General features: G+C 37.3%; 1 protein-coding gene and 1 non-coding gene across 3 annotated transcripts; both read right to left on the minus strand.

Moving 5' to 3' along the window:
* Positions 1-32420: 32420 nt before the first annotated feature.
* LOC127077881 (small nucleolar RNA R71) lies at positions 32421-32527 on the minus strand. The gene has a single exon (XR_007787647.1). It is a non-coding gene; the product is annotated as a small nucleolar RNA R71 (small nucleolar RNA).
* A 26927-nt stretch (positions 32528-59454) lies between these two features.
* On the minus strand, positions 59455-61309 carry LOC127075014 (protein TORNADO 2). Of its 2 annotated transcripts, XM_051016449.1 has the most exons (3): positions 61179-61309; positions 60563-60767; positions 59455-59906 (listed from the first exon to the last, which is right to left on the minus strand). In XM_051016449.1, the coding sequence occupies exons 1-3, from the start codon at positions 61190-61192 to the stop codon at positions 59595-59597; spliced, it is 531 nt and encodes a 176-aa protein (XP_050872406.1). In that variant the 5' UTR covers positions 61193-61309; the 3' UTR covers positions 59455-59594. The 2 variants fall into 2 exon arrangements, with proteins under 2 accessions (XP_050872406.1, XP_050872405.1); XM_051016448.1 differs by lacking the exon at positions 61179-61309 and having other exon boundaries at positions 60563-61172.
* Positions 61310-72089: the final 10780 nt, after the last annotated feature.

Below are 72089 nucleotides of genomic sequence, written 5' to 3' on the forward strand. Positions count from 1 at the left end.
AGTCAAAGTAGTTCGGACTGGGAAAAACACATGCTCGCTAGGATGTCGCATCCTATGCATACGTATCCTCTTGGACTAATAAGAAGAATCAGAGCATCCGTAGCTCGGCTAACACGCACACAAAACCATGCAAACACGGGCAAACATGGAACCCGATTGCCAATCGCTGGACTTACATCAGCTTCCGAACCAAACACACGCACACTGGAACCCGAATGCCACTCGATGGGCTTACATCAGCTTCCAAGCACACAACAAGACAAAACAAAGACACAGGCGCCCGGAGAGATCTGCTCATCTCCTGCCTACGTACCTCATCTGGTATGAGGATCAGGGCGACGTAGTTCCCCTACGAAGGGACACAGGACTAGCCTAACCAGATAACAGAGGGAGACACAACTAGGGAGACTACGACTCGGGCCTAGATGTTATCATGCAAAATCATCCCTAAGTTAAGGTTTCTAGCTAACTTGCACAGGAAGCAAGCCTATCCTAAAGTACAAGCAATAGCAAACAATCACAAACAGCACACACTATATGCACACAAGTGAGGCTCAGACAAGGGTGGGGCTGCAAGAGCAAGCCATCTGTACAGGGGTGGTGTTAGCTCTTAACCTTGACATTGAGAGTCAAGGTGAAGCCAGATGAAAGGTGAGTGAAGATTAGACTTCACAGCTCTTATCCCTGGTCACAGGAGAGCTATAGACAAAGAAGTGTGGGTCCAGAAAGGAGGAACCCTTCTACACTTAAGACACTGACACAACTGTACAACTGTACAAGATCTTGGGTTACTGTCCTCAATGCGTCAACACGGTGGTGTGAGCAGAGGGACGACTCAACAGAATAGCGGGAGATAGATTGCTTATCTCTTTTATCCGCCAATTGCCTCATAGAGGTCTTTACCTGCTTGGGGACAAAAATAAACAAGCACAAACATTGCCTCTTAAGGAGGACTTCAGACAGGTGCCTGGCCAAGTAACAGGCCAGGTCTTCCAGACTACATGGAGACAAGAATATTATACCTCAGTGCAAATTGCTTATCAAGCAAAACAAAGAAATCTTAGCAACTAATGTACCTGAAATCAATCAAATACAATCAGTATACCAATCACAAAACCAAACAGCAAATGGTTCACAGTTAGCTATACACAGACAAACACAAGCCAATGCACAAAGGTGCAAGCCATTAAGGCTCAAACTCAAATATCAAACCCTGCAAAACAAAGTCAAAATTAGCTATATACAAGTCACAAGTCAACTCCAATGGAGGCACATCATCAAGCATAGGCCATTTGTGCTATTAACCTGAAACACAACTCAAAAGTGAGATCACAAACCACTAGTCCAAGACTAGGGCCAAAATGAAATCAAATCATCAAAACAGAACATGAAACTTATCCAAAACCAAGATTAAATCATCAAGCATCAAATCCAATTAGTCTCATGTTCATATCATTCATCATCATTATTTTATGAACAAAATAGCACAAAACATGCAAATTGGAACCTCAAAGGACCAAACAGAATGATCACAATCAAATTCATATCAAAATAGCTCAATAAATTCCCCAAAATTTCAAGCCTAAACAGAATCCATAACATGTCAAGCACACCAAATTTCAAGTTATTTGGACCAAGGGAAGTAGGTCAATAAAAATCAGAAAGTCAACACAAGGTCAAGCAAGCTCATGCATGGTATCAAAACAAGCATCAACTTCCACCAATCATAAAACAGTGACAAAAAATGAGAAATGAATGAGACCAAAACCAAAATGTGCCTTAAAATGTCTACAATCACTCCACAAAATTTCACATCCATCCAATTAATAGCCAGAATTTCACAAATCAAATGCCAACATGTCCCACAAAAAGTCAACAAATGACTAAACAGCAAACAAAAATCCCAATCAAATAGGAAATAGATCAACAAATCCTACAAAAATCATGATTAAACTAGACACGCAGATGTAATCTCCTGCAAAAATCCAGGGCAAATGACATAGCATAGGCATGGAAACAAAATTCATGAACATGGCATAACATAGTGTGACACAAATTGTCACACTCAACTTGATCACATCATATCTCCCTAACCAGGAACTCAAAATTGGCAAACTATATACCAAAATCACCAGGAAAGAGTCAAGAACATGCATGTAAAATTTCACACATTTTGGATAAGGCATCAAGATTTCATGATTAAAATGGTAAAACATACACATGAAGCATACATGATCAAAGGCATTAGGCAAAGTCAAAAAATCAGCCAGGCACAACTTTGACTATCATACCTAAACAAAACTAGAGAAAATTTGGAGATCAACACAAAAATCCTCACTCAATTTGGACTAAAAATGAATTAATTATGAATTTTAGAAGTTTGGTTAAGAAATGAAATAATTATTTAAACATTCAAATGAAATTGAAAGGCGCGGATGGCAAAATTGTAAATATCCACAGCCAGGGCAAAACGCTGAGTTTAATTAAATGGCGTGGCAACGTGTAATTGGCCAAAAGCGGCGGGGAACAACAAATTCAAACTGAAGCCAGGCAAAATGGATCAAATTACGTTTTGGAGTGTGTTCTTCGCATGTTCATCCAACAGAATTTCCAGAAAAATCATCATGAACAAATTTGCACAAAAATGGACAAATCGCATATGGTTGAACTCGCCTAATCATGTACATCATCAATATCAACATGCTCTAGCCTAATTCTTCCTATATCAACGGGATCGATCGAAGGAAGTTTTGATATCAAACATTCAATTCCCGATTTCTCACTCAATAATCAACGAAAACGCACGATTCAAACTACACCATACTCTACATGATGAGATCTATAAGACGCATAACATGATTTCATGAGTTTTGAATTTCGAATTCCAACCTTATAAAGATGCAGTTGTGGAATTTGTGCGTTTCAAGATGCCAATTGCCAAAACAGAAGTTGAATGATGATGTAGAAGTTGAATGGAAGAGTTCTTGCAGCTCGATTATGCTCCAGCTTCAAGATTTATCAAACTGCCATGGCTATGTGTGGATGCAACAGGTGCGATTTCTCAATGTTCTTGCCACGATTTCCTTCAACAGATGCTCACAAAGTCCTGCAGAAGATGATTCAAACAAGAACAAGCACAAAGATGATGAATTCTAATGGAAATGATGAAAAAAAGTGTGAAAAAGTTTGAAGAAAATTGAGAGAAATTGATGATTTTTTTCTTTTGGATCTGAGAAAATGAAATGTGATTATGCATTTCTGTTACAATTAAGCCTTTATACCATACACTAATCCAAAAATTAATCAAGTTTAGGCAAATTCAAGTGATTAGTGTAAAATGCATTTTTGTGATTTTTGGCCAAAATACCCTTTTCATTATGCAGTCAATGTATCAGTCCAAAATCAGTTCAAGTAAGTTCTAAATGTCATTCATGATGTGTTGGAATTGGTCCCAAGTGCAAATGGCTTGTAATTCACAAAATCACATTTTCATGCCAAAAATGCAAATTAGTCCACTTGAAAAACGCCATTTTGCTATGATGATTTTTGGAGAAATGTGATAATGCATCATGAAAGTTCATGTTAAATGTGGTTTGCTCAAAGAAAGATCACCCAATTTGGCCTTTCCATGTGAAAGTTATGGCACTTTGAATTTAGGCATTTTCTGAAAATGATTGGACCATATCTTGCCAACCACACATGGGAATTGAGTATTCTTGGACTTTTTGGAAAGGTGAGAACAAGATATTCAACTTTCATGTCGGACAAAATTCCATTTGAAGCTTGTATGATGAAGTAATTTTGAGGAGAAAAACTTTCCATTTTGGGCAGTTGAAATTACAGGTCACCTGCCATTTTTGGAAACCTTTGATCTGACTTTATTTTCTTCAACCTTGATCTTTGATATGTCAAATGAGACTTGTATGGACATGAATGAAGCCTTTCAATCCATCTCCCACCTTCAAATCCATAAAATCAGGCACAGTTGACCACAGTTGACCACAGTTGACTTTCTAGGGTTTCAACTGAAATTCAGCTTGACTGATGACTTCTGAGCATCCAATCTTTGGCCAAATCACTTCAAATTGATCCTTAGACCACATGAACTTGATAAATCAACCCTAGGGCTTTGTCTCAATTAGTTACACATGCTTGCTTGTTTGACCTGATCTCCTGACCAGTTTGACCTAATTTGTCAGCTGAACTTGCACTTGGGCAAATGGCTATGCAATGCTATGCAATGGACTTTGTTATGTTAATGACCTAAAAATGAAAATGTATGCACAAAAGGTAGGGTGCAAATTTGAGGTGCTACAGTATGTTGAAGTCATCCTCGCATGGTGGATTGTTGAATTCAGGTTGAGTTTTCTCCCATTGGTAATGAAAAGCCTTAGTGCTTGTGTTTTAAAATGAACTCACAAATTTTTGGAAATCTTTTAGCCGAACTACGGCATTTTGATCCTTACCTTTGATGGAAGGTACGTAGGCAACGGGTTCATCCGTTCAAACACAAAAATAATAAAATTGTACATTCTTTTCTCCTCATCCCATTCATGTTTGCACAATATGTCAAAACAAATAAACATTTCTTATACAACAAGTGTGAAAAGGGCTCCCTAGGAGTACCTAGGACGTGATGGGTGCCTAACACCTTCCCATTGCGTAATTTACCCCTTACCCAGACTCTCTGATCTTTTTATTAGTTTTCTACGTGTAAAACTTCTTAGGTTTTTGTTCGCTTTTTAACCAGTCCTTAGGATAAATAAAAGTGCGGTGGCGACTCGATTCATTGTATGCTTTGCTTATGGTTTAATCAATAAATCATATAGCGACGAATACACCGCTACAGAAAAGTGGCGACTCTGCTGGGGACGACATTAGACCTTCCCTGGTGGTATTGCCTACTTTTCACCCTTGTTGTATGATATTTGTTTATGTGTTATTTGACATATTTTTGTACAATTTGGGATAACTGTATTGATTGTAATGTTTGAATTGCTTGATATACAATTGCTGTTTGCTTTGGTGATCTCTGTGAGATGAGTTCTATACCCGAACTCGAGTGCACTCTAGGATAGGAGAATGGCATAGTCTTGTTGACTAGTGTGGAGTATTCCTTAGCCAGTTGACTTGCGAGTCCATTCACTTGGTGGAGGTCATGTTGGATTAATAATGTCACACAAGTCATTTGTGGTTAGGCATTATTCGTTCAATCATGTGCCTTAGAAGCCAAGGACCTTAGTTACCAAACCCATCTTGGACTATTTTTTAGGACGTAGTGCGGAGGTCGTTCAGATGTAAGATCTGATGCGATTGTTACGCGATACTACACTCATAAGAGTCTCTCTTGAGAATATTTTTGGAATACGAGTATTCGTTTCTCCGATAATATCCGAGAAATGGGACAATGATTATGGGAACCTCTGGTAGAACATGTCTGGCAGGTTTAAACCCTAGTACACTCCCTTTGGGTGGTTCTTAACCGAGACTCCATGCTCGTGACTCTCAGCAAACCCGTGATTCGTGGTTGAGTCGTTCAAACATCGTTAATATCAATGGAACTTGGGTATTGATAAGGTGTAAAACCCAAATCTACCAAAATGGATGATTGATATTAAGGATGTTAGAGCCGGTTCATGTACCATTAATATCAATGGAACTTGGGTGTCGATAAGGTGAAAACCTAAATCCACCAAAATGGATGATTGATATTAGGGATACAATGAGCTTTCCCACGACCTTTGTTTGGTGTGACTTGCTTGATCCTTGAGTGTGATTGTTGCATTCATGCATTCATCTGCATCTCACGTCATCAGAAAAAAAAAATAAAAGAAAATTTTCAAGGAACTTAAAGGGTTTATTTGCAAAATTTTCAGACATGGAAAGACCAAAAAGGCATACAAAGAAGTACAGCTTTAGACAGCCCGATGTGAAAGAGTTAAGGAATCTGACCTCTTATGTATTAGATCCCTTGGGTTTCAAAGCTCGCTATGGGAAGCTTCTGTCTCTGTTGACTACCCAGGTTGATGAGGGATTGATGAGTACTCTGGCTCAGTTTTATGATCCTCTGTATCACTGCTTCTCATTCCCGGACTCCCAGTTGCTGCCTACTTTGGAGGAGTATTCTCACCTTATTGGGATCCCGATTCTGGATCAGGTGCCGTTCAGTGGCTTGGAGAGTATCCCGATTGCTCGAGAGATTGCAGATTTGTTGCACATAGATGAATCTTTGATTAAAGCTAATCTGACTACCAAAGGCGGAATTCAGGGTTTTCCTTCCGAGTTCCTCGTCGCTCAAGCTACCATATATGGGAAGGCCATGAGTGAGGATGCCTTTGAGGCTTTATTTGTATTGCTCATCTATGGGTTGGTCTTATTCCCCAACTTCGACAAATTCGTGGACATGAACGCCATTAGGATCTTCTCAGTTCTTAATCCCGTTCCGACTTTGTTGGGTGATGCCTATGTCTCTTTGCATCTGAGGAATGCAAAGGGCGGAGGAGTTATTGTCTGCTGTCTACCTCTGCTATACAAGTGGTTTATTTCGCACTTGCCGCAGACACTTGCTTTCAAGGAGAACAAGGGATGTCTACGGTGGTCTCAGAGACTCATGTCTCTCACTAATGATGATATCTCTTGGTATGATCGCGTGTATGATACCGTTCAGATCATTGACTATTGTGGTGAATTCCCTAATGTGCCTCTTCTTGGTACATGCGGTGGGATCATCTATAATCCCATCCTCGCACGTCGTCAGCTTGGGTTCCCCCTAAAGGATAAACCCCATAACATTCTGTTAGAAGGTGTATTCTTTCAGGAGGGTAAAGATCCCCAAGGCCTGAAAGTCAGATTTGTCCGCGCTTGGCGCAAGATCTGCAAGAAGAGTAGGAATGAATTGGGTCCGAAGAATTGCATTGCTTTGGAGCCCTATACTTCCTGGGTCAGACAGAGAGCCGCCGTGTACTTGATGCCATATGACCATCCGAGACCTACACCGTCGGATGTGGCTGGGCCTTCAACCCTCCCTACCCAACGTGTAAAGGAGTTGAGAGAAGAAGACCTTTCACGTGCTTGGATCCGTGAAAGAGAGGAATTGCTTCAGCAGCTTAAGGAGAAGGACGCTCTAATTGAGTTTCTTGAGCATCGAGTGATCGACGATCCCAACGACACTTGGACTTCTCTGCTTCCTCAGTCTTCCAAATTCTGGAAGAGGAAGTATGATCAGCTTGCGAAGGAGAAAGCAGATATGGAAGCAGCCTATGAGAGAGAGATCAAGAAGCTGTGTGTCTCTCGTCTTCCAACGTCCCGAGCTACTAGGGACCCATAGGATGTTATTTTCCTTTTCTCTTTGTAATTGAATCAAAAATGTTGTACTTCTTTGTCTCGATTATATTGAATGAGATATTTTCCATAATGATAATAAATGCTTTAAAAATTCGAAAACTGCAAATAATACCCTAAGGGTTCCTTGAAAATAAAATAAAGCATATGCATTAGCATTTCATGCATCATTTTGCATAAGTAGGTACCTTGTTTCTGGTCTTCTTGCCCTAACTCTGTGTTCTTCATTTATTTTGAAGACAAGCTGACTCACCGGTACTATACAAGGGCCAATTCTGCAAGAGTTATGGATCAGCTAGAACAAGAGAACAGAGAATTGAAGGAAGAGGTCGCCAGACTTGGCGCTTTGATGGAGCAACTTCTTGCTGCTCAGAATCAACCTGCTCAACCGCCTGCAACTCCTGTTCAGAGGACGGTTATTTCAGAGGTCACCGCTGCGACTGTGCCTGCCGCCAGTGCTCATTTTGTGCCCAACGCTATGCCAGCCGGGTTCCCTTAGGGTATGCCTCCGGGTTTCATGCCGGATATCCCTGCTCCAACTTTTGCTCATATGCCGGCATCTAGCCCGGTCCCTGTTGCTGCTCCTCCTGTCGTGCATACCATGCCGAGGGTAGACGACACCATCTATCATTCCGAGCCGTCTGAGGGCCCGGATGTTAATGAGAAGATGGACGCTATGAATGACCAATTCCTTGAGCTGAGGAAGGAATTGAAGACCCTCAGAGGTAAAGATTTGTTCGGCAAGTCTGCTGCCGAGTTGTGCTTGGTTCCCGGAGTGAAGATACCAATCAAATTCAAAGTGCCTGACTTTGAAAAATACAAAGGGAACACCTGTCCACTTGCTCACCTGGTCATGTACGCCAGGAAGATGTCAACCCAAACGGATAATGATCAGCTTCTGATCCACTATTTTCAGGACAGTCTGTCCGGTGTTGCGCTCAGATGGTACATGAGTTTGGACAGCGCTAATATTCGTTCCTTCAACGATCTTGGCGAAGCCTTCGTCAAGCAATATAAGTACAACGTTGATATGGCTCCTGACCGTGATCAGCTCAGAGCCATGTCCCAGGAGGACAAGGAAACTTTCAAGGAGTATGCCCAGAGGTGGCGAGAGCTGGCTGCCCAAATTACTCCACCGTTGGAAGAGAAAGAGATGACTAAGATCTTCTTAAAGACTCTTAGTTCATTTTATTACGAGCGGATGGTTGCAAGCGCTCCCTCTGATTTCACCGAGATGGTGAACATGGGGATGCGACTTGAGGAAGGTGTCCGTGAAGGACGGTTGGCGAAGGATGAGAGCTCTTCTTCTAAACGGTATGGGGCGTTTAAGAAGAAGGATGGGGAGGCACATGCTGTGCAATCCCATGCCAAGCCTAGAAGACCCTCTGTTCAGAGGAAGCCTGCACGGCGCAACAGCAATCAACATCAGGTGGCTCATATAGCACCTGTATTCAGAGACAGTGCTCCATACCAGCAACCTCAACATCAGCAGCAACAGCCTCAGTATCAGCAACAACAGCGTCCACAGCAACAGGCTTATCAGCCTCGTGGAAGTACAACCAACCAAGCTAATTTGAATTATGATAGGAAGAAGATCAGCTTTGATCCAATTCCTATGTCATATGCAGAGCTTTATCCTTCCTTGTTGGAAAGGAAGTTGGTTTCTCCCAGGGATCCTCCTGCCGTGCCTGCAAATCCCCAATGGTGGTATAAACCAGACCAGCACTACGTTTATCACTCCGGTGCTCCGGGTCATAACATTGAGAATTGCTACCCACTCAAGACTAAGGTTCAAGACCTTATGAGATGTGGAATTTTGAGCTTTGAAGATTCAGGCCCGAATGTCACCAAGAACCCATTGCCCGCGAATGGGAAATCTGTTAATATGGTCCAGGGGTGCCCTGGCAAATACAAAGTTAAATATGTAAGCCATATTAGACAGTCGTTGGTCGAATTACATCGGTTGCTGTGTCAGTACAGCCACATGGAGCATGACCACGACAAGTGCCGTATTTGTTCAGTCAACCGTTTGGGTTGCAATCAGGTGCGCAGAGAACTTCAAGAATTGTTGGATGAGGGAACCATTGAGATTCTCCAGAATCGCAATGTTGATGAGGACGAACCGGAGGTGAATGTTATATCACCGGTGTTCAAGTTGCCCGAGCCTGTTGTTATCCGATATGATAACAGCAAGCCAAAGGTCTCTCCTTCATTAGTCATCAAGCCCGCAGGCCCGGTACCTTACTCTTCAGACAAAGTTGTGCCATTCAGATATAACCCTGTTGCTGTGCAAGATGGGGTAGAAGTGCCTTTGCCTTCAACGTCTGTAACTAATATTGCCGATGTGAGCGGTTTGACCCGTAGCGGTCGTGTATTTTCTGAGCCTCCCAAGGCTCCTGTTGCTTCTGATACTGCTGAGCGTCCTGTGGGGACGGCTGTGAATATCCAGAATCCGGCACTTGATGTTGCCAGACAACCCTCCTCCTCTGTACAAAAGACTCCTACTTCTTCAGTTGGCCTGAGTGGCATTATGAATGAAGAATTTGATGAGATGATGAGGCTCATCAAAAAGAGTGAGTACAATGTTGTAGACCAGCTTCTACAAACGCCATCCAAGATTTCCGTTATATCTCTGCTGTTGAATTCAGAACCCCATAGGGAGGCTCTGCAGAAGGTTTTGGATTTGGCGTATGTTGATCACGACGTCACGATCGAGCAGTTCGACAGTATTGTTGCAAACATTACTGCTTGCAACACCTTGAGCTTTTGTGACACTGATCTCCCTGAGGAGGGAAGAGACCACAACATGGCTTTACACATTTCCCTGAATTGCAAATCAGATGCCATGTCCAACGTGTTGGTGGACACTGGATCATCCTTAAATGTATTGCCAAAAACCACACTCTCCAAGTTGTCATATCAAGGCCCTCCTATGAGGCAGAGTGGTGTCGTTGTGAAAGCATTCGATGGGTCACGTAAAACTGTGATTGGGGAAGTTGATCTCCCAATCAAGATCGGACCAAGTGATTTCCAAGTTACCTTCCAGGTAATGGATATCCACCCATCATACAGCTGTCTCCTTGGCAGACCATGGATTCACGAGGCTGGCGCCGTGACATCCACCCTACACCAGAAGCTGAAATTTGTGAAGAACAAGAAACTGGTGGTGGTAGGGGGAGAAAAGGCTCTCCTGGTTAGCCACTTGTCTTCTTTCTCGTACATTGACGCTGAGGATGAAGTTGGGAGTCCGTTCCAAGCTTTATCTATTGATGAACCAATCGAGAAAAAGTCTCCTTCATTTTCTTCCTACAAAGATGCGAAGCTGGCCATTGAATGTGGTGCAGTTGCTGGTTTAGGGAAGGTGATTGAGCTTGAAGACAACAGATCCCGGGCTGGCATTGGCTACTGTTCTGGGGCGTTTAATGAGCAAGGTTTGTTCGCGAGTGGAGGATTCATCCATGACGATCAACCTGAGGAAGAAGCTGCTGCTATCTTGGAAGAGGATGCAGAAGATTTGAACAATTTCGTCATTCCTGGTGGTGTCTGCCACAATTGGGTCGTTGTAGATGTTCCTACAGTCATCCATAGATCAGAGTAATTGTTCACTTTGTTTAAAACCCTTCTCCCATGCCAAAAGGAGAAGTGATGACATTGTTGGCAGCATTTAATACAATGATGTTTTCATTCAATTAATGCATTGTCTAACATTTGTTTTTCCATTGTTTTCACTTTTTGCTTTTGCATGAAATCAGTGATCACAAAAAACCCAAAAAAACAAGAATAAAAGCAAAACATCTTTCATCTGCATAATGATTTGCTTGTTTAAATTCTAAAGTTTTTCATTAACCAAAATCATTATGCAGGTTGATTCTAAAACCCATTGAACATAATGATCCAACGCCATCTCCCAATTTTGAATTCCCTGTATTCGAGGCAGAGGAAGATGATGTTGAAGGAATTCCTGATGAGATTACCCGTCTCCTTGAGCACGAGAAGAAGATCATTCAGCCGCACCTTGAAGATTTGGAAACAGTCAACTTGGGGTCTGAGGATTGTATTCGTATGGTGAAGATTGGGGCACTTCTTGAAGAGTCTGTCAAGAAGGATTTGATCAGTTTGCTACGAGAATATTCCGATATCTTCGCTTGGTCATATGAAGACATGCCGGGTCTAGATACAGATATTGTGCAACATTTCCTGCCTTTGAAGCCTGAGTGCGTGCCTGTGAAGCAGAAGCTCAGAAGAACTCATCCAGATATGGCAGTGAAGATCAAAGAGGAAGTTCAGAAGCAAATTGATGCGGGGTTTCTGGTGACTTCTACATATCCTCAATGGGTGGCCAATATTGTGCCTGTGCCTAAGAAGGACGGAAAAGTCCGTATGTGCGTTGATTACAGAGATTTGAATAAGGCTAGTCCGAAAGATGATTTTCCTCTACCACACATTGATATGTTGGTAGACAATACAGCTAAATTCAAAGTCTTTTCCTTTATGGACGGATTTTCCGGATATAATCAAATCAAAATGGCACCCGAAGATATGGAGAAGACAACATTCATCACGCCTTGGGGAACATTTTGTTATCGAGTGATGCCTTTCGGTTTGAAGAACGCCGGAGCCACGTATCAACGAGCTATGACTACCTTGTTTCATGATATGATGCACAAGGAGATAGAGGTCTATGTTGATGATATGATTGCCAAGTCCCGAACGGAAGTTGAACATGTTGAGCATTTGTTGAAGCTTTTTCAGCGTCTGAGGAAGTTCAGACTTCGTTTGAATCCGAACAAATGTACATTTGGAGTCCGTTCCGGTAAGTTGTTGGGTTTCGTGGTAAGCGAAAGAGGTATTGAGGTTGACCCTGCCAAGGTCAAAGCAATACAGGAGATGCCTGCACCCAAAACTGAGAAGCAAGTCCGAGGTTTTCTTGGCCGCTTGAATTATATTTCCAGATTTATATCCCACATGACTGCCACATGTGCGCCGATATTCAAGCTCCTTCGGAAAAATCAGTCTCATGATTGGACCGAGGATTGCCAGAAAGCTTTCGACAGTATAAAAGAGTATCTGTCTGAACCTCCGATCTTGTCTCCTCCTGTAGAAGGAAGACCTCTGATTATGTATTTGACTGTTCTTGAAGACTCGATGGGTTGTGTACTCGGTCAACAAGATGAACCAGGGAAGAAAGAATCTGCTATATACTACCTCAGTAAGAAGTTTACTGATTGTGAGTCTCGGTACTCTATGCTTGAGAAGACGTGCTGTGCTTTAGCTTGGGTTGCTAAGCGTTTGCGCCAGTACATGATAAATCATACAACTTGGTTAATATCCAGAATGGAGCCAATCAAGTATATCTTCGAGAAGCCTGCTTTAACCGGGAGGATTGCCCGTTGGCAGATGCTGTTGTCGGAGTATGATATTGAGTATCGAGCTCAGAAAGATATTAAAGGTAGTATCTTGGCTGACCATTTAGCGCACCAGCCGATTGAAGATCATCAGTCTGTTCAGTACGACTTCCCAGATGAGGAGATTCTGTATTTGAAAATGAAAGATTGTGATGAGCCTACACTTGATGAAGGTCCGGAACCTGGTTCCAGATGGACGATGGTGTTTGATGGCGCTGTAAATCAGTACGGAAATAGTATTGGGGCAGTAATCATTACTCCTCATGGCACACATATTCCGCTTACAGCAAGGCTAACTTTCAAATGCACGAATAATATGGCTGAGTATGAGGCCTGTATTATGGGACTTGAAGAATGTATTGATTTGAGAATCAAACATCTTGATGTATATGGTGATTCGGCCCTGGTTGTCAATCAGATCAAGGGTGAATGGGAGACGAATCAGCCAAGTCTCATTCCATACAGAGATTACGCAAGAAGGATTTCAACATTCTTTACAGAAGTTGACTTTCATCATATTCCTCGAGAGGATAATCGGATGGTAGTCGCTCTTGCCACGCTCGCCTCCATGATTGTTGTCAAGTATTGGAATGAAGTTCCCAACATTGCCGTGATGCGCTTGGATAGACCAGCTCACGTATTTGCAGTCGAAGAAGTGAATGATGACAAGCCTTGGTATTTTGATATCAAGAATTTCCTCCAGAACCAGGTCTACCCGCCTGGGGCATCTGTGAAAGATAGGAAAACTTTGAGAAGGTTGTCAGGCAGTTTCTACCTCAGTGGTGAAGTGCTGTATAAAAGAAATTTTGACATGGTTTTGCTCAGATGCGTGGATAGACACGAAGCAAACCTGTTGATGACTGAGGTCCATGAGGGTTCATTTGGTACTCATTCCAATGGACATGCCATGGCTAGAAAGATGTTGAGAGCAGGCTACTATTGGCTGACAATGGAGTCTGACTGCTGCAAATACGTGAAGAAATGCCACAAGTGTCAGATTTATGCGGATAAGATTCATATTCCTCCGACACTTCTGAATGTGATTTCATCACCATGGCCTTTCTCTATGTGGGGAATCGACATGATCGGCATGATTGAACAGAAAGCGTCCAACGGACACAGGTTTATTCTCGTAGCAATTGACTACTTCACCAAATGGGTGGAGGCCGCTTCGTACGCGAACGTGACCAGACAGGTGGTTGTGAAGTTTATCAAGAACCAGCTGATTTGCCGTTATGGTGTGCCTGATAAGATCATTACTGATAAGGGATCTAATCTGAATAATAAGATGATGGAAGAGTTGTGCGCTGAATTCAAGATTGCACACCATAATTCCTCTCCTTACAGACCTAAGATGAATGGGGCTGTTGAAGCCGCTAATAAGAATATCAAGAAGATCATCCAGAAGATGACAGTTACGTACAAAGATTGGCATGAGATGCTGCCATTTGCTTTGCATGGGTATCGTACATCTGTCCGCACTTCAACAGGGGCAACCCCTTTTTCTCTTGTTTACGGCATGGAGGTTGTACTCCCAGTAGAAGTGGAGATCCCATCAATGAGAGTCTTGATGGAAGCCAAGTTGACTGATGCTGAATGGATTCAGAGTCGTTATGACCAACTGAATTTGATTGAAGAGAAGCGATTGACTGCCATGTGCCATGGTCAATTGTATCAGCAGAGAATGAAGAAAGCATTCGATAAGAAGGTCAAGCCTCGCGTGTTCCGAGAAGGTGACCTAGTGCTCAAGAAAGTCTTGTCTTTCGTGCCCGATTCCAGGGGCAAGTGGACTCCAAACTACGAGGGTCCGTATGTTGTTAAAAGAGCCTTTTCAGGCGGCGCTTTGATGCTTACAACAATGGATGGGGAGGATTTCACTCGTCCTGTGAATTCAGATGCAGTCAAGAAATACTTTGCCTAAAAAAAAAGTATATGCAAATGAAAAACAGAATAGCTCGCTAAGTTGAAAACCCGAAAGGGCGACTTAGGCAAAAATGAGCGTCTCGATGGAGAACCCGCAAGGGTGATCCAGGCAAAAATTAGAGACTTGAAAAAAAGAGTATATTTGCATCCCGCTAGATTGAGTACCTCACCCTGGGGCAATCTAGGCAAAAATTAGGGATTTGGCAAGTAACTGCATCCTGACAAGACTTTCTGTTCCGCAGCTGTCTTTTCGTCAGAGGATTCTCGATTCGTCGTCGACTGAAGCTTCGAATACATCGAGATTCAAATTGGTAGAGAAAGGATCATTATGTTCAATGTAGCCCTCTTCCAATATATATCACTGATTTCAAATTTGTATAGATCTATGGAGTGTTGCCATTTGCAGGCTACCATTCCATCAAATAAATTTGAGCTTTATCCAATTATTTGAACTCTTATTTGTTTCAATTCAACAAATGTTTTGCATGTTTTAAATTGATAAAATGTCATTGTTTTAAACAAATAAATTTTTCGAATTATTGTTTTAAACAAAGTGAATATTCACAATAATGAAAGGATACTCAGGAATCTCTCAGTGCTCTCCCGAGGGTGGCATGACTCCCAACAGGTAAGACAGTTGGTTCATATTCCTGACATTTGATTGTATCCTCTTTCTCCCGCTTTGCTGTTGGGGTTGTTCCCCAAGCAGAGGTTGTTGTTGAAGACTCAGTTTCTTTTCCAGCAGTAATCTCCCCAGCATGGTTGTTCTCCTTGTGATAGATTCAGTGGTTGGTGGATAGATATCCCGGTACTTTACCGCTTTCCCCAGCTTTGTCGCAAGCAGAGCTGTTGGTGGGGTTGTTCCCCAGTATAGTCGCGAGCAGAGATGTTGTTGAAGACTTTGTTTTCTTCTCCAGCAGTAGTCTCTCCCTAGTGCAGTTGCCAGCAGAGTTGTTGTTGCTCTCCTCAGCATGGTTGCTTTCCATTTTTCCCAGCTTAGGCTGCAGAATGGTTGTTGTGGCAGTTTCTGCCTATTGAAAGCTCTCAATCCCCGGTAAGGGTCGGTTGGTGGCTCTAGCATCCCAAAGATGGGAGTGATTTCCTGATTACTTTTGATCCTCAGTAGAGTGGCTTATTGCAGAATCTACTTGTGGGATCCGTCGGATGTGTGTTCTCCCAGAGTAGAGTGGCTTTTTGCAGAATCTACTTGAGTGATGCTTTCTCCTTCAGTGGTTTGTTCTCTCAAAAGGACAGCTGATAGCTTTTCCCCAGTAGAGTTGCTTGTGCAGTTAGATTCTACTCGGATGATTCTCCTGCAGTGGGTTGTTCCCCGGATTTGTTTGGAGTTGCTTTTGCAGCAGTTCTTGGTTGGGCCATGAACTCTTGTTTCTCAGTTGATGCTGGGATCCCCTGCAGATATCCTCAGGATTCTCTTGTTCCCCTACAGATTGGTCTTGGTGGCAGTTTTGCCTGTTGTGACTTTCTGTACCCTGTTTGGGTTGTTTATTGATCCATCGCTCAGAGATTTAGTGTATCCTAATCTCTTTGTTTCCCCTGCAGTACCCGCAGATCTTTGCTTTACAGCATGTGGATCTCTAACAGATTGGCTTTCCAGTTGGTTCTTCCCCTGGAAGTATAGTACCGGGCGTTTGATTCCTGGGCCTGTTTGTGTTAGATATGTCTATTTTGTCAGCATTCATCAAACATAAATCACGCATATTCATGCATAATTCATAAACATTCAGATATTCATGTTGCATTGTTTGCCATATATCTCTTGTTTGTTGTCTCCTGCTTTGGGCGATGTAGATCTCTTTATAGATCTTCCCAAGCAGATGTCGGGTGGTTAATCTCTCCATATAGAGTCAGCCCCGTAAGCAGAAAGTGTCTGTACTTTCCTTCTGCAGTTCCCCACTGAGATATGTCCTCGTGGATGACGGTTTCTTCCGTTTCCTCCCAACACATATATTGGGATGAATTTTCCTATTGAGTTATATCCTCATAGGATGTGTTTTGATTCAGTCTGTCTTTTCGGATCAATCCCGAATCGGCGTTGTGTCAGCTGTTTTTTGTGCTTCCCTGTGGAAGAAATGAATGGTTTGCCCAGTAACCAGCATCAATTCATTTATCCCCAGCGGAGTTTTGTTGGGCCTCTACCCAGTAACCGGTAGTTGTAAGTCCTATGTTCTTGCTTCTTGGCGGAATTTGTGGTTATATACCTTTTATTCCTCAAGCAAGAGTTGTTGGTTTTCTACCCAGTATTCGGTAGATGTAAACCCTAATTTGTGGTTATTCCCACCAGAGTATGGCTACTACCCCGTATTCGGTAGTTGTAAGTCCTATCTTTTTTTTCCCCTAGCAGAGGTAACCTTTGTGGTTCGTTCTGGTTGATGGTGGATTTTCTGTTGTTGTGGTTTTTATCCCCACACAGAGTTTGCGTTTCCCTGTGGAATAAGTTGAATAAGTGCTCAGTATTTGGCCTTCATTCACCCTATCCCCAGTGGAGTTTGTGGTCCTCAACCCCGTATTCGGTAGTTGTAAATCCCATGTTGTGATTGTTCTCCCCATCGGAGTTTGTGCCTTATGGTACAGTTGGATAATTGTCGGATGCTCGCAATTTTATCCCAGCTGAGTCTGTGGTTTCTACCCAGTAGTCGGTAGTGCTAATCTCTTGTTTCCTCAGCCAGATTTTTGGTATTCTACCCCGTATTCGGTAGTTGTAAACCCTAATTTCTCCCCAGCAGAGTCGCCACTTTTCTGTAGCGGTGTATGCTTTACTTATGATTTAATCAATAAATCATATAGCGACGAATACACCGCTACAGATGAGAAGTACAAATATGGCTTCAAAGGCATCCTCACTCATGGCCTTCCCATATATAGTAGCTTGAGCAATGAGGAACTCAGAAGGGAGACCTTGAATTCCACCTTTGGTAGTCATATGAGCACCAACCAGAGATTCATCTATGTGTAACATGCCAGCTATCTCTTGAGAAGTAGGAATACTCTCCAAGCCACTGAATGACAACTGTTCTAGAATAGGTATACCCACAAGGTAAGCATACTCCTCAAGGGTAGGCAAAAACTGGAAATCCGGAAACGTGAAACAACGGTACAAGGGATCATAAAACTGCACCAATACACTCACCAATCCTTCATCCACCTGAGTAGTCAGAAGAGGAAGAAGCTTCCCAAAACGAGCCTTGAAACCCAAAGGATCTAATACATAGGATGTCAGATTCCTTAATTCTTTCAAATCTGGTTGCTTGAAGTTGTACTTCTTTGTATTCCTTCTTTGTCTTTCCATGTCTGAAAATTTTGCAAATAGACCTCTTAAGTTCCTTGAAAATTTTCTCATTATTTTGATGATATGAATGCAAATGGGTGCATGAATGCATGAATGCAACAATCACACTCAAGGATCAAGCAAAGCACACCAAACAAAGGTCATGGGATGGATCATGTCATCCTTAATATCAACCATCCATTTTGGTGGATTATGGTTTACACCTTATCAACACCCAAGTTCCATTGATATTAAGGATACCTGAACGGATCAACCATGAATCAAGGGTTTGTTGTAAGTCACGAGCATGGAGTTAGGTTAAGAACCACCCAAAAGGGAGTGTACTAGGGTTTAAACCTGCCAAACATGTTCTACAAAAGGTTCCCATAGTCATCATCCCATATTTCGGATATTATCGGAGAAACGACTACTCGTATTCCAAAAATATTCTCAAGAGAGACTCTTATGAGTGTAGTATCGTGTAACAATCGTATCAAATCTTACACTTGAACGAATTTCGCACTACATCCTAAGAATAGGCCAAGATGGGCTTGGTAAACTAAGGTCATTGGCTTCTAAGGTCTATATTGGAAAGAGTAATGTCTAACCACAACTTACTTGTGTGACATTATTGATCCCAACATGACCTCCACCAAGTGAATGGACTTGCAAGTCAACTTGCTAAGGAATAACTCCACACAAGTCAACAAGACTATGCCATTCTCCTATCCTAAGTGCACTCGAGTTAGGGTATAGAACTCATCTCACAAAGATCACCAAGCATACAAGGAATTAATATCAAGCAAATCAATCATTACATACAATACAGTAATCCCAAATTGCACAAAAATATGTCACAAAATAATACAATACAACAAGCATGAAAAGTTGGCAAAACCCACTAGGCAAATACACGTCCCCAGAAGAGTCACCACTTTTCTGTAGCGGAGTATTCGTTACCATTAGAGATATTGACTAAATCCAAGGTAAATCATACAAGTCGAGTCGCCACCGCACTTCTATTTATCCAAAGGAATGGTTAGAAAGCGAACAAAAACCTAAAAGTTTTATCAAATCAAAAACTAGTAAAAATGTCAGAGATCTGGGTAAGGGGGTTGGTTATGCAATGGGAAGGTGTTAGGCACCCAAAACATCCTAGGTACTCCTAGGGAGCCCTTTTCACATTTGTTGCAAAGGTTGTTGTTTTTGTGAAAATTTATTTGTGCAAACATGACTGAAGGGATGAGAAAAGCGTGTATGTTTATCTAATGTACTACTTACTAAAAGAAGGGTCAAAAGAAAATGACTCGCACAGACGTCGCATCCACTGCATACGTATCTCATCTGAATATGAGAATCAGAGTTTTCGTAGCTCGGCTACCTATGGGTTAAAGAGGAGTGTGCTCGCTAAGACATCGCGTCTTATGCCTACGTATCTCATATGGGATGAAAATCAGAGCAAAACGTAGTTCGACCACCTATGGGGTAAGGGTTGTGTTTTGGGGTGAACGACGTTACTACGCAATCTACCGGATGCTCGACCTTTGGAGACTTACTCGCCTGTAGTAGAAGGAGATAACGTCTTCTTAGGAGAAGAAAAATCAATGAGTTTGGGGTGTTTAGGGATGCTCATGCAAAAAGGCAGTCCTAGATGAAGGAACCGCGCTACCTTAAATGACATGCCACGAGAGGCTATAAAAAACCTAAGAAATCGGTAACATGCGGGAAAAGTAAAGGGATCGAGAGATCTACCGTACGGATAAAGATCCGAAGTAATAGCAATTAAAGAGATAAGAAACCTAGAGATCTCACAAGCTAGCACCATCAAAGAAAGTGAGTCAGTACAGGTAATCGGAATAAACCTCCAGGTGGTATCCCACAAATAAAGTGGAACACCAGGAAAGCCATCTCTGCAAGAGTCATATGAGCCCTCACAAAACAAAACTCAACAAATAGGTTAGAGAAACAAGATAGGGTAATCAAGAGTTGCCCCCAAATCAAAATGTAACCACATGAATCATGCCATTAAAATTCACAAAAAGCTCACAAAAAGCAACCAAGGGTAGGAGGCCTAAACCTCTTGTCAAACACATGCATCAAAAGGGTATCAAATTCACCCGTAATACCTCATACATTCAGAGCATTCAAATTAAAAGCATAAAGTAATGGGAATAAGGCAAACCTGACTGGAGAGATCGAATGAAATTGAATTGCCCGGTTGGGTTTGTAAAGAAATCTGAGGGTTTATATGAGAGGGAATTGGTTCTTTGCCGATGAGTTCCCTTCAGTCTCTGGAGGTTGCTCTGAACTCTGTTAGCTCTTCTCTCACTATCTTTTTCCCTGCCAGGGTAATAGGAATAGAATGGCCTTTTGTTTCACTGAAACTCTGAATTTATAACCTGATTTTTGTGGACCTGTGGGCTCAAATGAGAGAGGCCCAAGTCCAAAAATTTTCTATTATATTTTTTATTTATTTATTTATTTTCGTTTTTTTTCTATTTTTTTCGTTTTTTTTTTTCGTTTTTCGTTCTTTATTTTTTTTTATTTTTTTTAAACACGTGGGCTTCGCCTAGCGAGCATGAGAGTTCAAGAAATTCCTCTGAGCGTAGGTGATTCTAGTGGCTTTTCTTGGGACTCGCTAGGCGACCCATTATGCTCGCCTAGCGAGCATGACAACTCATGAACAAACTTTTGCTCCTTCAAGATTAACGTTTTGACTGACGAATAGATCCCATTTGAACCTGTTGGAAGTATCTCAAGCCATTCCCTTGTGTTGACTGATCATCTAAATAGAACTCACAAAGTGTCTTGGTGATACTCAAGCTTCAAACAAAAGATGTTAGTGACACATTTTTGTGCTTTTGGTTAGTAAACAAAAGTAAGAGAAACAATGATGTATAATTCAAGCATGCTTGGTGATCTCAAACCAATCACAAGGAGTCCCACCCAAAGGCAAAGGGAACCAAGATGCTAAAGATCCTTGAGGCAATGCAAATGCAATGTTATGATGCCATGAGGGATCTTAGGGTCAAAATTGGGGTCTTACAATATGCGACCAGAGCATATTTGTTGATGTTGGTGGGTTCCACAATTTTTGCCGACAAGACCTTTACACTTGTCGAGGCACGATACCTCCTACTATTTATGGACTTAGATAGATATTCGGGATATAGTTGGGGAGCAGCTGCACTGGTTACCCTATACAGATACCTTGGAGATGCGTCCATGTTCAGTTGCAAACAACTCGGTGGATATCCTACTCTCCTACAGGTATATAATTTAATTTTGTTTATTAAGTGTTGGATTCATTTTATAAAGTATGTTAACTTAACTTATTTTGTTTATTATGTTTTTATTTTGTAACAGTGCTGGATTCACGAGTACTTTCCAACTGTTGGAAAAAGAGGAGAGAATTGAAAACTAGCTAATAATTATGGTCTTCCTCGAGCAATGAGATGGTCCTATAGGCAAGGAGCCTGAAGGTTGATGATTTACGACCTATTTTGGACGAGCTGACACCTGGCGACGTCATATGGCGTCCATTTGAGGATCATAGAGCATGGCGTCAGTTTGATGAGTTATGTCTTTATAGGGGGTGTTTTAAGTGGGGTGACATAGTTGTTCCATACTTGCCTGGCATATGTTTATGTCAGTTCGGGTATAAGCAGTATGTTCCATCCCCACCTCTTGATTGTATGATGACGACTAATATTGATGTTGATTAGATTGGTTACCATCAGAGCGTTATTGCTATGATCTGTCCAACTACCCTAGCCACCACTCCATCTGATATAGAAGATGGTTATCTGGAGTGGTATTATTGTGTTTCGCATCCACGTTTGGACCATCTGATCCTAATTGGGCTCGTGTATCTACATTGATTCATTGTTATCTGAGACAAGTTAATGCCGAAGAGGAAGATCCATAATTTTCTCATTTATTTGAAGCTTTGCATATTTCTCGTTCACATTGATTTATGTATTAAGTTTTAGAACTGAATATAATAGACATAATATATAATATTCATGTTTTGAGTATATATTCATGCTAATATAGGCGTAAGTAATTGCCAATGTTGTAGACGTCCTACAAATCCTAACATCCAAGACGTTGCTATCTGACAACGAAACTTCTTCCAATCTAATGTGATTGGTGGCAACGGAAACCCCTCTTTCATGTTAACCTGATGACAATAATTAAAACATATATTTAATAAAGTGAAATAATTAAAATATTAAGTCATATAAAATCAAATACGTACCCGAACCCAATGATTTTGGTTAACAAAACCAATGCAATAAATGGAGACATTTGGTGAATGTGAACTTGTCATAGGAAAGAAAGTCATGCACGGATTGTCTAAACAGACAAGTACAACATTATAAAGATTCTCTATCAAGTAACCCATGTCACCTATATTGTTTCCTAACATCTGCTTTAACTTCCAATGAGCATATTCAACCCTAAAAATATCGAAAATAACATATAAAAAATACATAGAAAAAATATCACATATAAAAATAACATAGAACAAATTATAACATGTACCGATTAGTCGTTGTGTTACCCAAATGTAGCACTCGATTAATCCATGCTCCAACAAATCTATGTCTATGTGGAGTCAACCATGTGTCTTTCACATAATTAATAAATCCACTATAATCAACACATGTTTGCTCAAGTTGATGCAACCGTTGACCATACTCAACCTCATCACTAGCCCAAACAACTTCCATCCATAATGTGTCTATCGTCTTTTGCAGGTAATTCACCACATGTTGTTTGCATTTTGCACCAACGTTTTTGTTAATGTGAAATCTACATAGCAAATTAATCGACCTAGGAAACACAATTTCAATTGCTTTCATCAAAACAAGATCTCTATCTGTCAAAATCACTTGTGGACACAAATCTTTCTTCACAAACAATTCTTTTAGTTTCTCCAATACCCAGCAAAAATTCTAAGTCTGCTCAGACTCCATATACACAAATGCAACAGCAAAAGTCAACTCGGTTGATGTCATGCCAACAATTTCAAACAAAGGTTGTCTATATTTGTTTGTCTTGTAGGTGCTATCCATAACTAACACAATAGTAAAAATATTCAACAACTTAACTGAATCAAGATGGACCCAAAATATCTCTCTCACAACTTCCGAGTCATCCTTTTTTCTACTCCAATACACATAGCCTGCATCCTCAATAAGCTTAAACAAATTTTATATCTCACTTCTAGGACCTATTATCTCTTTTTGTATCACACTTTTATGCTTGTATACTTGCGTAATCCGAGTGACATTCTCAGGATCTCGGTCTTGCAAGGAAAGCAATATGTGTCTAGGTGTTACATGTCTCTTTGTCAAATCAGCGACATGTTGCTTCTCATCTGGGGCCAACCTACCAATAAAGGAATGACCTTCTAATCTATCAGGTAAACCATGATTATGTAACCCACATTTTACATCAATCTTCCAACCAGGCCCATCTTTCGCCGGAGTCGACATGATTTTAAATGGGCATCCACATTTCTTGGACGCACTCTGGGTTCCACTATCAGTATTCTTGTGTTTCCCACCTTTATCACAACCAAATATTAATTTGTTACTTCTCCCTCTCTTGCCTATTTCACTATCTGAACGAGTAATAATAACAGTTACTTTATTATCGATTCCAACCTCTTTAATCCATCTGATAACCTCTTCTCGTGTACCAAATCTTGCAGTCATTAAAAAGGCATCAAAAGTATCTACACATATTTGAGGAAGATTTTCCAATCCTACACAATAAAAAAAATTCAAAAAAAAGTCCAAAAAAAATTGCAAACTGGAAGTCTTCAAAGAAGAGTTTCGAAACACATAAAAACAATACCGGAAGACTTCAACAAAGAGTTCCGGTATGTGTCACTTTGTCTACCGGAACTCTTTCAATAAGTGTTCCGGAACGTTTTTTTTATTATAAAACCGGAACTCTTTGTTGAAGTCTTCCGGTTTACTATTTGCATTGTTTCAGATGTCTTTGTTGAAGTCTTCCGGTTTGAAAAAAATACATACCGGAAGTCTTTTTCGAGGAGTTCCGGTGTGAGGGTGGAATGTGTAATTTTCGGAAGTATCAACTGAATGGTAAAAATGAAATGGTAAATTGGTTAAAACCAGTTAAGGGTAAAATTGGTATTTTAAAAAAAATATTGGGGTATGAGGCTAAACATAGGGGTATGAAGTAAAAAAAAAATTGTTGTTAAATAAACCATAATTCTAACCACCATTATATTTTCATTAAATGATTTAAATGTGTCATTAAAAATAATGTTTGGTTTAGTTCTTAGTTTTGTTCCTTTTATTTTCAAAAAAGCTTTAGTGTTAAACTATTATGTTGTTTTCATGAGTTATGCTATACTTTTCTCTTGGAGAAATATGAGTTAAGAGATTGAGAAGTAAATCTTCTGGAAATTAATAATTTAAGTGTGAATAATAAAAATCGGTAAATAGATGTACATCTATTTTAATCGTTGAGTTTGCAAGACGCAAGTTTTACAATTTGGTCTTTTCAATTCTCGTTTTATATAAACCATACATAACTCGAAATAAAAGATATAGTAACTCGATGTACATCCTTTTGCTCTTGAGGATTCAGATGTAAGGCACACCTCTTGTCCATTATAACCCTCGTTTTTCTCCATGAGTATAATTTAGTCGTTCTAAGTTTCATCCACTCTTTTAATAAATTAATAATTTAAGTGCCAAGAATAAAAAACGATAAATAGATAAACATATATTTTAGCCGTTGAGTTTGCGAGACACAAGTTGTATAACTTGGTCGTTTCAAATCTTATTTTTTATACAAATAAAAATCAGATTAAAAGAGAATAATTGGACGCACATCCTTTCATCCTCGAGTAAGCGAATGCAAGACACATATCTTGGTTAAACTCTAATACTCGTATTCCTCCTAAAAACAGCGACAACCCTCAAACTTTTATTTTCCGTCGTAGAGCGAGTAGTTTTTTTTTTCAATTTTCAATCAACAAACCTTTTTCCGATTCTGGACGATCAAACATTTTCTTTGAAAATCAACCAACGCATAAGTTTTTGCTACAAAGGATATGTAAGAGCAAGATTAACATCTTGCCGAGCACCCAAATAAAAAACATTTTTTCTTTCTTTTTCTTTCCTGTAAATATGTTATAGTAATTAGGATAAATTGAACACCTTAGGCTAACATTATTATTCGAAATATTAGTTAAAGATAATTATTGTTAACAACATATTTCGTGAGGTGTTATTACCTTTCACACGTATAACTTATCCCAAAACCTGAATTTGGTTGGGATGACCATATTTTTGTTCTTTAAGGGTTTTATTGATATTTTCCTTTTAAAAAATAAACTCTGGTGGCAATTTCATTGAATTCGAGTGTATCTGTACTCGGGTATTTTTCGCGTACCTTGCCACTGTCGAGTGTAAACTTCATGATGTGTTTCATGTGTCTTAGTTGAGGAGATACATTTTGGATCCGTCTCATGTGATCCAAGTGGACAATATACATGTGAGAGAGAACTTGACTGTTGAGGCATCACCCATGCGGATAGAGGATCGGGAAGTGAAGCAGTTACACGGTAAGGAGATTTCCTTGGTAAAGGTAGCGTAGGGAGAACCAGGTGGTGGAAGCATAACTTGGGAGCTGGAGAGCTAGATAAGAGAGTCGTATCCGACTCTATTTCATTCAGATAATTTTCGAGGGCGAATTTCTTTCTAAATAGGGGAGATTTTTAGCACCCCAAATTCAAATAAATTATTTAATTGAATTATTGGGATTTATTTTATGTATTTATTTGATGTTGGTGTGAATTCAAATAAAATTATATAAAAACCGTCATTTTGAGAAAATAGTTAGAAACCTTATAAATTGTAAAAGTTTGGAGGAAGCTAGGTTTTAGAGAACCATTTCACAGTACATGAAAATAAGAGGCAAAAAAGAAAAATGGTTTTTAGGAAGGATAACTAGGATTGGGAAGAGGAATCCATAGAAGTTGTTAGATTCATCATTGTTGCTAAAAATCTAAGGTAAAGGGGATAAAGGGCTATCAATATGTGTGTGTTACATAATAAGGTAGAGAAGACAGGTCATTAGTCTCATTAGGGTTCCAAGGTTTTCTTTTGATGAATTGTTGTATGATGAAAATATGGAAAATTGTTGGTTGTTTTTGTGTTTGTATGTGTTTGTATGACATCATCTATGTTTGAAATATTATGAATATGTATATTTGAAGCTCTACCATGGATAAATGTTTGAATGCTTGACTTGTATCCATGAATAATGGTGAAAATCAATTAGTCCTCTCCAAAATTGTGAAAAAACGCTAGTATTGAGTTTGGGACAATCAATTGATCCCTTATGTCAATCGATTAGTCTCTGTTTCGGTTGTTTGATCCACTTGTCGATTTTGGCCATAAATTTCATTCTGTAAGCCCAAATGAGATGTCGTTCAAAGTGTTGGAAAGCTAACACGTAGAGTTACCTCATGGTATAACTTGTTGATTTGTTTGAGTTATAGTAATATGCCTATTATGGAAATATTTGTGATGACTTGTATGATCGGTTAGCGAATAGTTGTGGTTATCTGATGATGTGTTGATGGTATGATGAAATAACATGATTAAATGCTTATGAATATGCATTTTTGAGTTTCTACTATTGGTTACTGTCTATTGATGTCGTAACATTGATTAATTATTGCGTATGATGAATGATGTTGTGTATAAACGGTGAAATATGCATGGTGAATCTTTTGGTGATAATGCATGGTTGAGAGTCATGCATCATGGTGTACATAATTCAGTCTAGTTTTAGGGTGCTCTGGTCCAGTGGTGTGCATTCAGGAGCGAGTAGATGATTCCATATGAGAATCGGTAAAGCATTACCTAAGGTGATAGTAACGATTTTTAGTGTGCTCTGGTCTTATCGTGGGGATTCATGAGCGAGTATCTGGTTCCAGATTGGGATTGGTGAAGCGTTACCTATGGTGATGGTAACAATCTTTGTGTGCTCTGGTCCTATGGTGGGGATTCAGGAGCGAGATGAACCTGAGTGTTCACTAGTGGTACCGTATGGATAATGAGTCAGTTGTGGAGTACATTGCATTCATATTTGCACATGTAGTTGATTATTCATGATGTTGTTGTTGATTGTGTAATGAAAGTTTGCTTGTTCTATATTCTCTACCTTAGCATTATTTACATTGTTTATATTGATTGTTATTTCTCATCCCCTTTGCATCATGTTTTCCACCAATGACATCTTGTAGATACTCATGAGTGATTCCTTATTGATGTGTCTTAGAAGGTGGCTTGTTGGAGCTATTCTTCACCTTTGTTTCATTACCTTTATAATACATTAGTGATTTAATGCTCTGATCGTGTAACATCGGGGACGAGATTTGTTATGTTTCAAATTTGATGTTTTTTTTGTTATTTTGGAGTTGATAACTTATTTAAGAAGTTGGGTAGAAAATTTCTTTTTGCTGCATAGTTTCAATTGATTTTCAAAGGATTATCTGTGGTGACACCTTGAATTTCCGTTTAATGCTTTATTTTTAAGTTTTGGGGATTACGGTGTTACAATTTTCTTATCCTCAAGTTCTGATATGAGACTCTGGATCATGGGAAACAAAACCTATGACTCAAGTTCCCTCTGTAGGAAACCTTGGTCCTTCTCTTCGAACAACTTCTAAAGTTCTGTTATGCGACCAACCAAGGCAACATGGGATCCATATTGTTTTATTTCATCCAGGAAAGAAGAAACTTCGTTCAAGAGAGTATGCAATACAAAACATTCCCTCTCAAATCTAACCACTTTATCCTCGGCCAGGTCATAGCGAGCCTTTGAATCCTCGACCTCTCGAGAATAGAAACAAGGGAACAAAAGATCCATATGAACGATTTCCAGCTAATTCAGAAGGGGAATATCAGGGAGAACTCTATAAGATGATTCTTCTAGAAATTTGGATTTTCTAAAAGGGGAAAGATGGTGAATCTTCTCATAGTCGTCAATTAAAACCAGTTCTTCATTTTCGATGCGGTCTGAGACAAACGACCAACCATCACAAAGGGCACAGGAACTAGAGCATCCCCTAAATGGATACTCAATGCAGGACCAACTTTTTCTTCTTTACAGGACTTCCCTGGATGACTACTTTATCCCAGTCCTTGTTAGAAGGACGGTCATGGTTTTTCTTATTACGAATCTCCAAAGACGCTGATACACCTAAGGGAGCACCGACATTTAGCATAGGAGTGACGTAGCCAGCCGAAAAGTCCTTCCTTTTGAGGTCATATGTAAAAGATTAAGGTAATTATATAGTAAAAGAATATGCGATAGTGCAGACGACAAGTAAAAGAAGGAAAAATTGTACAAAAAAAGTTTCTTCCTCTCATCCACAGGCTTTTCCTCAAGAATCACTACTACAAAAATTAGATACAATGACTCAGCCTTTACCAAAGTCCTTCGAAGGACCGTGGTGATATCTCTGAATTCATGCGCCTATATAGTTTTTTAGTTTTTAATTAAATATTTTTAATTTATTACCATGGTTTTCTTAAACAACCGTGGTGATATAGTTTGACGTTTGATGAGTTCGACTCTCAACATCCACTATTTCGTGATTTCTTATTAATTTACCACTGCCTTTCACTTTTATTTAATTAAAGAAACTTATATCACTAGGTTTAATTTAACTAAACGTTGTGAAGGATTTTTTTTCTAATTTAAATACTTTAAACCTGACGCTTTTTTTTAAAATACCAGTAATGCCAATATTATTCACCATGGTTTTCTAAAAAATCTGTTGTGATATATTTTTTAGTATTTTTAAAAATTTTATATTTGCTTAAGACATGGATCTTTTTTTTAAAATTTCATCATATATCAAAACGGTTTTCTGAAATAACTGTGGTGATATCTTTTAATTACATTACACAAAGCTAGCCAACTAACTTGTCTCTTCAGTTGCATATTTTCATTTACATAAAAAAAACCTGACGAAACAGTGAGATTTTAACCATACCATTTCAACCCCAACGATACAAAACCAGCTTCAACTTTAAAGAAACGTTCAACACCATCTTCAAACAACAACATTGTCAACATTTTCATATGCTTTCGTATCGACGAGGAGGGAGCCAGCCGACACCATTTTCAACTTTCTTCGTTCTTGATAACATTTTCCGGTATGTAAACTTTAAGATTATGACAACATTTTTTTGTTCATCACGTTTCTAGTACAAAAACTTTCTCGTCCCATGCATCTATAGTACCTACATTTTCCATTGATATTTATTTGTTGTTGATTCTTATTGTTTTTGTTTATACTTGTTGTAGATGATGCTTGTTGTTGTCTGTTGTTGATTCTTGTTGTTGTTGATACTTATTTATTATTTTTGATGCTTAATGTTATTGATGATGCTTAATATTGTTGTTGATGCTTAATGTTGTTGTTGATGCTTGCTGCTGTTGTTGTTGTTGTTTGTTATTAAAGATGATGCTTGTTGTAGTTGTTGATGTTTAATGTTGTTGATAATGCTTAATATTGTTGTTGTTGTTATTGTTGCTGATTCTTATTGTTGTTAATGCTTATGTATTTATTGTTGTTGATGCTTATTATTGTTGTTGATGCTTGCTTATTGTTGTTGATGCTTATGTCTTGTTAGATGGTCTCTTCTTCATCTAGTAGCGACGAAGCTACGCATACAAATGAAACCATTACTAATGATTCACAATCTGTAATAGGAGAACAAAAAAAAAGCAAAGAGGTGCCACAATGATGGCTACACTAACAAAAGTCTGTAATTCAGGTGTTAAACTTTCGATCGAGTTTAGTGTTTTTCATATTGTTTTGGATGGTCCTAATTCTTTAATGTTTAAGAGTTATGTTACGTTCATTGGAAGTAACAAAGTCAACATTTTGTTAGATGATTGAAAGGATGTAACAGATGAGGTGAAAAATAGCATATGGACAAACGTTCAGGTAGTAATTTCAACTGTTATCAATTCAATATTATGTTATATGAACACTAATACATACTTATTATTATTTTAAATGTGTAGTTGACGTTTCAATTTAGTGACGATTCAAAGTTGAAGAAAAAATGGATAACTTATGCTGGTACGACTTGGAGGAGTTTTAAGTCATGACTCATGAGTGACTACATTACAAAGTGATCACACTAAAATTTACGTATTTTTGACTCCGATTTCACATGCATTCTAGTCGTTTTATTGTCATTTTGTTGTGTTATTACTGTGTTTTCCTTTGTTTTCAGGTTTTTACCTTAATAGGAGCCCCGATCGAGAAAAGGAGCGAAAAAGAGCCAAAAACCCTAAAAATCAGCATTTTGCTCTTATGGCCTACCCAATGGCGGGCGCCACAGTCCAAGCCATGACGTGTCCAATTCAAACTTCCATCAACTCCCATGTTTTCCCACCACTTCCACTAAGGCGCCCCACTTTGTGCTTGTGGCGGGCGCCATGGCCTTGTGGCGGGCGCCACAAGAGGAAAACGGTTTCCTCTATTTTCAAGTTGAAGGGCATCCAAGTCAATTCCACCTTTTTTATTTGCTTATAAATAGAAACGCAAATTCAGTTTTACAATCACCCAAACTTAGAGCAGACGAAGATCCGAACGTTGGAACAAGACGAAACCAGAAGCAACTTTGTTTCACTTAGGCATATATTCAGTTTTATAAAGTGGTAATCGCTTCGCATTGGAGTGTTACCACAATTGTGTAATTGAGTCTGTGATAGAGTCTGTACTCGAGTTTGGAGCACTTTGGAAGGAAGTTAATCCTGCCGCCATTTTCTTTTTCGCATTGCAATTTACTCAGCCCTCCGATTGGAGCAGGTTTTTATTACTCGCCTTTACTTTGTTTATTTCCCGCACTCGCTTTTACTTTATTTATTTCCCGCACTCGCTTTTACTTTGTTTATTTCTCGCACTCGCTTTTACTTTATTTATTTCTCGCACTCGCTTTAAATTATTTATTTCCTCGCACTCGCTTTAAATTATTTACTTTCTGCACTCGCACTACTTTTATTTATTTTAATGCACTTTTACTTTACTATGTCTAGCTAAATTTATAAGGTTAGAATGTAAGGATTATAATTGAATCGATAATCCGTACAATTGTTCGTAGAAACGCTTAAGGGCTATTTTAACTTTCAAATTAAGTTTTCCCGCACTTCAATTCCGTTGGGTAAGATCGAAAGCCGTCCAACGTCTTTTTAAACTTAATTGTTTTTAACTATTTCAAAAACAGCGAAAGCGCTTTGTTTAGTTCATTAGGAGTTTTTAACATCAAGAAGAAAAGAGATTTTAAAACTATTTTCGGACGCGTTTATAAGTTTAGAGTCTGGTTCGTAAGAACCTCTTTTGGTTAAGAAATCCAGGTTATAATACTTTTCAACTTAGTTAAGATACTATATTTCTTAAAAATAGGTTTACTACTCTAACGCAATGCGCGCCTTTTTATAAGTGACAATAAGAGGGTTTGATTAGGGAGTACAACTCGGTTCTGAATACGCGAAAGCGACAGTTCCTGTTAAATTAGTTCTTTTCAAAGTAGGAAACATTGCCCATAAGTGGTTCTATTAGCAAGTACTTGGATTATCAATTGATTACGTGAATTACATTCGACCCTGTCTTTATTAATTATATTCTATTTCAATACTTTACTTTTTATTGCACACCACAAAAAACACTTATTTTGACTGCCTTTGATAAACACCATAACAACAGATAACGATAGATTGACACTTGGTCTCTGTGGTTCGATAATCTTTTATATTACTCTGACGCGTTCGTACACTTGCGAACATCAAGTTTTCCAACGCATCAAGTTTTTGGCGCCGTTGTCGAGGACCAATTTCGTCAAATTTCATTTTCCTGTTGTTATATCGTTTAGACTTAGGTTATTTCCCGCTGGTCGATGCGAAGAACTCGCAGCACCGGAAGTTTAAGTTTAGTAAACCCTCTGGCGGAACCTGAACGTTACGCTCGTGCACGTTTATTCTTTCATAGAATTAAGAGAGCTATGGCCGAAGATCAAATCCAAAGACCTCTTAAGGACTTCGCTCAACCATCTAACGAAGAACCTTGTTCTAGTATAGTAAACCCAATAATACCAGCCAATAATTTTGAACTTAAACCGTCCCTGTTACAATTAGTGCAACAGAGACAATTCGCGGGTCTCGCTATTGAGAACCCAAACCAACATTTAAAAATATTTCTTCAATTAGCAGATACTTTTAAAACCAATGGAGCTTCTCCTGAGGCAATACGTTTAATATTATTTCCTTTTTCCCTCAAAGATAAAGCTCTATCATGGTTAGATTCCCTTCCACCCAATTCCATTATGACTTGGGATAACCTTAGAAGAGTTTTCCTTGCTAGATATTTTCCCCCGAGTAAGACCGCCGTTCTTCGAAACCATATAACTAGATTTACCCAAAACCAAGGAGAATCGTTGTTCGAAGCTTGGGAGAGATATAAAGAGTTGTTACGAGCATGCCCACATCATGGTTTAGAAAACTGGTTAATCATTCAAACCTTCTATAATGGACTTCATTATAACACAAAGATGACCATCGACGCTGCCGCAGGCGGTGCTCTGATGAACAAACCTTACCCTGAAGCTAGTGCCCTCATCGAAGACATGGCTCAAAACCATCAATCATGGGGAGTCGAACGAGCGACAGTTGAGAAGAAGGAAGCCCAAGGAGGAGTGCATGAACTAAGCTCTATAGACATGATGCAGGCTAAAATGGACGCATTAGCCCTTAAGGTCGAGCATATGTGCATAAACCCGAATACTGTAGCCGCAGTTTCGTCGGATTGTGAGATATGTGGAACCCAAGGACACCAAACCGCAGAATGCAGTCTATTAAACGAAACCCACTCTGAGCAAGTAAACTACACCCAAGGGAACCCATATTCGAATACCTATAACCCTGGATGGAGGAATCACTCTAACTTCTCCTATGAAAACAATAACCCTATTCAAAATAATGCACCTCCGAGACCTAGTTATCAAGCCCCTAGATCAAATCAACCTATGCAACCTATACCACCAAAACCGAGCCTTGAGAAAATTATGGAAAATTTTATCACCGCTCAAACCCAACAAAACAAGGAGTTCATGAATCAAAACATTCATGTTAACGAATTGATTACTCAGTTAGGAACCAAGGTTGACCAAATAGTTACTCATACCAAGATGCTTGAAACACAGATCTCTCAGGTAGTTTTAAACCAAGCCCCTCAGACTACACCTGGAGGACAATTCCCTGGACAACCTCAACAAAATCCGAGAGGACAAGCCAATGCCATTACCCTAAGAAGTGGGAACGCTTATGATGAGCCACCAAACCCAAGATTAAGTGAACCCGAAACTTCTAAGGAATGTACCAAACCCCCAGACGAAGTAAAGGAACCAGAGGAATCTGAAAACCAGGAAGGTCGAGAGAAAGGAGAAGAACCTAAAGATAAAATTTACGTACCGCCCCTGCCATATAAACCACCTATACCATATCCCCAAAGACTCAAACAAACCCAGATCAATAAGCAGTATCAAAAATTTATTAAAGTTATAGAAAAACTTCATGTAGAAATCCCTTTCACAGAAGCCATCACCCAAATACCTTCTTATGCAAAGTTTCTGAAAGACATCCTTACCAACAAACGTAGACTTGACGATCCGAAGCCTTTGGAATGTAATGCAATTTCTGAGGACAAATTAGCAAAGAAAGATAAAGATCCTAGAAATTTCTCCATTCCTTGCCTTTTGGGTAATCATGTCATCGAAAAAGCTTTTCTAGACTTAGGAGCTAGTGTGAGCTTAATGCCTCTAGCAGTTTGTGAGAGATTAAATTTAGGAGAATTACAACCCACTAAGATGTCACTTCAGTTAGCCGATAGATCTGTCAAATATCCGATAGGCATTTTGGAAGATGTTTCTGTTAGGATAGGTCAGTTATTTATCCCTACTGATTTTGTCGTCATGGACATCAAAGAGGACAATGATATACCAATCCTTCTAGCTAGACCATTCTTATCGACTGCAGGAGCCATAATAGATGTCAAGAAAGGAAAGTTGACATTTGAGGTAGGTGACGAGAAAATAGAATTTATACTTTCGAAATTTCTTATGGCACCTGTGATGGGAGACTCGTGTTATGCCTTAGATATCATTGATGAATGTATTAGAGAATTAGAACAAAAAGAAATTATTAAGTTACCATCGACCCCCATAAAGGAAGATGATGACTTTAAAGAACCTTACATCGATGATAACCTTTACGAATGTTTATCCCTTACCCCAGATCCTATGCCATGCCCTAAGAAACCAACCTTAGAACTTAAGGAACTGCCTAAAATCCTGAGATATGAGTTCCTCGATGAAAACATGAACCGTCCAGTTATAGTTAGTGCTACCTTGAGCCAAGAGGAGACGAACCAACTTTTAGACGTTTTACGAAGATATCCCTCAGCCTTAGGATATAATATCTCTGACCTGAAAGGTATAAGCCCATCTGTATGCATGCATCGGATTTCGCTCGAAGAAGATTCAAAACCCTCTAGGGAGCATCAGAGAAGAATAAACCCCATAATGAGTGATGTTGTTAAGAAGGAAGTTCTTAAGTTACTTGAGACAGGTATAATCTATCAGATCTCGGATAGTAAGTGGGTGAGCCCTGTGCATGTAGTACCTAAAAAGGGAGGCATCACATTCGTGCAAAACGATAAAGGCGAACATGTAGCAAAACGTTTAGAAGGAGGATGGCGGATGTGTATAGATTATAGAAAATTAAATAAAGCAACTAGGAAGGACCATTTCCCTTTACCATTTATTGACCAGATGTTGGAGCGTCTAGCCAGACACTCTTACTTCTGTTATTTAGATGGATACTTTGGATTCTTCCAAATACCTATTCACCCAGAAGATCAAGAAAAAACTACCTTTACATGCCCTTATGGAACTTTTGCCTACAGACGAATGCCGTTCGGCCTCTGTAACGTCCCAGCTACTTTCCAACACTGCATGATGTAAATATTAGCAGATTACCTAGACGGTATCATGGAAGTGTTTATGGATGATTTCTCGGTTTGCGGATTCAATTTCCACAATTGCCTTGTTAACCTTGAGAAAATCCTGGAGAGATGCGTGGAGGTGAACCTCGTGCTAAATTGGGAAAAATGTCATTTCATGGTGACCGAAGGAATAGTTTTAGGACATATAGTTTCAGAAAAAGGTATAGAGGTAGATAAAGCTAAAATAGAAGTTATAGAAAACCTAAAACCACCAAAAACAATCAGAGAAGTCCGAAGTTTTCTTGGACACGCTGGATTCTACCGGCGTTTTATTAAGGACTTCTCCAAAATAACTAAACCATTAACCAAACTTTTAATGAAAGATGCTGAATTCATTTTCGACGAAAAATGTAATGACACATTTAATCTTTTAAAACAAGCATTAATCTCAGCACCCATTATGAAACCGCCCGATTGGTCGGAACCTTTTGAGATAATGTGCGATGCTAGTGATTATGCAGTTGGGACCGTTCTAGGACAAAGAAAAGATAAAAAGTTACATGCCATTTATTATGCTAGTAGAACCCTAGATGCTGCCCAACTTAATTATGCAACAACCGAAAAAGAATTACTCGCTGTAGTTTTCGCTATAGACAAATTTAGATCTTATCTAGTAGGAGCAAAAATTATTGTTTACACCGATCATGCTGCCATTCGTTACCTATTAAGTAAAAAAGATGCCAAGCCCAGGTTACTCCGATGGATTCTATTACTACAAGAGTTTGATTTAGACATAAGAGATAAAAAAGGCACCGAAAATGTAGTGGCCGATCACCTTTCTAGGCTAGAACATCTAAAACCTGAACTAATACCCATAAATGATGATTTTGCCTATGATAGACTGATAGCTAAAGTAGAAACCATTGAAGACAATAACCTAGATCCTTATGAGCATTCCCAAAATTCCTTAGCAATGAATAACGTACCCTGGTATGCAGATTTCGTTAATTACCTAGCTGCTGATATAGTACCCCCTGATCTTGACTACCACTGCAAGAAGAAATTCTTCCACGATGTGAGAAACTTCTATTGGGACGAACCGCTCCTTTTCAAAAGGGGTAAAGATGGCATCTTTCGCCGTTGCGTCCCAGAAGAAGAGGTAAATAGTATTATCGAGCATTGTCATTCTGCATCTTATGGTGGACATGCGAGCACATCTAAGACATACGCCAAGATTCTTCAAGCTGGCCTATTCTGGCCTACCATGTGGCGTGATGTCTATGCTTACATTGTCAAATGCGACAGATGCCAACGCACTGGAAACATTTCAAGACGTGATGAAATGCCCTTAAGAAACATTCAGGAAGTAGAACTCTTTGACGTATGGGGTATAGATTTCATGGGACCTTTTCCACCATCCTTAGGAAATAGATATATCTTAGTAGCCGTAAACTATGTGTCTAAGTGGATTGATGCTATAGCTGCACCCACAAACGACACTAGGGTAGTAATCAAATTATTTAAAAACTATATATTCCCTAGATTTGGAACACCACGTTTAGTCATAAACGATGGAGGATCACACTTTATATCGAGAATATTTGACAAACTTTTAAGAAAATATGGAGTTAGGCATAGAGTAGCAACACCATACCACCCACAAACTAGTGGCCAAGTAGAAGTATCTAATAGGGAGATAAAACAAATCCTAGAGAAAACCGTTTCTATTTCTAGGAGAGACTGGTCTCAGAAGCTTCAAGAAGCATTATGGGCCTATAGAACCGCTTTCAAAACCCCTATAGGAACTACTCCTTACCAACTAGTTTATGGAAAATCATGTCACTTACCATTCGAGTTAGAGCATAAGGCCTATTGGGCTATTAAAACTTTGAATTTAGGCTACTTAGCTGCTGGAGAAAAGCGTATCCTGGACATTCATAAATTAGAAGAACTTAGGCGATCTGCCTACGAAAATGCAAAAATATATAAAGAGAGGACAAAGGCCTATCATGACAAAAGAATAGTAAAGAAAAACTTCAATATAGGCGATTCTGTTCTCCTTTTCAACACTAGGTTACGACTTTTCCCTGGAAAGCTACGTTCAAGATGGACTGGTCCTTTCGAAGTATCCAAGATTCTGAGATCCGGAGCCGTAGAAATCAAGAACGATACCTGTAGTCCATTCCTTGTAAATGGACAAAGACTGAAGCTCTACGAAGGAGGAGACATTCCAGCATACTACTCGAGCCACGCCCTGATTGATCCACCGATTCATACTACTACAGGTGTATAAATTCTTATCGTCAAGCTAATGGCGTTAAACAAGCGCTGCGTGGGAGGCAACCCATGGTTTTTCTTTTCATTTTACTTTTTTTGCATTTATTTACATTTATTTTTATTTTTATTTTATTTTATCTTATTTTGCATTGAGACTAAAGTTTGAATGGTTTGTATTTTCAGGATCACTTTCCTAACTTTTACAGGATGCAGGGTTTTGATGACATGCATGTTGCCTATAGAGACAATGCTCAGAGGGAGTGCTACATTGCTTTATACCAGCGCCCTATGGCACCCACACGTTACCCTGATCAGCATTGTATGGAGGCACTGGGTATCGAGCCTAGTATCCGATTCCTTAGCCACCAGCTCCACTGGGACGCATTTGCTGATGACTTGAGTAACACATATAGGAACCTGACTTTGGAGTTCCTGAGTTCATTCGACTACGCCCCCTATTCTGGACCAGATGGGTATGCTGCTTTCAGGCTCTTTGGAGTTGAGTACTCCTTCCGCCAGAAAGAGTTCGGCGACTTATTAGGTTTCCAGACTACTCCTGATGCTATCCCGGAGACACCTTTGGGATATTTCCTGGGTAAGGAAGTGGAGAAGTTTTGGAGTGATATATCAGGTGGCGGAAGCCAGGATCCATCTACACAGTTATCTTATGTCATACATAACCCGACCTTCAGATATTTTTAGATGATATTAGCACATTCCTTCTTGGGAAGACAGGATACAGAGACTCTACTAAGTGAAGAGGAGATCTTCCTACTATTTTGCGCATCCCAGTCTCGCCCAGTAGCATGTGGGAACTTTTTATTGAATAATCTCAGCGGTATCTCTAGATCCACCGAAGGAGTCATCCATGTTGGTGGAATCGTCACACAGATTGCTGTCGCTTTGGGTCTGTCTCGCAAGCTGTTGCATCTTCGGATCTACTGTGGATATACTACCATGGACATCGACTTCTGTTTGACCAAAGGTTTGATGAGGAGAGCCTCTTTCCATCCATGTCAGTTCCGACTACTAGTCGACAGCAAGGCCATCCATTACTTTACACTGCCAGACCCTATGATGACCAGTGTGCATGATCCAGCGAATTGGAGTTATGCTCTAGAGGGCCAGGGAGAGACCGTTGAGGAGACGAGATCGCCCCCAGTTGCTGAATACACACCTGCACCACCATCTCCTAGAATCACTGTTCTCTCTAATAATCATTCATTGCAGACACCCAACATACGCACCCAGATTGCTGAGTGTCGTAGAGAGATTGCAGCGCTTAGACAGGAAGTGGCGGACCTAACTTTACAGATTAGAGTGTTTGATCTCACCCATGCTACTGAAGCCGATTGTCTATATCAGGAGATCGCCGAGCTCAGGCAGGAGATATCCGTGCTCCGTGAATCCACTCAGGCAGACGACCACCCTAATACCTGATCTCACCATTTCAATTTATTTCTCTTTATATATATTTATCGTATTTGCATTTCTCATTTTACATTATCGCATTTGAATATTATATAAACTACTGTCGTACATTGGTATTTCTATTTTTATCTATATATGTTTTATATTTATCTTATTTTGCATTTTAATTTTTTTCACTTGTTTATTTATATTTACATTTAATTTTCGTTCTTGTTTTTGTTTTAGTTTTACTTTTTATTTTCCGTTTTTACTTTTACAATTATGCAAGTCAAAGAAACTAGGAGAATCACAAGACAAATTCTATCCAGAACCTCCCAAAGCCAAAAGACAAGCGAAGCCCAAACCAAAGGACCAAAATCTGGCCCAGTCGGACCTTGTGGCGCCCGCCATAGGACCTGTGGCGCCCGCCACAGCATCTGTAAATGGTCGGGGCAGACCTCTCTTTTTCACCATTTTTGCAACTCACAACCTCCAAAACCCATTTTTTCACCTTGAAAAAAAGCCCTTGAACCCACAAAAAGCTCATACTTTCCTAACCATCATACCACACAAATCACAAATCCACTTTCCATTTTCGATTTCATCCGCCGGATTTTGTAAAAATCCAACCTTTTCACCAACCACTTCATCTTCTTCATCCATATTTCATGAGCATTCAATTGGATTTCAACGGATTCGTTCTTCGAGGAGGGAAACCAGGGGAGAGACAAAGAAAAATCATTGAACGGTTGCAAAATCGGGAAATCCTCCCGACAAGGTATGTTGATGAAGATTGTCTCTATACTTTAGGTATCTACCATATCGTTTTTCATTTATTAGACATCTTAGGTTTGCATAATTTCTTTACCATCAAAGAACCCACCTATGAGCGGTTGACAATCGAGTTTTTAAGTTCCTTAATTTATATTGTCAACCCTAACACTGCTAGCACAGTCGGTACTGTTCAATTTAGAATGTTTGCTGTTGAATACCAATTCAGTACCGATGAACTAGCCAGTCTGTTAGGGATCCCTCATGGGGAGGGTGCTATTTGTGAGGCCCCTTTGGATTCCGAATGGGCTGTTGAGGTATTTTCCTTCTAGGAGCGTCTATCAAACGCTTCCATTAACTCTTTTGAAGGAGTTCTTGCCTCAACCATCCATAACCCGACCATCAGAGTTTTTAGATATCTGTTGGCATGCACTATTTTTGGCCGGGAGAATCCAAATAAGGTTAACGCTAGAGAGCTTTTATTTTTGCAAGGAAGCCTCACAAATAGGAAAATTAATTCGGTTCCATTTATGCTCGCCCATATGATTTTAACTCTGAATAAGGCGGGACCGATTTCTTTTGGTGGATTAATTACGTCTATTGCTCGGGCACTTAACCTGAACAATGAGTTGGCTACCCTAAACCCCTTACCTCCTCGCACAATTAATTTAAAATTTCTGAGAGACATGAAATTGTGTCGTTCAAGGAGAGAAGGAGGTTATACACTTATGATTCATGGTGTGGCCATCCTATCTGTTATTCTACCTTGCACTAGACGTATAGATATACGTAATGAGAGGAATTGGACCTACGATTTAGATGCTCCACCTGTTTTGGGTCCTCTTCCTCCTAACATTCCTGATGAGGCGGGACCAGACACTGATGATGAATATGATCGGAGAGAGAGATCTCCCGTACCACATATGCCCCCCCCATCATCCTTCACCACCACACACCGCACCATCTTCTTCTTCTGCAGGTACCACTCCTGGCTTCTATATTACAGAGGAGATGTGGCGAGACCACATGGCTAGAGAGCAGAGGCGAGATGACTTACTCTCTACCATCCAGCAACAAATGGCGGACAACATGAGCTTTATGCAAGAGTCGCAGCGGAGGACAGACAGGTCCTACGAGACCGTTCTACAGTCTATGCTTGCAATAACAAATACACAAGCCTGTCAACAACAATACAACCAGAGACACATGGCACTAATTGAAGCCACCCAAGCTTCCATTATTGGTAACCTTCGAGAGGTGCGGACCGCTCAGGATGCCCTGCAGGCAAGGATGGACCAGAGAGACCGTCGTCGTACCCGATCCCGTCGTCCACCTCAGGATGGCGAGGGCACTAGTGGTCAACAATAGGTTGTCAGGTAACTCTTCCCTTATCTTATTTTGAAACATTGGGGACAATGTTCGATTTAAGTGTGGGAGGAGCATTTATCGTTTTCCTTTTATTTTCAGTTTATTTGCTGTTTGTTTTTTTTTAGACTGTTTATTTCCTTTTAGTTGTTTAATTTCCCTTTTAGTTGTTTATTTTGCTTCCTAGTATAATGCATGAGTCTGACGAGTCACCAAATACAGTAGATCTTTAGTACAATCCTACCTCCCCATACCTTTAGCCTCACGAAAATTTTTTGCAAAAGAAAATAGTGTTATTTCGAAAGTTTTCAGGTTTTAAGGAGATGTTTTGAGTAAGGATGCGGTGACTTGGGAGAACTTTACGAAACATCAGTATCTGTTTTAGCACCATAAGCTTCGTAAATATAGGAATCATTCCCGAAACCCCATACACCATGGCCTTAATCATCATTTCCGTATAAGTCCTTAGTAGTTTATCTCAGCAGTCAGCTCCGGCCTACACATCCTCTACGTAGGGGACCGATGCAAATAAGTGAATGATCCAGAAAAACAAAAAAATAAAAGAAAGCAAGAAGGCAACTCCGGTATAGGTGACCCTCACAAAGTCATTTAAACCAAAGAATTGTAAAACAAAATTGCTACAAAACGAAAAAGAAAAGCAGTACTCGCTGCTAGTTGGTTCAGAGGTATCTGACACTGAACTCGGTAGGGCGGATTACGATCCGATCCCCCACAACTACAGTTGGATCCAATAAAAGGGTTTTACACATATTTATGTGCCAGAAATCCCAAGCTCTGATCATAATCACTAACAGGCCACTCTACTATGAAGCATGTACGGATAACGGACTTAATGTGATTGCGCCTGAATGAAAAGGACACAAAAAGAGATGAAGAGGCAGGCCTAGGTATTGTGGGATAATATGGGTTGGTTAATATAGGAATGAAGTTTATGTCCGTATTTGCGGATTAGTGTCATCATGATACCCTTAGTTCACTCAGTTAGTACCTATCACTGCATCCCGACTTGAACTTAGAATTTTTACCTGAAGCACTTGTTTACACAATTTTTCTTTTATGAGCTTTTCAATGTTTTGCTTGAGGACAAGCAAAGGTTTAAGTGTGGGAGAATTTGATCACACTAAAATTTATGTATTTTTGACTCCGATTTCACATGCATTCTAGTCGTTTTATTGTCATTTTGTTGTGTTATTACTATGTTTTCCTTTGTTTTCAGGTTTTTACCTTAATAGGAGCCCCGATCGAGAAAAGGAGCGGAAAAGAGCCAAAAACCCTAAAAATCAGCATTTTGCTCTTATGGCCTACCCAATGGCGGGCGCCACAGTCCAAGCTATGACGTGTCCAATTCAAACTTCCATCAACTCCCACGTTTTCCCACCACTTCCACTAAGGCGCCCCACTTTGTGCTTGTGGCGGACGCCATGGCCTTGTGGCGGGCGCCACAAGAGGAAAACGGTTTCCTCTATTTTCAAGTTGAAGGGCATCCAAGTCAATTTCACCTTTTTTATTTGCTTATAAATAGAAACGCGAATTCAGTTTTACAATCACCCAAACTTAGAGCAGACGAAGATCCGAACGTTGGAACAAGGCGAAACCAGAAGCAACTTTGTTTCACTTAGGCATATATTCGGTTTTATAAAGTGGTAATCGCTTCGCATTGGAGTGTTACCACAATTGTGTAATTGAGTTTGTGATAGAGTCTGTACTCGAGTTTGGAGCACTTCGGAAGGAAGTTAATCCTGCCGCCATTTTCTTTTCCGCATTGCAATTTACTCAGCCCTCCGATTGGAGCAGGTTTTTATTACTCGCCTTTACTTTGTTTATTTCCCACACTCGCTTTTACTTTATTTATTTTCCTCACTCGCTTTTACTTTGTTTATTTCTCGCACTCGCTTTTACTTTATTTATTTCTCGCACTCGCTTTTACTTTATTTATTTCTCGCACTCACTTTAAGGTTAGAATGTAAGGATCATAATTGAACCGACAATCCGTACAATTGTTCGTAGAAACGCTTAAGGGCTATTTTAACTTTCAAATTAAGTTTTCCCACACTTCAATTCCGTTGGGTAAGATCGAAAGCCGTCCAACGTCTTTTTAAACTTAATTGTTTTTAACTATTTCAAAAACAACGAAAGCGCTTTGTTTAGTTCATTAGGAGTTTTTAACATCAAGAAGAAAAGAGATTTTAAAACTATTTTCGGACGCGTTTATAAGTTTAGAGTCTGGTTCGTAAGAACCTCTTTTGGTTAAGAAATCCAGGTTATAATACTTTTCAACTTAGTTAAGATACTATATTTCTTAAAAATAGGTTTACTACTCTAACGCAATGCGCGCCTTTTTATAAGTGACAATAAGAGGGTTTGATTAGGGAGTACAACTCGGTTCTGAATACGCGAAAGCGACAGTTCCTGTTAAATTAGTTCTTTTCAAAGTAGGAAACATTGCCCATTAGTGGTTTTATTAGAAAGTACTTGGATTATCAATTGATTACGTGAATTATATTCGACCCTGTCTTTATTAATTATATTCTATTTCAATACTTTACTTTTTATTGCACACCACAAAAAACACTTATTTTGACAGCCTTTGATAAACACCATAACAACAGATAACGATAGATTGACACTTGGTCTCTATGGTTCGATAATCTTTTATATTACTCTGACGCGTTCGTACACTTGCGAACATCAAGTTTTCCAACGCATCACGAAGCCAAAGCCTAATATTGAACGGTCGTGGGTGAAATATATGTATCTTAGCAAGAAGGTTTGGAAAATGTTTGTGAAGTCTCGTAGTAGTGAGAAGTTCATGGTTAGTATCAATGGTATTTTCCTATGTTTATAACAAGTTAAAAGTCAAGCGGGAAAGCTGAACAAGTCCAAAATAAATACCCTCATAGATTGTTTCGTGGGGGATATAGAAAACTTGAGAAAACCATGATTACTGAAAAAAGACAACAACTAAGAGAGGGGGACTCCGTGAGTCGTGATCGGGAACCATCTCCACCATCACGACATGAGAAGTGGAAGAGGGCTCGACTGAGACGAAATGGAGACTACACTTCAGATTCCTCCATATTGGTAGCTGAGAGAATTGTAAGTAGTACTTATTATGCATATGTATGTACTTTATACTTCAGATGCCTCAATGAGTCGATTTGGTAATTAACAATGTATATCTTATCATATTGTGTAGGACTCATTGGTTAACTCATCCCGTGAAGGTACCTTTCTTCTAGAACCACAACATGATATATTAGTAGAAGCAATAAGAACAAAGGAACATGGTGGGCATTTTCGTGTGGTTGGAGATGGCATCGACCTGCGAGTGTTTTTTCGTACGTCTAAAAAAAGAACCGGCCAGGTGCAAAATGAAATGTTGGAAGAGCTTCAGAGAAAGATAGATACTCAAAAGCAAGAATTTGATGAGAAGTTACAAGCGGAGTGAGAAACTCGAAGGAAAGAATTTGAAGAATTAAAAAAGTTATATGCGGTATGCGAGAGTGAGAATTGTGTTATCTGAAGAGTTATATGCTTATTTGTTGTGTATATTATGTTAATTCTGTTTCATGTTACTTTGTGTATTTTATGATGTAGAGAATCAGTGGAACCGTGCCACAGTGTACAAATGAAGAAGATGATGTCGATGATCAATTTCCTGGTAGAAATCTTGTACATGGTGCAAGCACAAAAGGAGGTTGTTCAATCTCCCTCACCGATAGAGAGATCCAATACGGGTTATTGGCTCCTTCTGAAGAATCATATTCCAAAATGATGGCCTACGTTGTGTGCAACTAAGAAGCGATAATTAAACTTCCACTATAACATGATACTAAATTAAGGGGTTAAAGGAAGTCTATGTGATTCCTAAAGATATAAAGGATATGATTGGTGGAAACCGATGGCTGGACATAGGGTTACTATAAGTTTGGTGCACGTAAGTATATCTCATTATATGGTACATTCATTGTTTTGTATAGAATTAAATCCTCACGTGTTTTTTGTACATTGTTTAGCCTTTTAGGTACATTCACTGTGTATGTATAGAATTACATAAATCAGATACTTATGGATTGTTGGATCCTGTTAGATTATAATTTACAAATAATTCCGTTAAAAACATTGAAGAATACTTAACATCACGAATATCAGATGGGAAAAATGCTACTTAGCACCATTCCTAATTTTAAAATTATGGTGTCTCTATTATATTTAGCTTTCATGTTTTACCAAATACTAGTTATATATGCTTGTAATGTTCATTCAAGGAACATTATCAATTGATTATCAAATCTCTTCAGACGAATATGGTAACTACATTGTGTTTGTTAGACAAAGAAGTTGATCATATGATGAAACAAATTATTACTAGGTATAATTTTATGTTTACGAGATTTTTTGTGAAATTTTATATTTGAATTTCTAATCATCTTAGTGTATAATATTTTTAAATCATTTTCATTATACATGGTTGTCGAGAGACATTATAGATGGAACAATTCTAGAAGAAAGCTCGCATTTTGTGAGCCAAATGTAAATGGATTAATTGTGACATTCACACACACACACACACTCTGTCCCCCCCCCCCCCCCCCCTCTCTCTCTCACACACACACGTACATACACACACACACACACATGAAATGTGTAAATTTATAGACGAAGAGACAAGAAGAGGGATACGAGTGTGAGTACTATGTAATGAAACACATGTTTAACATCATCTCTGCCGGTATTGTTAATTTATGGGATCATATATATAATGTCATGAAATTTTTTCAATAACTTATTAATTTGCTAGTATAATTCAAATCACGTGATATTCAATTTTTTTCACTTGTTTATGTAGACGTTTAACGACATGACACCTTTCTTTTCCTAAGACTTAGACCACGTCCGTAAACGTTAAACGTTTATTTTTAATGTGTAAGTTGAAAAGGAGGGGGTGATACATTGTAATGGTTAATTTGATATTTTGTATATATATATATATATATATATATATATATATATATATATATATATATATATATATATATATATATATATATATATATATATAGCTTTGTAATAGATTGGTTTGTATAATATACTAGTTTGTACTATACAGGTAAAATAACAAAGTATTTAATCACGGTTATTTAAACCAAACGTTGTTATAAATAACACACATAACATTATTAACCATCCATTCACTGGGTTTCGAACCCATGATCATTCGTTTTATATCACAACTGTTGATTACTTTGACAATTGTGATATATAGCATGCTACATAGCTTATCACAACGGTCCAAGGTTCGTGGTAGAAAGCATCATACAACAATCACACCCTACCTCCCAATGGTTGGTCGGACGTGGTTGTATCCATTTTCCAACCGTTATAATAGGTGTTTTCCGTAGTAGTGAATACCCCAACAATGTATTTCTATGTCGAAAAAGGAAAGAAATGTTTCCTTCATAGCCTTTTCCGCATCGGTGAGGGCTTCATACGGGATGTACTAATATTTAGCTCTCTAGAAGAAGTGATATGAAGAACAAAATCGCCTCATATGCTCATAACAGATTACTGGGGCAAAAAAAAGAAGGAACTGTTCAAAAATCATTATGAGCAAGTAAAGAAAGGGGGAACACCAGAAAATAATACTTCTTGAAATATTTCCAATTATCAATGTAAACATGGAAGACCTTGTTCCTCAATCGGCAAAGAGAAACAAGTCAATTGCCTTGACTCTTGGAAGGGGGATTAACTTCAAAGAAATGAAAGAAGTGATTTAGGGAAGTCGAATCAATGTTCCCCTGATATTCTACCAGTATTGAAATACTCACACAAAGCCCCTGACACAGGGATGAAGCTGCAATGGAAGAATGCAAAGATGATCCAACACCCCCTTTTTAAAAGCAGTCAATGGAAGTTGTACTCCTAATTTCTCAAAGATACAAGAGTAAAAAAGAATAGAGCATCCTTCAAATTTATGCCACACCCTCTTGTCTACAGGGATCGCTAAAAGTTTCTAATCTAAAGGAGACCACACTTCAAAGGGAACCACTATCCCATCGTCCTTCGGAGTATACTTTGAGGGAAACCTCAAATATTGTGGGTCTATCCAGGAATAATCTTCAGCCTTTGTCGTTATCATATCGGTTGTATTTCACGTCGACATATGAACATATCTGGTGGGCTAGTGGCGACAGGTTGGCAATAGAGGATTGAGCCTCTAAAATGATAAAAAATGTAAAAGCATTGATCACTTAAAGAAAGAAGCGATAACATACATGGATAAAGAGAAAGAAAAATCGCGATGGAGACTTGAAGTTGGAGTTAAGAAGATGATATTTAATGATCCAGAAAAAGCAAATGCCAATGAGCAATAATACGATAAAAATGAAGGCCTAAGGAAAAACCTAAATTTTATAGAAAAACCAATTAAATATTAACAGTCCAGATCAAAGGTAAAATATCAATTCAAGGGAAATCGTCACACGTCTCCGCCATGCAAAAATGGAAGAGACGGAAGTACTCTAGTGTCATATATAGGGAAATCATTTCCCTACCTTCTTTCTTTGGGAAGACATGCTAGGAGTAGGTATCAAAATGTTCCTAGAACAAGAAATCATTTAATGTTCCTATCCCCCACCACTTTTCAACTAATTCCAAGTGTTTTAGTTCCATTTCACATCGGACCCCATCTTAGAGGACGAACTGCATTATTTAAGACTTTTCCCAACTCCTTAAGTTCCCAACAAAGTCTTGGGGACAATTGTTCTGAACCGGCCAAAGGACCAAATGTCCAAGGTCCAATCCATCTCAAATCTACTCTATTTGATCTAATGCATAAGATCAATTCACACGCTAAGAACAAGATACAGTCTTTGATCTCCACTTTTCACTACGCTCATCTTGAATCTTGAACTGACTTAGAAGTTAAAGTGATAACCATACAAGTCCTCCCTATGCCACCGTAAAAGAGATCAGAGTCACAATTCAAGATCACCAATTTTCGAACTGCATTAATTTCAGATTCTCAAATGGAACATATACATTAAAAAAATCAATTAAAAATAAATAAATAAATTAAATTTATTATTAAACTAATGATGGTAGTTAATTGGGAAGTTTAAGAATATGTAATTTTTAGTAAATTATAGCGGTTACGTATACTTTGTTGATTTTTTGTTTTTTAAGAAAAATATGGCAGTTCATTAAGAGTTTATTTTAAGAGTGTCACTATTTTCAATTAAATCATCATTTCAAACTATGTAGTGAGTGGTTGTTTATTTTAAGACAGTGGTTATTTTCCTTGCAGCAATCTATTTCCGGCGTTTTCATTAATTGTGGCGATTTAAACCGCCACAATCTTCTTCATTTAACCGCTACAATTTACATTTGTTTAGTGTTTATTTGAATATATGAAACTTTTTTTGTAGTGTTTATTTGATCATATCTGAACTTTTGGTTCTAGGATATCCTTTTGGCATAAAAGTGGCATCAACTTGAGAGCTCGTGAAGCAATCAACAAAATATTTTGAAACTTGTTTAGAATGTTGATTTCACCAAGTGTTTAAACCAATAGAGAAGTAAGAACAAGTTTTTAAAGGTAAGGACATAAATTGAACTTCATCTTTTGTCTCTGGTGTTCTATCTAATCAAAAGTTATCCAAGCGTCTTTACCATGAAAGAAAAAGACTTATCATCAGTGATGATTGAATACACTAACATTTGAGGCACAACTAAATTACTAGAAACTAGTTTAACCTAGTAAGGAAATATTCTTTTTTTTCTTCAAAAATACTTGAAGGAAGCATTCAAATGCAACCAATTAAAAATTCTCTTTAGATATTTTGTATATTCAATTTGAGTTTGAGTACTAAAACATGAGAATTTGGGAGTAAAACAACTTGGCCTCAAGATTTGATCAACAATTTGAGTCAATGTTGTAACCTGTGGACCCGTTAAAATTTGGCTTAAAATGGACTCAAAATCAATTGTAGTATCATTGTCATTTAGATAAACAAGTCTCCCTTAACAGGAAGTTTCAAGAATATGGTGAAATTATCAATGTGAATGAGTAATTGACATTAGCTCATGATTGCAAAAGGTAGATAGAACATTATGTGTTCAAATGGGATCATAATTCTTTGAGAGAGAATCATAAATATCACCTAAAGATTCATACATATTGGCCTACATTTTTTTCTTAAGTTAACATTATGACTTTCTTGAAGCAATTTGGCTAGAAAAAAGAAATGATTTCCCAATGAAAATGGATTTAGAGCCAATAAAAGAGTGATGAAGCTAAAAAAAGAAGTGCAATGTGTTCGTTATCTTAGATGTAGAAGATTTTTTTTTTTTTGTTATTTTGAGTATATTGAATATAATTGGAGATCATATTAGGTTCAAGAGTCGACCCAAGAATCAAAACATGTGATATAGGGTCCGTTTGTTTTGATTTTTTTTAAAAATGATTTTTATAGTGTTATATATTTTAGTGTAAAAAAAAATTAAAAAGAAACTTTTCATAAAAATTTCAAATGAAAATTTGGTTTGAATAGTTATTTTAGGTATTTCATCATTTTATCGAAACTTTTTTTGGATATCAAATTTTCAAAAAATCACTTAATTTTGAAGCTATTTCAAATAGTTTTTCATAAAAATCATTTTTAAGATACAAATTTTTGAAAAAAATGTGATTTTAACTATGTTTTGATCTTTAATAATGTATATTTATGTTATAGAATGAACAATTCAATCTTTTAATTTATAAAAAATAAATTTAGAAAAACTTATAATATTCTGAAAAACATTTGTGTAGAATCCATTTTCAATAATACAAAAAAAAATCTATTTTTTTAAAGCTAAAACAAACTCGCCCATAATTTTTTCATTAATCTAAAACTAGTGATAATAATCAAGTCAAACAATGTGACCGCCAACTTAATGGATATGTAAGAGGCAATAAGAAGAGTTCCATAAGCAAACGACATAAAATATTTGTGGTAAGTTATAACCCAGACTGCATATAAAGAAAATCTATTCTTTGGTAACAACATATATTATTTGGTTAATCCTTACATGAGAATATGAGAGAGAGAGAGAGAGAGAGAGAGAGAGAGAGAGAGAGAGAGAGAGAGAGAGAGAGAGAGAGAGAGAGAGAGAGAAGAGAGAGAGAGAGAGAGAGAGAGAGAGAGAGAGAGAGAAGAGAGAGAGAGAGGAGAGAGAGAGAGAGAGAGAGAGAGAGAGAGAGAGAGAAGAGAGAGAGAGAGAGAGAGAGAGAGAGAGAGAGAGAGAGAGAGAGAGAGAGAGAGAGAGAGAGAGAGAGAGAGAGAGAGAGAGAGAGAGAGAGAGGAGAGAGAGAGAGAGAGAGAGAGAGAGAGAGAGAGAGAGAGAGAGAGAGAGAGAGAGAGAGAGAGAGAGAGAGAGAGAGAGAGAGAGAGAGAGAGAGGGAGAGAGAGAGAGAGAGGGAGAGAGAGAGAGGGAGAGAGAGAGAGAAGAGAGAGGGAGGAGAGAGAGAGGGAGAGAGAGAGAGGGAGAGAGAGAGAGAGAGAGAGAGAGAGAGAAGAGAGAGAGAGAGAGAGAGAGAAGAGAGAGAGAGAGAGAGAGAGAGAGAGAGAGAGAGAGAGAGAGAGAGAGAGAGAGGATTACTCTACCTTTTATACTTTTGTGAAGGCTTGATTTTATCGATAATCCATGAGATGTGATCAACCATCTATCAACATAATAATCCATATATTTTAATGTTATCCTACTTCATAATAAAGCTTGACCACATATTATTTAAGAATAACGTTCTAATGTTTAATGAGATCTCTCGATTAAGTCATAATTAATGTTTCATCAAACATAATAGCTATTCTAGATACTTTATCACTTTGAAAAAATAAATATAATAAAAAAATAACTTATTATTTTTAATAGATAATTAGATATAAATATTAAGATCCAATAAAATTATTAACCTTTAAAACTTACACCATCATTCTTTTCTTCCACTAGATCTAACCAAGCTAAATACAAAGATCCAACCATAGGTTTATTAGTGCTTGATGGCTTATGGTTATTACGCATAAACCTAAAAGTATTAGAAGTTAATTCTAGAAAGCTAGGCATAACACGAGCTCTAAAGGCATGACATGATACATATGGTAATTTGGAAAAAAATAACTCAATACTTTTCAAAAATAAAACTAAAGACAGAAAAGGACTATAGTTAGCTAAACTTTGATTAGTGATTAGTGAGGGTAAATGGGACGAATACCTATGATCTCTAGATTTATTATTTTACCTCATCTTCATCAGGATCAGGATATTGCAAGTTGTTGTTTTTTTTTTTTGCCTAGTTTTAGGTTTTAAAATACCAATGGAGATACATTATTAGAATACATGTTTTTATTGTGAAAGACTCAAATATTGAAATAAAGCATAAAAAAATGGTTATGCGGGAGAAAAATAGGGAAGGAGTTGCAACAAAAAATAAACTTTAATTTTGTTTCAACATTAAAATAATTTAAAATCCTCTCATGTAATCTCTCAATGACATGTTCCAAAAAGGAGAGCACGTTGAAAATCCTTTTAAGACAAAATATTACCCCAACATAGTGTAATGTTGAAAATCCACCACAATCTATGGAGAATTTCAATCAATCTTGATGAATAAAATTGTTATCACTCACACAATGACAATAAAAGAAAAGAACAATAGAGAAAGAAAAGAAAAAATGATCGAGAAGAAGAGTATTTTCTACAGAATTTCTCTCTGCTTACAACCTGTGGAAAACTTCTTTGTTCACTTTGCAACTGCAAAATTATGTGAATACAATATTATGAATACAACATTCACTTCATTACAAGAATAAGAGTTACTCCCTCTATTTATAGATTTAGGTTAGCTTGCATCTCAAGCCAAAACCCAAAACTATAAAAGCCAAAAATAGTTAACGCTACTAAAAATAGGCCTAAGTCGAAATCCTGTGTGAAGCAACATGCTTCGACACTTCGACACTAATACAACTCAACACACTAGGTGGTTCGACACTTCCTTACTTCTGTCGAGCAACCTTCTTCGACACAAGGAATTACAATTCAACACCACTTAATTTATTGTGTCTAAGTTATCTACATTCATCATAACTCTTAGTCTTCTAAACACTTCAACCTTCACTCCCTTCGTCATGATGTATGCAATCTGATTCTCAGTTCTGCAGTGTTCCACATTCATCTTCCCATCTACTACCTGCTCTCGGAGATAATTGAACCTCATTTCGATGTCCTTGCTTCGACCATGTGCTATCGGATTCTTCGCCAGATTGATAATTGACATGCTGTCGATCTTCATGGTAATTGCTCCATGACACTTCGTTGTTATCTCTTCGACCAGATTCACCATCCACGTTGCTTGACATGCACAAAGGGAAACCATTATGTATTCTGCTTCGCACGACGATAATGCCAATACTGGTTCCTTTATCGAACTTCATGCAACTGGTGCACCACCTAGCATAAACACATAGTCGATTGTGGATTTTCGATCCTCAACATCACTACACCAACTTGAGTCGGTGTATCCCACTAGTTTGCATTCTTTTCCTTCTTCAGCTGCAGGAAACAAAATGCCATAGTCGAGAGTTCCTTTCAGATACCTTAGTATCCTCTTCGCCTCTGCTAGATGTGATACATTTGACTTCTGCATGAATCTACTCACCATACCTAAACTGTATGCTAAGTCAAGTCTTGTGTGACAAAGGTATCGAAGTGACCCAATAAGTATTCTATATTGGGTTGGGTCGACATCATCTTCATCTGAATCTTTCGACAGTTGTAATCTGGGCTCAGCTAGAGTCGAAGTTGGGTTGCAATCTTGCATCTCAAATCTCTTGAGTATTTCGCCTGCATACCTTCTTTGATGCATCATAAAACCTCTACCACTAATGTAGAATTCGACGCCAAGGAAGTATGGAATATCATCCATATCTGAAATTTCAAATTCCTTATTGAGATCACCTTTGAAGTCTTCGATCTCCTTCTTGCAGCTACCTGTTATCAACAAGTCATTGACATAGAGGCATAGTATAAACAATTTACTATTGTTTGTTCTTACATATAATCCATGTTCAGTTGTGCACTTCACAAATTCCTTATCCCTTATAAAGCCATATATCATCTTGTTCCAAGCTCTTGGAGCTTGTTTAAGTTCGTAGAGGGCTTTATGCAACCTGTACACCTTTCTTTCTCCGCCTTGTTTCACAAATCCAGCTAGTTGTGCAACATAAACTTCTTCTTCTAAGGGGACATTTAGGAATGCATATTTCACATCCATCTGACACATATGTCAGTTGTTTGTGTTTTCTATACCAACAATCAACCTGATTATTTAGATCCTAGCAACAGGTACAAAAACTTCGTCGAAGTCGATTCCTTCATTCTGAAGAAATCCTTTTGCGACAAGTCTCACCTTGTATCAAGTCACTTCTCCTTTGGGATTCAACTTCACCTCATATACCCACTTCACATCGATTGCCTTTTTATCTTGGGGCAATTCGACAAGTGACCAAGTGTTGTTGACTTCGATTGACTTCAGCTCTTCGTTCATTGCTTTCATTCACTTCAAATCTTTCAATTCCTCAATTGCATTGCCTGGTTCGACATCTATGTAGAAACCATAGTGTAACAATTCACCTTCTTCATTGACCACATCATATAATGTAATCACACATTCTTGAAATCTTGCAAGCATGTGTCTTATTCTTTGAGGTCTGCTTGGGCCTGTTTCACCTCTGACTTCTTGTCGAACTTCTCTTTCGACTTCACTAGCTGGTTCATCACATAAGATTCTTACTGAATCATTATTAACAATCTCAGTCCAATCCCATTCCTTAAGATCATTTATGATCACGTCCATGATGATCATCACTTGCTTGTTTACAACGTCGAACAACTTGTATCCTCCATTCGAATGATATCCTATCAGGATCATCTGACTTGACTTGTCATTAAGTTTTATTCTCAACTAATCTGGCACATGTCTATGTCTTATAGATCCAAACACCTTAAGATGACTCAAGCTAGGCTTGACACCAGACCAACATTCTTCTAATGTGATTCCTTCTAGCTTCTTCGTCGAACATCTATTCAGGATATATGTTGTAGTCGACACAACTTATCCCCATAATTCTTTGGGTAGACGCTTGTCTTTTAACATACTTCTCACCATATTCATGATGGTTCTATTCTTCCTTTCTGCGACTCCATTCTACTGTGGAGTGTAGGGTGGCACCACCTCATGCACAATCCCTTCTGTCACACATAATGCATCGAAATCTTTCGACACATATTCTCCACCACATCAGTCCTCAGAATCTTGATCTTTCGACCGCTTTGCCTTTCGACCATAAATTTAAACTTGGAAAATACCTCGATGACTTCACTTTTCTGCTTGATCAAGTAAGTTTGTAGTTTTCGACTGAAATCATCTATGAATGTAACAAAGTATTTGTTAACTCCAATCGGATCCACCTGGATAGGACCACACACATCAAAGTATATGACTTCAAGAATTGTCTTCGACCTGTTTCCTGCATCCTTACTGAAGTTGTTCTTATGTTGCTTCGCCTGCACACATTCTTCACACACTTCGTTTGGAATGTCGATTTCTGGTAATCCTGAAACCATATCTCTTCTCTTCAAATCTCTGATGTCTTTGAAATTGAGATGGCCAAATCTATAATTCCATATCCATTCATCCTTGTTGGCTGTTGTTGCAAGACACTTATGCTCCATCACATTAAGCTCAATCTTGAAGGTTCTATTCTGAGACATTGGAGCCTTCAAGATCTACCTTCCATTTGAGTCGAAAACTATTATCATCTTGTCTTCGATCGACACCTTGTAGTTATTTTCGACTAACTACCCTATGTTGAGAAAATTGCTCTTCGTTCCTGGTATGTACAACACATTTGAAATTACTCACCTCTTGCCATCTTTCCTCATAATCAGAACATCACCAATACTTTCAGCTGCTAGAGTGTTGTCATTTGCAAATTTCACCATGTTCTTCATTGAGGGCTTTATGTTGACAAACTAATCTTTCTTTCCAGACATGTGTGATGAGCATCCCAAGTCCAAGTACCACTAGTCCTTGAATCTCTTTTCATCTCTTGTTGTAACCATCAACAATGTCTCTTCTTGTTCATGTTTCTCCAGCTTTGCATAAGTTTCATGATTCTTTTTTTTTTTGGACAATCAATATAATAGTGACCATACTTATGACAATTGTAACTGGCTTTTGACCACTAGCTCTTCCTCTACTTGCAACACCACCTCTTTGGTTGCCTTGATTCCAGGGTTTTCTCTGATTCGACTAGTTTCCCTTTTGCTGATTTCGACCAGTCGAATTGTTGTAGCCTCATCTGCCTTTGTTGCAATTCCAACTTCCTTTGCCTTTCCTTTCTTTTGCTAATTGCGTCTGCAAAGCCATATCACTCTTCGAATTTCTTGCAGTTCTTTTAGTCATTCTTTGTTCATGAGATTCAAGCGTCCCTTGAAGCTTTTCCTTTATCAGTTTTGACAAATCTTTCGACTCTTCTATGGCTACTACCACATGGTCAAACTTTAGAGCCAACAACCTCAAGATCTTTCTAACAACAGATCTTGATGTCTACACTTCTCCACATACTTTGATTTGATTCACCGGTTTCATAACCTTGGTGAAGAAATCAATTATGCTTTCATTGTCTTCTGTAACACCCTTCTAAAATACCCCAAGTATTTAATAAAACAACAAATATATAAATCAGAGTAATCATGCACCAAGGGTGTCACACACAACATTTCACACCATAATAACCGTCATGCTCATTATTTAATTCAACATAAACACTTCTTGCGAAATACGCAGCGGATATAAGTCATTCAACATCTGTAATACATTACACATAAAATTGTTCAACAAGTTAAGACATCCCGTCCCGATGTTACATCTATCAGAGCATGACCCACTACGGAGACTACACTAGACTCCAAGCACTAGCTTCTACTCACTCACTGCTCGTTACCTGAAAAATAGTTGTAAGGGTGAGTTCCTCAATCGATATAACAAACATTATAATTTATCATGTTATGTTAAGTAATCTTACACGTTAATCACCCTAATCATATCATGCATTCAGTAACAGCACATCAACTCAAATATCATACTCAATAACAACGTAAAATGCAACTCAATAACAACATAAAATGCAACTCAAATGAGACTCGACTCGTCATGCATGTGGTACCATTCGGAGTAAAACTCCCAACTTAAAATCATTGCCAGTTTAGTGGGCATCAAGGCATAAGCCTTCAACTTTCAACTTAAAATTTTGCCAATCCAGGCCAACGTGGTGTGAGCAAAGCTCCATAAATTTTGCCAATCCAGGCCAACGTGGTGTGAGCAAAGCTCCGACTCTATGCATATGAATGTATATGGCATGTACGACTTGCAATTTCAACAACATAATAATAACAGCAACACAACAGCTTTTTCAACAAAAACAACTTATAATCAACTTTGGCTCATCAGCCTACAACTCAGTATTTTCAACAAAACAACTTATAATCAATTTTGGCTCATCAAACCTACAACTCAATATTTTCAACAACTTTAACACAACTTATCAACATATTTGCATCAACTCTTCATCACATAACCCAACAAAACTACTCATCATAATTAACTACAATAGGCCACTCACCAATTGTGTTCACAACATAAAAATTAACAATTTTTCCACACTGCAACAGTGTTAACCGGTTAACGCCCTGGGTTAACCGGTTAACGCAGGAAAAATACATTTTCTGGCAAAACGCAACAGTGTTAACCGGTTAACGCCCTGGGTTAACCGGTTAACGCAGGCAAAACAGCACATTTTCACAAAATATAACAGTGTTAACCGGTTAACGCCCTGGGTTAACCGGTTAACGCAGACGAAACAGCAGTTCCTGCGCTAACACAAGGCAGAATGCAGAGTTCTCCGCATTTTCCGCCGTTGGAGGACTTCCGGACCTCCGATTCAACTTCCGTAAAAAGCTACATTATCGGAAAATCACAACACATACAATTATCGATTCAATTCCAATTTTCCTACAACTTATTCATCACAATTTTCTCAGCATTCTAAATCCCAATTAGGGTCAATTCCACGGTTTATCACTACCCATTACATGTTAATCTATAATACCCATTAAACGACGATAAACCCCCCTTACCTGAGATAATCCGGCAAATCTGTGAGCTTCAAGCCTTTCCGTTCTTCAACCTCTGCTCTTGCTCTTCCCCTTTGCCCTTTTCCACTTTTCTATCGCTTCTCTGCTTTCACGTAAAACCCTTTTACAAAAATGAAAACTCTTTTTCCTTATTCCAACTTATATATTTTCCAATAATTATTATTCCAAAATAATAATAATAATAATAATCCAATAATTCAATTTATTTAATTAAATTAATAAATATATTATTAACTTAATTAAATAATTCTCTTATTTTATTCGGGGTGTTACATCTTCCACCTGAAACAATTTATGTCCTTTTGTGAATTTGTAACCTCACCTCTTTCACCTTCTCCGTGCCTCCAAACGATTTCTCCAGAATTTCTCATGCTTTTTTCGCTAACTCTACATCACTAACCTTTTCAAAGTTATCTGCATTAACATATTGACAGATTATAAAGAGAGCTTTATAATCTTTCTTCTTCAATTCTTTATGTGCAGCCTTTCTTGATCTGTCGCATTTTCTACAAGCGTTGTTACTCTTTCCTTCATAAGATCCCAAAGATCTTGATAACCAAACACAATCTTTATCTGCTTTCACTAATTCTCATGATTGTTGTTCTTGATAATCGAAAGATTTGCTGAAAAACACCCGTTTGGATGATTCATTGCCATGGTGACTTTCTTCCCACGAATCGTTTAAACCGGAGCTCTTGATATCAGATGTTGGAAATCTACCACAACCTATGGAGAATTTCAATAAATCTTGATGAACAACACTGTTATCACCGATAGTATGACAATAAAAGAAAGGAACAATGGAGAAAGAAAAGAAAGAGCGATGGAGAAGAAGAGTATTTTCTATAGAGTTTCTCTTTGGGCACAACCTGTGGAAAACTTCTTTATTCACTTTGAAACTACAAAATTCTGTGAATACAATGTTATGAATACAACATTCACTTTATTACAAGAATAAGAGTTAGTCTCTATTTTTATAGATTTAGGTTAGCTTGCACCCCAAGGCAAAACCCAAAACTATAAAAGCCCAAAATAGTTAACACTACTAAAAATAGGCATAAGTCAAAATCATGTGTGAAGCAACATGCTTCGACACTTCGACACTAATACAACTTAACACACTAGGTGGTTCGACACTTCCTTTCTTTTGTCGAGCAACTTGCTTCGACACAAGGACTTACAATTCAACGCACCACCTAATTCATTGTGTCTAAGCTATCTAAATTCATCATAGTTCTTAGTCTTCTGAACACTTCAACCTGCACTCCCTTCGTCATGATGTCTATAATCTGATTCTCAGTTCTGCAGTGTGCCAAATTCATCTTCCCATATGTTACCTGCTCTCGAAGATAACGGAACCTCATTTTGATGTGCTTTCTTCGACCATGTGCTATCGGATTCTTCTCCAGATTGATAGCTGACATGTCGTCGATATTTATGGTAATTGCTTCATGACTCTTCGTTGTTATCTCTTCGACCCGATTCACCATCCACGTTGCTTGACATGCACAAAGGGAAACAGCTATGTGTTCTGCTTCGCACGACGATAATGCCACTACTGGTTCCTTTCTCTAACTCCAGACAACTGGTGCACCACCTAGCATAAACACATAGTCAGTTGTGGATTTTCGATCCTCAACATCACTACACCAACTTGAGTCAGTGTATCCCACTAGTTTGTATTTTTTTGCTTCATCAGCTTCAGAAAACAAAATGTCATAGTCGAGAATTCCTTTCAGATATCTTAGTATCCTCTTCGTTGCTGCTAGATATGTTACTAAGAGCGGTTCTTTATTTCTTAGAAATGTCATTCACCAAAAACTTATAATACGATACATGTGTCTTTAGGCAGCATAAAGAGATTATATATTCAAAAGGGACTTATACAACAGTCAAGAGAAAGGATATATATATATATATATATATATATATATATATATATATATATATATATATATATATATATATATATATATATATATATATATATATATATATATATATATATATATATATATATATATATATATATATATATATATATATATATATATATATATATATATATATATATATATATATATATATATATATATATATATATATATATATATATATATATATATATATATATATATAAAATTTGAAATAGTTTCTAATATTTTAAATTTTTGTTTCATAAGAATCATTTTAAAAAATAACAGATAAAATCAATTTGTGTAAAACTATAGCAAACACGCTTATCATCTCTCTATGCGTAAAATTTCTTTCGTGGATACATGAAAAATGATTTAACAATACAAGACAAACACACATTGCACTACTTCAATTTCATGTATTTTTTCACCACAAATTCTCACAGTTAAGACAAAGCAAAATAAGCCAATTTCACCATTCATCGCCATGCTCATAATCTAATCTAGTTGAATTTCAACAAAATAAAAAAAGTAAACTAATAATTTCAAGTGTATCCTTGCTTGTATTTGCGAAAAAGCTCCTCAGTTTTGGCATTCCTAAAGGCAAAACACCCAAACAAATAAACAACAATTAAACCAACCAATGTAACAATCAATATCACATTGGCTTTTCTCCAATCTATTCTAAGTGTTGCTAATAAACCAGCTTTGCATGAGTCACAATTGTAGCAAAGTTGTGTTTGATCATTGCTCCATTTCATGCAATCCATGTCTTCACCATTGTTGATTGGACTAATCCAATAAGTTGGGTTCACAAATGTGTAGCCACATTTTGTTGGTGGTTTGCAACACCCTGACTGCATGAGATAGGAAGTACAAAGAGGGAATTGAAATTAAAAAGCAAAAGGAATAAAGGGTTAAAGAGGAGTAACATGTTTTGTGGGGAAAGAATATGTAATAGCTTTTTCTTTAGGTAAGAAATTTGAGTTCTTTGATTAGTTAATAATTAGTGGTTGCTTTAAGAATAAATTACTTAATCAACAAGTAATGTAATAAAAAGGGAATTTAAGAAATATATTACTATAAGATAAAGAGAATTTATTTTAATCCAGTACTATTAGGGCTAAAATTTTGATCCGTCCCGCGAAAAAATGAGGACGGTATAAGGAGCATATACATATATTGCATCTCTAAAGATTAAAAATTACAACAACAAAAAATTGTTAATGCCTGAGCTCGCGAAAATACAGAATGGGGACAGAGCGAACATATTTGAGGGCACAGACCTAAATCCTTGACTCACTCTATGTAAAAAAATGGACAAAACAAATAAGTCTGACAGAACGAATCCGTTTTGCCACCCTTAATCACGAATTCGAATCCGCAGCTCTATAACGTGTTTATAGAATGATCAAATGAGTCAGTTTAACTAGACAAGATAAAGGGAGTAGTCAAAACATTAAAATATATATGAAGGTGCTATTTTCTATAATCAATGATCTAAATAATTTACCTGCAAGGGTGATAGGTGTGCATTAAAGAAATCTTGAGGCAACCGATAACTTTGATTCAACTCAGCACAAATACTTGATGAACTAAGGCAACTCTTTATTCCATCCCACTTATGTGAACTTCTAACCCTTCTTCTTAGCCAAATTGAAAAATCATTCACATGATACTCCAAATATGACCTATTAGGTTCAATATTTCCATGTCCTCTAAGTGTGACAAAATAAACAAAAATCACCAAAGAAACCAACAATACAATGAGCACAATCATTGCAATAAGGTAGAATATAAGAAGCATCGGTATCCTCCAAAAGGCTCCAACCAACCCTACCATTGCAACAATGAAAATTAGTATCCCTAAAATGATCACTGGCCATTGTAGGATTTTGACACATGATTCTGCTTGTAATGTTGTTAGCCAAATTCCAGCACCTATGATAGGGATTGAGAGGAGTACTGCAATGAAGTTTATGATTCCTATGACATTGTTGCTCAATGCCATTTTGTAAATTTCATTCCAAATACTTTTGTTACTTATCTAGGATATATATATACCATGAAGCTTTTGTAGCAAGTTAATGATATGATCATTTAATTAATAATTGGGATATTGATTATACCTTAGTTGTAGCATCTAAGTTGGTTTCTTCATGTATCTGCCCAAGAACCCACATGCTCGATGCCTTTGTAGCATCTAAGTTAGTTCCTTCATATGTCTTCCAAAGAACCTTGAGCAGTTGTGTACTTTAATCTAGAAACAACTCATTAATATCGTCGGTCATATAACCCATTTAAAAGTGGGTCTTTTAATTAAGGCATTGGTTATTTAGTCTTTCTATAAAGAAAAAAATTATTAGATTGTTTTGGAGGGGCATTTCAGTATTTACATCGGACAAAATTCAGAAATGCATCTTTAAAGTTACATCAGATAATAATTTTTTATTTTGATTAGAGATGATAGGATGAATTTGATGATATATTATAGCTTTATTATCATTTTCATTAACTTTATATAAATTAAATCATATAATTAATATGATAAAAATGAAATATATAAAGTAGTAAATCCAGAGTATATAATGAAGTCAAAATAATATACAACCGATAATAGTGTTCCTATAATACAAACACTATAAATTGTTGCATATGACGGACTAGTGCCTCTCGTACCTCCCTAATCATGGCATCTACAAAGTCATTGGCGTCAGAGCTATCCGAAAAGATTCCTTTATCAATACCCGTTTGCCCAATCTCCATTATACGACAACATCTAAGCAACATATCAACAACATGATCTGCCATAGTCTGCTTCTCCTGTAACATCTTCTGATGAGTTGGTCTAGGTGGATCTCCTAGAGCATCTTGTATCATATAAGGACGTGACACCCTGAAATACCACTGGATGTAGCTGTGTGCAGTGTAACACCATACTTTCCAACTCGACAATTAATTAAATAAAACATAATCCATCAAGTAGAATATTACTCATTTGATAAGAAGCGGAAATATGAAATACTCAACATAAAAAGCCTTAACAACAATATTTATTTGAAAAGTGATTCATCATAAAATAAAATCAAAAGAAAAGATGCACAACATAAACAAATAAAGAACTCGTTCCCCTCGTGTTACATATCAGAGCGACTCCAACTATAGACTCGAATGACAAGCTACTAAATAGGTACAACATCATCCTCAAGCTCAAGCTCTTACTCAGATACTTGATTATTTGTACTCTAGAGGAGCACAAACGCAACAACACAAAAAGAGGGTGAGAATACATTCAAATAATAAATGATGCATAAACAATCAGAATAGATTCACACACTACATATCATACATGTATCAGATATACACCTCAAATATCATGTATTCACATCTCACCCACATCACAGTCAAACTCTCACAATCATACAAAAGTATTCATCAATACATAAGAATCTGATTTATATAATCATTATATAATGCAACACAATAATCGACTCAACTCATGATTGTCACCGTCCCCATTCTGAACCTGACTCACAACTCAATTCTATATGCACGTGGTATTGACTCAATATTTGGTTCTTCATATGGACCAAATTCCAATCTCTACGAACCCTGAGTCCCCACTCGGAGTTCCAAGCTCCCGCTCTAATTTTGGGACAAGTCACTAGTCCCCACTCTAAACTCGAAGCCACCACTTTGAGTTTGGGACAAGTCATTGGTCCCCACTCTGAACTAGCAAACATGCCTCTTTCTCAACAATGACAACATATGATGCATTGCATATCTCAATGCAATAACAACAAAACAACAATGAACACAACCCACTCTGACTATAGACGATCACACAACAACATAGAAAAGACTATAGTCATACTTTGACTGTAGTTCATCATGCACTCAACACAATAAGAGTAGTTCTCACTCCGAACCACTCGCCTCATCAATCATCAACAAACATGTATAATAATTCATACAATTATACATATAATACAAAACATATATTCACACAATGATCATTCATTCACGCACCAATTATCTCAGAGGACACTACCATATGGTATCTCTACGAACTAGCTCTCTAACGCTTTGAATAATACTCAATTTGGACTTGCAGAACCAAAGTTACAGCAAGAATCGCTGGGGAATAAAACATGGTTTAATTTCAGAATTTTTTGAAAATAACCTAGCATCAATCGATTGACATGGGATGGATATCTATTGACATCAAACAGATTTTCTCACTGCCTTCTCAAAAACACGCTTAAAACTCAATGCAATTGATTAGTTCAGCATGACAATCGATTGTCATTTAATTATTATTTTTCAAAAATATAGGCATGCAATCGATTGACATCCTGTGTCAATCGATTGACATAGTTAAAATTTACAAAAGTAAAGGCATGCAATCGATTGACACATGAGGTCAATCGATTGACATCATATAAAATCCTAGAATTTCCCGTTTTCTCTGCATCGCTCATCTTCCTCATCACATACCTCTTACATCTCATACCAATACTCATTATAGCATTCAAAATACCACAAAATCACATTCCATTATGACTAATACATCAATTATCCTCAGAATAATATTGATTCATCATTTTTATCATGAATTGATCAATTATAATTTTACCCAAAAATCTCCAATTTTAACACAATTCATCATTTGATTCACGAACACCAAACAAAACAACAACAAACACATATTGGCAAAACAAGATCACAAACATACATCTATCATACTCATCAACAAACAATAGAGAAAAAGTAAAATCCTATTGGAGGTTAAGGGAAACCTTTCTACCGTTTCATGATTTAGGAACCCTTAATTAAATAATCCCATTCCTTAACTTATAATTCCAGCAAAATCAGCAAAAGCAAACTCCTATGATTCTTTCTCTCGAGCCATATCTCTCCCTTCCAATGCTCTTGTTCTCTAAACTCCTTGTTTTACACGTTCTGACAAAAAGGCTCCCATAATCCTATTCTCTCTAATTTTTAGAATATATAATATTCTAATTAATTTACCAAAATTATAATTATTGGCCAACAAAAACTCCCTTTCTCTTCACTCACCACTTAATTCCGTCAAATTATATAACTGGCCAAACTCCTCCTATATTACCAATTTCTAATTATAGTTAATTAAGTCTAACTTATACTAAATAATTAAGTATAATTCTCCAAAAATACTATTCACCGACCAAACCACTCAAAATCACACAAATAGTTATTTAAATGAATTACTCAATTAAATTATATAAATAAATAATTAAATCGGGGTGTTACATGCAACACTCCAGTTGTAGTATCTAAGTTGGTTTCTTCATAAATCTTCCAAAGAACCCACATGCTCGATGCCTTTGTAGCATCTAAGTTAGTTTATTCATATATTTTCCAAAGAACCTTGAGTAGTTTGTTGAACATGTGACTTCCCATACAGGAGGGAGGTGAATTGCAGAGTTTAAAAAAGCTTGGTTTTAAAAAAGATTGGATTAGAATCAGAGTTTAAAATCATTTTGAAAAATTTTAAGTTATTAAGTAGCGGAAAAATAAATTGCAGAAAGTAAATTGAAGAAAATAAAGAGTTAAGGGAAAAAGAGGAACACCAAGAATTATACATGTTCAGTCAAGAAACAACATAGTCTTGTCCTCAAGAATTATTCTTGAGATTATCCAACAAACTTTGAGAGCTTTTAGTAGGTAATACTCACGAACACCCTTATACAAGGAAAATTGGTTTAATTCCAACCAAACAATAAGACTTGGAATTTAACAATTAATTCTTCTCTCCAAACGGTGGATTGAAGCGATTGGTCTTCTTTTAACAAACAATAGATTTAAGCGATTAATCTTCTTTTGACGAGAATCTTAGAGCGGTTAGTATTCAAGCTTCCAAACAAACTTTGTAAGCTTTTACCACAGGTTGGGCTCACAAACCTTTAAACCTTGGTTTTACACAGGCTAACCAATAATCTGGGAGATTTTAATACCCGGCTAATCTCGAACCTTATTCTAGCTTTTATCACAGGCTAAGTTTTCACATAACTTTGGTTTTACCACGAACTAATGAAGAACATATCATATTTTACCATGGGCTGATCTCGAACCTAAACATAGGCTTGATCATACAATCCTTGGTGAATTTTACAATTCTACCCTTCCAAAATTATAATTATCCTCATTGAAACAATAAGTTTCTCGTAGAAGCACTTTGGCTAAAATATTAGTGAGAGAAAGTAAAATAAAATGATTAGAAAAAGAGAGAGAGAGAGAGAGAGAGAGAGAGAGAGAGAGAGAGAGAGAGAGAGAGAGAGAGAGAGAGAGAGAGAGAGAGAGAGAGAGAGAGAGAGAGAGAGAGAGAGGGAGAGAGAGAAGTGTCAAAACATAATTCTTGATGGTTTGAAATGAGGGAAGGGACATTTACTTATAGGATAGAGGTTGGATCAAAAAGAGAATTAATTTTAATGTTTTTTAAGACAAGATAATCGATTATCACCTAATGTTAATCCTTTAGAAACTTCAAAGGTAATCATTACCAGTTCAAAAAAGGAAATAAAAGATAATTAGTCGTTGCACATCATTAAGATGTTGTCCTAATATCTTAGAGCTCAATTTTGAATTAAGCTAATCAATTATATTAATGTCCTAATCAATTATAAAAGACAAAACTTTTCCTAGAGCTATTATGACAGTTTTCAATTCTTCTAACACAATTCAAGACATTTTTTAAGGTATTTTCTTGAGAAAAATCAGTTTGAAAATATGTTTGTGTGTGTGTGTGTGTGTGCGTGTGTGATTTAGCCATGCCCTTTTATGAGAATTCCATTTTACTCTACAAAGTGTTCACTGACACTAATTAGGGCAAGGCTTTCTTGTACTTCAAGACTTTGTCATATGCTTTCTTTTGTAGACACTTGCTTGAGTTCACTTAAGATGAGGTTGAGTATGTATTCCATTTGATTGCCATCATCGGATAGTCAAGCCCATCAAACCCTAATACCTAGGTTTGCATATTTATCTGCTTAATCACTTATGCTTGACTTGTAAGAAGACATTTGAGTCATTATTGATTGTCATCATAAAATCTTTTTGTCCTTGTTAAAAGCACATTACTTGCAAAATAAGGTTCCATATTCTCCCCCTTTTTAATGATGACAACACATCTCTCATAGGAGGTGGCAAAAGAAAATAACACATATATGTTTGGAGTAATTAAAATCCCCCTAAGTTAAATAGAGAGTATACTTTACCCCCTCTGAGAGTATACTTCTCCCCCTTTGTCAAAATAAAAAATGCGGGTAAAGATGTATTGCGAAAAAATTAATATGAAAACATGAGCAATTAAGACATATAGAGAATAAAAAAATCACTCATATTATTGTAAAGGATTCAAATTATAGAAGGTAATTTTTTGGAATTGAAAGTACAATAATTGGAGTTGTGAAAAGCAGGAAATAACAAGAAATTTAAACACATTGGTGATACTATTATTCCTCAAGATCATCATAGAAAAATAGGTCATGTGTTATTTTATTTTGGTATGGAGTGAAGTGTCGGAGTATGAATTCAATCTTGCCATTGACTACATCTATCTTCACATTTATGATTTTGAGTATGTCTTTGATTGTGGGTAGTTGAAGAGTGGAGTTATCAGGGTTGTCTATCTCTATGGGTATTTCTTGATTCTTGGATTTTCTTTTCTTCTCATTTGATGGAGGCTTTTAAGTTACTCTTCCATTTAAGATCTCAAACTTCATTGATGGTTAGACATATTTTTCGATTTTAGTTGTTTCTTCTTTGAATTATTCATCTCCAAAGTTGTATCTTATTTCTTCCATAATTTTTATGGCTAGGTTCTGTTGAAAAGTATATCTTCGGCAAATATTTTTATATCGTATCCACAGAGATCGGTTGTTATTACCACCGTTCTATAATCCAAATGGTTATAAGTTTAGAAAGTAACAAAGTTGTTTTGTTTGGAAAGTTATCTTTTGAGTAAATATCACTAAAAACAGTAAAATGGTTTTAATCAAATGTAAAAGCTTGGCAAGATTGGAGTTCACTATTCTAAGTGCTTATGATTCGTTATGATAACTATATAGATTTAAGATTATTGATGATGTTCAAGTATCCTCTCAATGTCATTTATGTCTAAATGATATTGTGATAATCACTATATTGATCCTTAGACGATCTCTCCACCTAACTATCAAAATAGAAAACTTTAATGATTGATACCAAAGAAGAGTAATGAATAAATCTATCTCTACAACTTATTCACTACTTGAAAATCTATTTTATGTCAAGACTCAAATAATCTCTTTCAACAACTACTCAAATCTGATTTTCAACTTAGGGAAAAAATAGCATTCAATACATCAACAATCTTTTATCATATATATATATATATATATATATATATATATATATATATATATATATATATATATATATATATATATATATATATATATATATATATATATATATATATATATATATATATATATATATATATATATATATATATATATATATATATATATATATATATATATATATATCAAATGGAATACATAAACAAATGAGAATAGCTACTACCTCCAATCTTGACAAAATGGGGTTTAGCTCCTCATCATCATTTTCAAAAGCAAAATGCAATGGAAGAAAACTCTGTCTTTCTCTCTTACAAAAATATCAAAAGTATATCTCAATGTGTGAATGTGTTAGAATGAATATCACTTTCCATTCTGATTTTCTAAAAGGGTTGACATTTCCTAAAATGATCATTTCTCATCTAAGGTAGAAAAGCTCCCCCAAGGCAGACACCAAAATGGCAAAACCAGCTGGTCATGAAAAACAGCACCCTTGGCCCAAAAACAGCTTGCTGGATTCGCAGCCTTCGCGGCGCGAACTGAAGCTATCTCAGCTTCCTTGCTTTGCAAGCTTCATCCAAAATCTTCCAAGTGATATTCTTCCAAAATTGGGCCTCCAAATTGCATTCAACACCTCTTCCATATTATGATGTTGCATTCCAAAAGCTCTCTTATCCAAAAATTCTACAAAACTAACAAATATGTGAAATAACTATTCAAAACAAAATAAATTAAACCTAATTGCATTTATACAAAATAGTGAGAATAAAAGTGTGTAATTACATCAAAACTTGGTAAAAGGGACCAACAAAATGATATAAAAAGTAGTACTAATTGGTCCTTAACAGGTTCCCATATGGAAGACATGATTATTCTTTTTTTCTCTCCAACATGTAGTTGATTCCTTGTTGTGCCCAGTTTATCTTGTCTTTGTTTTCTATTAACCATATTGTTTCCATATCATGTTGGGTTATGAGGATGAAGTTACTTTTTCTTGGTAAAAGTATGTGATTAATAACATAAAGAGTTATACATCTCTCAGGGTGGATGTATACAACAGTGAAGTGATATAGTATAAATGATGATGGTTCCTTCATAATAGAGGATGCAACAATGATGTAGTTGTATTTGTTTACTTTGTCTTTGGATTCGATGGTCGTATCTTCATTAGGGATACCTAGCATCTCTCCAAATTATTCCACTAAAAGAGTTATCTTATGTCTTTTTACTTCACTTCTAAGTACTCCATCATTGATATGAAGATATGAGAAGAGCATCTTTACCAAGGATGGATAAATCCATTTTTAGGGCATACAAAGATAGGTGGATAAGTTTAGTTCTTCAAAGGTATTAAATAATTTGCATTCTTTGAAGTCTTATGGATCTAGGGTGAGAATTCTTACAAGATATCGGTTGGGAAAAATTGAAAGAATCTAACTTCTTTTTGTTTGGTAGTGAAGAAGTCAGAGAGGGGGTTGGAAAAGCTTAGTTTGTTAGGGTTCATGATGATTTTGTAAGAACAGTCTAACACTCACATGTTTGAATAAAAATATGCAATCCAAGAGAATGAAGGAGCATACCTATTTATAGTGTGCCATCTGAAGATTTTATAGTGTATTCCTGGTAAGAGATTTATGTAGATTGTGTTGATTGAAAATAAAATAAAAATCTTACCAGATTAAGAGTGCTAATCGATTAGCTAAGGATTCAAGTCGATTAGTTAACCATATTTTTTCAGATTTTGTATGATCTTTACTAATGATGAGATTTAATTTTCTCGAGGAACAAGTTTGGCTTGGATTTGATTTGAAATTCTGTATGCCAAGCTCTTCTAATCCGTTGTCATAACATGATAACCGATTGGGCCTATATGGTTTAGCCTCTTTGGTGCATGTTGGGCCTTACACTTTTCTGCACCCCGGTTTATAATTATTTGCACCCCTTTGCTATAGAACACTAGAATGCTCATATTTTGTGTTAGGTAATAATTTATTGTGATGAGTAAAAAATTAAATTAATTATTTTAAGGGTTTAATGAGGGTTATCCGATTATTTTCACCTTAAAATAATGTATATCTATTTTATCAAGAAATCTTGATAAATACTTCCTTACAAAAGGAAAATAACAAATGTACTATGGTGTATCCTTCTCTACACATAGTTGGATGCGAAAGTTGGTATAAACAACAAAATGAAGAAGTCCATTACAGACGTGTCCATTCAATCTGATCACCAGGGATCATAAACTTTGAGATATTCTCAAACAATCTACTTTGATCACAACAGTTGATTATTATCCATCTTCGTTCATCCTTGGATCAGAGAACTCATAGATATTATATACTTTACAAGCATACTACCGCTTTGTACAACTTTATAAATAGTCGTCAAATCCCACAGCTGTAAAGCGTACCTGCAAAACACTAAGCTTTCACCTTTGATGCCCATATTTTCTTTGGCCCAGGTGCATTAATCCTAGAAGATCTAAGGTTATTAACTTTATATATTTTCAATTTATAAAAAAAAAGGTTTTAAATGTCCTATTATTTTATAGTATGTCCACTTATAACTAGATGCTTCTTTTCCTTATGATATATACTTTTCCTAGGTTTTCTATCATTTTTTAAATCCTAGTCCATTTATATTTAAGGAAAGCTTTTGTTTTGATCAGATAAAGTTAAGCTTGTCCTTTCCATGGGTAAAACTTCCTAGGGTTTCACATAAATCAGTTAGTTCATCTATGAGTGAGACACGACGTTTATGTAGCACTCTAAACCCTGAAATTTATATGAAAAAGGTTTAATCGACAATTTAAGGTGTCACCAACGATCAACGCTATAAACTTATCGAAAAAATGTGACAACACGCAGCGGAAATTCATATCAAAACAATTTAATTTTAATCTTCATAAATAAAGTATTAAACTTTAAAACATCAGATTCAACATTAACTCAAAACATAACAAATTCCCCATTCCGGGTGTTATAAGATGAGAGAACTAAAACCATTAAATTGTGATAAAGTTATAAATAAAACAAAGAATAGCTCCAACAAGCCACCTTCTACACACAACAACAACTTTACTCTTGAGTATCTGCAAGATGTCCATGATGGACAACATAAAGAAAACGGTTAAGAAATAAAACTCGAAATAAACGGTGTAAGGAATGCAAAGGTAGAGAAACACAAAACATTACATACATTCGATGCACAACCAACATCAACATAATCTCACTCCCATTCATAACAATATGAAAATATATGTAGTCCAACTCACAATGCAACGTGACACTATACATGTGGTACCGACTCAACAATGGTTCTTCATGCGAACTGGGTTCCAACATCTGAACCCCGAGCCCCAACATATCAACTCCAAGCATGAACTTTTGAGCTTAGGGAAAGTCACTAGCCCCAACTTCTGAACTAACGAACATGCCTTTTTCATAACAACGACAATATATGATGCATGTCATGCAATAATGCATTGACAACAACATAACAATGAGTAAAAACCCACATTTGACTATAAAAATCATTCAACAACAATAACACAACAATGATGACATCCCACATGTGAGTGTGAATAATCCTTCATCTCAACGTATCAACAGTAATTCTCACTCCGAACTACACATCTATACAATCACGATCAAGTACTTACACCAATTCACCTAATTATACTTTCACTTAACATGATATATTCACACATCGAATAAACATCCACACATTACTCAATCATTTTAAATATTATTAACATCGCTTCGTCGTTAATCCATTCATGTACAACCATTAAGTGCTAGTTCATTACCGTCAATTATTATGTAATGAGTAACACAATTAATTTTCATAAATTCCAGCACCTATCTAGCCTATTAATTCATCACTACAGGATATTCATATGCGTCAGCTTTCCAGCACTTCAAATGATACCTAATTTGGATTTACGAAACTAAAATTATGGGAAAAACAGTCGCGTACAATAATAGGGTTCAGTTTAGGAATTTTTAAAAGTTCAACTAGAATCAACCGATTGACATCTGAGCGCAATTGATTGACATTAGTCCTTATTACATTCTACCTTTCTAATTTTTTAATGTTTTGGATAAGAGAAATCGATTGATTTAGGATACTAATCGATTGACATGGTTTAATTTTTCAAATTTTCACGCATGCAATCGATTGACACAAGATATCAATCGATCGACAATACCCTAAATTCCAAAAATTCCTAGTTTTACACACATTAAAGTCATGTTCCCCATTCTCTATCCCTCATTCATCAAACCAACTCTCATTATAACATTCAAACACGTCCTATCATGAATTTAACAACATATGTTAATCTCATAATAATTAAACATGTTATAGGCACAAATTTTCATCATGAATCATAACAATTATACACACAATTTGTTTATCACTTTCATTAAATTCAATTTTATGTTCAAAGATTCAAAATTCCAACAATGTCATAGAATCACATACTCATAAACAGAACAACACACACACAAATTCATTCATAAAAATTAGATAATCACACATTCAATCATCAATTTTTAGATCAACACAAACAACAATGATTCATAAAAGATTGTAGACAATCCCTAAAGAGAGTAATGGTCTCTCCTCTCTATCCTTTTTCTCCCAAAAGCTGCA

This window comes from Lathyrus oleraceus, chromosome 4, assembly GCF_024323335.1.
Source record: "Lathyrus oleraceus cultivar Zhongwan6 chromosome 4, CAAS_Psat_ZW6_1.0, whole genome shotgun sequence".
In the NCBI taxonomy this organism is placed as follows: Eukaryota; Viridiplantae; Streptophyta; class Magnoliopsida; order Fabales; family Fabaceae; genus Lathyrus; species Lathyrus oleraceus.

Excerpts from the sequence above, each read along its gene's own strand:
- LOC127075014 (XM_051016448.1), bottom strand. The coding sequence starts at position 61,060 with ATGGCATTGAGCAACAATGTCATAGGAATCATAAACTTCATTGCAGTA. Across the intron at positions 59,907-60,562 it reads CACACCTATCACCCTTGCAG|TCAGGGTGTTGCAAACCACC; the intron begins GTAAATTATTTA and ends TATCTCATGCAG.